The sequence below is a fragment of the Apium graveolens genome, chromosome 8 (genome assembly GCF_009905375.1).
Source record: "Apium graveolens cultivar Ventura chromosome 8, ASM990537v1, whole genome shotgun sequence".
NCBI lineage: Eukaryota > Viridiplantae > Streptophyta > Magnoliopsida > Apiales > Apiaceae > Apium > Apium graveolens.
In genome coordinates, this window is record NC_133654.1 from 244,749,904 (window position 1) to 244,821,992 (window position 72,089).

Consider the following 72,089-nt stretch of genomic DNA (forward strand, 5'->3'; position numbering starts at 1 on the left):
GGAAAGAAACTTTGTTGGAGACTTAAAAGGGAATTGAAGAGAAAAAAAACATTTGTTATTAAATTTCGCATAACACAAAATGTTATAGCCTCATATTTATAATATAAGGAGAACTAAGCTCCCGTGACAAATGACAACGGGGATGTATAAAACTAAATTTCACATAATGAATATTATAAGAGCAAGTTCAAGAAATGTCTTGTATGTCCTAAATATAAACTTAAGATAATTGACAGAAAAGATTACTCTAATAATATTCTAGATGTGCCTTAAAATGCTAGGATACATCTCAAATGTCCTATTTTTAAGACTATTCTAATGAAGTCATATTACCCTTTCAATAATAAAAAACTATTGTTACATCATTTTCCATCCTTCATCCCTCTTCCATCCTTCATCCCTCTTCCATCCATTATTATATTTCAAATATATTATTATTATTATAATAACATATGACATAGAAATAAGGATCATTATTAAAATTCATATATACAAATAATGTCTTAAGACATGTTTGTTTGGAAGGATTATAGTCCGGGGATTATAATCCTTTCACTATAATCCCCTCTTATTTTTGCAAGAATTATAATCCTTTAAAATAGTCCAATCTCATGTTTGTTTCTAAACATATCCTAAGAATTATAGTTCTTTAAATAGTCTTATCCCTTGTTTGTTAGGCAAAAGATTTATAGATAGGATTCATTATAATTAAAAAAGTAATTTTTAAATTACATTCTTTTAAATTATATATTCGTATCATAATAAATTGGGTTTTGTGTAAAAGAATAAATAAACATATTTTTGCAGATTTTTTTTATAAAAGTTGCATATATTTAAATAAACTAGAACTATTGCATGATCATTAAATATAAACTAAATAAACATAGTTCAATAATGTTGCAATAATAAAAGGTTCCTAAATGACTCCATTAAAATGACTTATACAATGATACTGTGATGTCCAGTGTTATAGCACTAAGTTAAGAAACCCAAAACTAAGCATTCTGGAGTCAGCCTCACACATGACCTGCTAACTTTAAATGCACGAATTCAGCTTGCATTTCTTCTGGGAGGCTTAAAAATAGATCAATATTAGCCAGCTTATCAACTATTTTTGATGTTGCTAACAACTTTTATCTGTTGTCCAAATTGCTAATCATGTTAATAATGTCATACACCTCTCGTCGTGACTTACCCAAGTCATGCTCATATCCAATTCTTTGACTCATGACTCCAAATTGTTCTACAGTTATTTTCAATAGACTCTCAACATTCTCTTACATTTTCTCCATTGATTCCAATAGAGCATCTTGTAACTTTGTTTTTTTCCTCTTTCCTTCATTTGCATGTGAATCACCGGTAGAGTATGAAAGTTCAGCAATTGCACATTGCTCTTTATCCAGATTTTCAATAATATCCTCAAGGGCCTCTGCATGTTCACCGGTAGCTCCGTCCTTACCAAAAAAATTATGCCAATCATCATACCACTCTGCAGGATTTTTACAAAGTTTATCCAATTCTGAATCTCGCTACAAGAAAATAACATTTAGTGTCACAATCACATTTACTTACCTTACAAACTGAATTCAATATTAATTGAATATCATCATGTTCTATACATACATAAAAGACTGTACTTACCTTGTATATTTGAGTCCACACATCTTTGTCATCAATACTCAACATTTTATTAGAGGCATTCCAAGCAATACCACTAATCACCAAAGCACTGTATATGGAACCCCATAATTTTTTCCACGTCTTTATTTTAGACTCTATACGTGGCTTTTCACGCAAATTAGTACCTGGAATGAGTTTGATCATATATTTTTCCAACTCGAGTAGATAACCAGTTTTGTATTGCCCATTATTAAACTTGTAGCCATCCGCAATTATTAGATAATAAGAATTTATCAAAGCCTTTTCTTCTACTAATGTCCAAGTCCTCTTATTCCTTCCTTCTCTGGGATGTTTTCCAGTTAATAATGAGGTTGCCATGAGAACTTTTGCAACAGATAACATGATTCATTACCTTTAGTTATACATTAACAAATAGAGATTAAACAAGTCTTAAAATGGTTTCCGGCATGTGTGCATGTCTCCTTGTGCAAGAAAGGGTATACAAGGTATCAAAACCGACTGTTTGCGCAGACTATTTGCGCAGCCCTGTGAGCAAGATCTCTAAAGACTCCCATGTAATTATCTCTTTACGTAAACTCTTCTTTTAACTCAAAAAAAATCTGTTGCATGTTACCCAATTATGATTCCTGCATCTTACTACTTCACGACTTGTTAATCATATTCGGGCTTGTTAGTCCCTTAACAATATGACAAGAATTACAGAAGGGGGGTTGAATGGAATTCTTGAAACTGTTTCTTAAAATAAAAATGTTCTAACTCGAATATATATAAGTGTGAATTGATTAGCACAATGCGGAATAGTTACTTAAATGAATTAAATCACAAGTAATTAAAAACAAGAGTCTTTAAAAACTTTCTGGTGGATTTGAATGATTCCACCAGAGATATATATTATATATCGAGAGAACCCTGTGTGCAAAATGCTCACAGCTGCTTACAACAATTGAACAACTAAGAGTACGGAGAAATGCTAAGAATTCTGCTTACAAATGTTTCTCTGTTGTGTTGTTTAGTTCGATAGTTCCTTAGTTGCTACTTCTTGGTTTATATATCACCAAGATTACAAAGTAATGAGACAGGATAATAAAATAAAAACTATCTAGTCTATTACAATGCTACTTCATTACTCTATTCCAGCATCTTTGAATATCTTCATAATAGCATGGAAATGGCAATGCTTCTTTGTTCTCAAAAACCCAGTTGAATAGGCTACCACATTCCATTTGCATCCACTCGACGCATGTGACGGTGTTGTCACTGTCAACAGATATTTGAATTCTTTATCCGTCGGGTTCATGATCATCCGTCGGGTTATTGATCATCCGTCGGGTTGTCCAGTTGATCATCCGTCGACTTCATTGTAGTTTATCCGTCGTGTAGCAATCTGGCACTTGACTTCATTTCATATATGCAGAATTACAAGACATCATCTATGTACAATTAATCAACCTATTCTGCATATCTAGTTAAAGTCGACATGACTTGAATACTACTTACAGAATCTATACAATGATGTATGCAGAAATGTGCTACAGACTTATTGTTACATAAGCTACTCACTCGATGGATAATAAGTCATCATCCGTCAGGACTATAATGGGTCATCCGTCGGGACTATAAATCTTATCCGTCGAGTACTACATAATTTCACTAAGTAAAATCTACCAAGGTGTTTTGTTCATGAAATCATCAAGTACACAACATATCCACAACAGGGATGTATAAACTTGTTAATCACTCAAATTGTTAGGATTGTCCATTAGTAAATATATTATGTATACAAGAGAGGGGGTATACAATGAATACTTGTGGCATTGACTAGTACTTTCATGTGCTCTAGTATGCATAACTAACATTAGTTTTGATCATCACTAATTAGAAAAAGAGCGAAAATCGAAATCAAAATCATATTACAAAACCCAAAGCCAATCAATATACTGATCCTAACACAACAAAAAAAATATACTTTTCTTTTCAGAAATTAATTAGAAATCAAAATCATATTACAAAACCCAAAAGCAAAACTAAAGAATCATAGTAATAGAAATAAAGCAAATCAAAACATTGGTATGATTTAAGTAGTATGTAAAGGATAAAGCTGAAAAAATCAAAGTAAATAAAACTATAGTGTTACTTAAGTAGAATTATAAATAAAACAAATAGCAGTACTTGCGGTACAGTTACAGAAGCTGCTAGCCTAAATGTGTAGTTTAATGTGATGTCCCCCTATGTATAGTAAGTATAGACCTAGGTTCTTCTTCTTCTTATTCTCCCTCTCAAAGATATTACTAATAGTTAATTATATAAAATATATGTCAGCCAATTAAAATTGCACCAGGAAATAGGCATGACTGAGTTCTCATCTCTGTATAAACTGTAATTGACCAGTCGACTAATTTGGCCACAGCTTGTCGGCAAGTCGAACGACTAGAACGCTTTTTGGATTCTGCACAACTATAATTTATTTAACTAACTTAATTAGTTAGCTAAGTTTTTGACAGATTCACGGACATATATTGCTAGAAAATAGTAACATACCATTTTTAAAATATTTGGGATCATCCTCAACTGTAACAAAGACACTACCTAATAGAAATAAGAACTATTTAAGGTGCAACTCCTGTTACAACTACTAAGACAATTAACTCGTCTATTAAAATATTAAAATTAATGGCATCTCTTACACTAATAAATTGTAACACGATTTTGCTTTAGTTTAAAAAGAAACAAGAAAACATTTGAAGCTACATACATATAATCTGATTATTTTTTTTCTTCTCTTCTAAAATTCAAGCAACTAGACCGTAATTCACCATGATTCGTGTCAAACATCACAATTTAAAACAGTTATCAACCATTTAACTAATATATGTGTATCGCAAGTGAATGGACTTGCACATAACTAAAAAAATTAATTATTCAAGTCACGGACATTTTCAATCAAATACAAAAATATTAAGAAAACAACAAAGAAGGATTAAAAATGTAACGTCTGAGAAATATTAGTAATTATTTTTATCCATAAATAATTATTATGTGATTTTATGTGAATTTTGGTGAATTATTTGATAATTGATATTAATATTTGGATATTTATTTCTGATAAAAATTTAGATATTTTAATCTTTAATTATCCAGAATAAAATATAGATTGCTTTGGTATTTTCTGGTAATTTTTAGAATGTTATGTGATTTTATAAGGATTTATAGAATCAATAATGATTATTTTACGTGATTATAGAATTTCTTTTTAGAATCAGAAATCATCCCACATCAACCGTTTTTGCGTTTTTACAACCCAAAACTCTTCCGAAAACTCCTACCTAACCTAATCTGATAATTCTAAACACTTTCTGTGGTTTGACTTTTTCAATCCGGGGTACGGTTTGACCTATGCGAGTCCCGGCGTGAAATTTTCGATACGCTAATCATTTTATGGACCAATAAAATTTCGTATTCTCAGAAGGCGAGATATTATTACCTTGTTTTCGTAGGAAGCTCTGTTTTGATAATTATCCAAATCTGGTATTAAAATTGTATCGTCTTTTTAGTTACTTAGCGGCTAAGTAACCTATTTTCGGACCCGATATGTAAATATAATTATTGAATTATTAAACAAATAAAATATGTGATGGTTCTGTCAGTTATGTGTCGCTATATTATTAATTATTTGTGATTTGTTGTATGCGGAGATTAGTTTTGTAATTAATTATCAAGCTGTATGAACTTAATTCATTTTTAAATTGATTTTATTGAATATTTATTCTTATAAATGCTAAAATTGTTTCTAAAATTATTTTTGTTGTTCTATACTTTTATTTATTATTTTTAGGGGTTTATAAAATTTAGAAATCAATATTTTATTAATTATTTAATTTTAAATGATTTTATGTCTTCATTAAATTGTAAAATCATTATTTAATTCCAAAATATTACAAAAATCATGAAAAATTTATTTTATTAACTTTTGAATATTTCGATAATTTTAAGATTATTTTACAATTATTTTGATTGATATTTATTTATGATATTATACTGTTAATAAACTGGAAACGATATAAAACGACTTTGTTAGACAAGTGTTATGAGAATAAGAATCAGTTATTTAGTAATAAAAATACACGCTGCCTCACCACCGCGTTGTTTTCAATCTCTCTGCAATCTCTCAATCTCTCCTTTCTCGATCTTCTCTACCTCTCTCACCTCTCTCCTCCCTCCCTCTATTTATTCTTCTCTTTCCCTTTTCTCTCCGTTTTTTTTCTGCCACCGCGTAATTCCGGCGAGCCGCCCTGTATTCTCCGGCCTGTTCCTGCTTATAATCGGTGTGTGTGTGTGTGTGTGTTTGTGTGTGTGTGTTTGTGTGTGTTGGCGTGTGTGTGTATGGTGTATATCTCTGTGCGTGTGTGCGTTTTGTCCTGGGTTGTTTCTGTGCTTCGATTTATTCTGGTTGCCACCGGATTTTCCGGTGAGGTGACCTATGGTACCGCAGCGCGTAGGCGCGTAATAGTTGTGTTGATTGTTTAATTCGGGTTGTTTCACTCGAACTGAACTTTTAGTTTTTTTTGGAAAATTTTAGTAGTTTAAATTATTTATTTCTCTGCAGGATTTATTGATTAATGTTTAGTGATATAAATAAATTCATTTTATGCGGGAAATTTTAGTTATCGGCGGAATTTATTTGGAAACCCGAATATTATCGGGTACCAATAAATTTTGCCGCCGAGGCTCACGGTGGACAATGATGATTTTTATCTGAGTCCTACGTTTATAAATGAAATAAAATTAGTTGTAAAATAAATTTCGGAACGAAAATGAATAATAATAATTAATAAAGTAAATTCGTATTGGTGGACAGGATTGATGAAGTGGATTGTGAATTGTATTGTATTGCGTTTGTTGTTGTGATTGACGTCGAATTACTCGACGGGTAGGCCGATAAACAAAGGAGACGCTGCCTGATTTTCGGGAAATTGATTCCGAAAATACGGGAGTGTAACCCGAAATTATCGGAGACGTCGAATAACTATATATAATTATATTATATGAACTTAAGTACAATTGAGAAAAAATAATTTATAAATAATCGATTGCCCTGTTTTTCAAAACGAAGAGTATATGTATTTTCCGAAAATAAATACCGAACCAAGTTTCAAAGATGTGGACCATAATTGCTATGTGTATTTCAGTAATACATATAAATATGAATCGGGTTATGAAATCGTATGGGTAGAAATGATAGCGATTTGATGTTAATTTTAAGCGATTATCTGAATTAGGGTATTTCAACCATGTAGGTCCTAGAAGAAAAACCCGAGTATCAACATCGGACTAAGAATGATCTAGTGATTAGACGTCGAGATCAACGAAGTTTCAATCGAAGGGCTTGAGTGTTGGGATCGTATCCAAAATGGGATATTAGTTTGACGATAAAGTCAAACGTTCAAGTTGAACCAAAGTCAACCAGTAATAGCGATTAAAGCTTATTGAGGCAAGTATTCCTGATTTTTCTTTTAAAATACTGCAAATATTTCTTCGTTCCTATTCTAAATTCAGAATAGTTAAATGTTTTACATTTCGCTGCAATTACTCTTATTATGCATGTTCTTTTCATTATTGTTCCTATAATTCGATTGCTCTCTTGAGCAAATACAAATTCTTTCGGGTTATTTGCGAACCCTGAATTGGGATGTTTAAATTCAAAATGATTTGACATCAAAATACTCTATGGGCTGGATAATGATGATGTGTGGGATTAAGTTTTACTTAATCCTAAGGACCGGGTCATGACTGGTGCCTTGAGATGGGCCGTAGAGCCTGGGGACCCGACTAGATCTATACAGGTAGGCATAGATCTGCACTGTATCCTGACTGATCAGCAGGATATAGGTGTGAACTAGTGTCCAGTCTAATTTGTTGTTGATCGCCATTAACTGCATTCTTTGTAGAAAGTTTTATGATTCCCAAAACCGGACAAAACCCTGATTCTGGAGAAGAATTTGGGAATCGCTTGTCACTTTTGGATTTCTAATTAAAGGCTGGTAACAGCCGATGTTATTCGCTCAACTCCCTCAAATAAATAGAATTGTTTAAAATTGTTTAAAGCTTTTGTCCGAAAATTTTCCTTGAATATTGGTGTTTGAAACTCAAAATTATATACTTGCTGGGCATTTTTGGCTCACTCTTGCTTTGTAACTCTTATTTCTTCCGGTAGATAATGATAAAAGTAAATAGCTTTTGGTAGATAGCAGAAGTTAGAGAGATCTCCGCCGCGAGAGGACGAAGATGGTAGAAAAATGAGACAAGAGCATTAACATAAAGGCATTTACACTGGTATGGTAGTTGTTGTGAATTGTAGAAGGTTGGATTCTTGTTTCATACCATAACCTGTAAACGATCCGGATTCAAGGGGTTAATTGAATATTCTTTTATTTTATGTAAAGATTATTTCGTGCCTCCAAATCTTGACCCCGGATTTGGGTTGTTACAAGTTGGCATAAGAGCTACAGGTTATTGGTCACTGAAATAAGAATAGGTGAGGGTAAGATAGGAGTGGTAGGCCGTAAAAGATAGGAAAGACCCTAGGCATACTCATGTTAAGTGAAGTTGAGTGCGAATTAGGGTTAGCAGATCCGATACGGAGTTGGTAAGCCAGGATTGTTGAGGTAAGTGTAAGGCGAATATTGCAATGCTATAGGTATATTAATCCTACAGTAATGAGGAATCGATAGATCGACGGAGACTGGGTATGTTACCCTACTTTTCATACGGTTTTGAGGAAAATGCGATTGATTCTCGTGAGAACTTATGAAAGAGAGGTTAGGTGAGCTTTGGTACGATTTAACTTAGAATTAGGTAGTAGGACGAGCTCCACGCTGGGAGTAATGAGTTGATGAAAGCTGATGAAGAACCAATGTTGCACGTTTCAGAGGCACCACCGTTGCGAGAAGATTCTTATCACTTATCGGGAGTCGCGCAAGGAATGATATTTACCTTATTAGATATAGATAAGACTATCATGAAGGTACGACTCTATATGCAAACAAAACATTGAATTGCGTTAGTGATCGTGAGTATAACGTCCAGGATGACAACGAGAATATCAAAGACGGTGGCAGACGTCAACATTGGATTAGAATTATGAACAAGATGGTATACAACGGTACCTCAAGGTTTCATCAACTAATAAATACGAACAGAATTCAAGGAGAAGTAGAGAATATACCGAAGTGGAAAGACCCTTATATGGGCATTCTTTTAATTAGATATTTCATTAGCGAATCAAGAGAATAGCAAATAACTTATGTAGTAATGACAACCAAATATTTAATTTTCAAAATTTTAAAATGAGATTTCGGAAAAGATTTTCTTAATCAACTTTCAGAAGATTTTTGCATGAAATGAGCTTTACAATTTGGTTATCGAATTACTACTTAAGTTCTTTTTATTATAAATAGGAGACGACCTAAAAGGATAATGGATTTAGACTCAGTATTGTTAGTTCGAAGGACCGAGTAGACACACCAGCAGGGAGAAAGTTTAAAGTTTTCCGTGAAAAATGAAAGTAAACTTTGTTTAATAAAATCAATAATTGAATTAACATGTTAAAATATTATTTACCCAATTCATGAAATTATTACAATTTAATGAGATTCGTGAATCGAACGGGCAGGAATGATTGAAGAAAATGATAGAATTTTCCAAATGATTGGAGAAGAATTGTATTTCTATCGATGAAATTGAGGTGTTGCGTGATCGATGGTTATTCTATGGGGTATAAATGAAATCGGAAGCAACGATTAAAGATTTCGCAAGGACGCGATTATGATTAGATCATTAAAGCAGTTTATGTGGAGGCATTTCCAGAAGACATTCTGAAGTTATAATGTGATCCAGACTGTGAATCTCGTATTCGAATGATCCTGAAGGCATACGTAGGTAAAACATGGAAAGTGATCAACACTGGCATTCTTTCTTCTAATACCATAACATATTTTCTTCTTGGTTCTTGAATATGTATGAGCTTCTTTTGTTGATAAATCATATGAGGCGAAAACGAAAGAAAACTTATTGTATTCCTTCTAAATTGTTTCTCTTCTCAAATTATTGATTCCTGATTGAGACAAACAGTGTGTGATGTGACGCTTTGTCAAAATGATGAAGAGTCTGGTGGGACGCCACCTAATCATGTGTTGCATGCCATAGAGTATGAAAGAATGGCCATCTTGAGGACGAATATAGTTGTCTCATTCTTCACTCATTTTTCTTCCTTCAATTTCCTGATTTACAAATTTTCCCTATCATTTGTGGTTGTTATTCCTCATTCAGTTTTCAATCAAAATCACATTCACAAACTCTCTTCTTGCGTAGCGTCTGTTCTTCGACGATTACAAAAGAAATGGAATAATCCCGTGTGACAGGTAGAATTACGTGTCGAAGGAGGATATGATTGCAAGCCGATAAATGGTGGACATTTGCGAGCAAGGAAGAATGGATACACCGACAACGTGGTCATGATAGAGATATCAAATCAGACAGTTGTTCGTGTTGCGAGGATCTCATCAGTATGGTAGGTTACGCGATGCACTTTAAATCAGAGGATTTCGATGTGAAATGAATGGTTAGTGAACCCTAATAAATAAATTAATTATAAAATAAGAAAGTAAAGCTGTGTACATCAGACAAAGCAAACGAGTGTCGGGATGACAATCGAAAATCAAAGGAATTCTGAACAATGACTCAGACCGGAAATTAATACGTGAAGCATCCCTCGTCGCGGGTAGATATTTGTCGTGAAGATTCAAGATAGAAGGAATCTTAATTGCAATCAAATTTCGAATGTGTTCTTCAAGGAACTGTAAGGTTCTCCAATTTGAGTAAATAAGTTATGATGAATTGGATACCCATAACTAGACCAGTGACGAAAGTTTGATGCGGAACCATAAGTGGAGATGAAGCAATGGTGACTCGACTGTGAAACCTTTTAAGAAATAATGATATAACGATTAAGTTTCCACCAGATTACGACGATAATAATGAAGACCATGCGCGGTTATTAAAAGATAAACCGATTAATGATGGTCAGAAATAAATTAAAAGAATCGCGAAATTAAATTTTAAGTTCATCAATAAAAATTTGTAATATTCTGAAAGAACTGAGAAATGTATGGTTATATTAATCATTGTTGGTGTAAGACCTAATTCCAATTAAAAAGATATATGATATGCCAGTCAGATTCTGATCAAAATGATAAAATGTGAATTGTGGAAAATTGATGATTTTGGTTGATGGAAGTGGGTGGATATGATTGTGGATGATCCGGTTGATTGATGGTGTCGGCTTGAGTCTGACTGGTAGTCAATGGTGTAGGGGAAGTGCTGCCCAAATTTTCAGAAATTTCCCTACATTTATGGATAAAGAAGTATATTGTCATTCTCGTCAGTACTCCAAATGATTGCGATCTAGGTTCTTGAGAAAGTTATTATGGCCAAACCGATTTTATATAATTGGTCTTCGATTCCAGTTAGCTAGCCAACACTTGGTTTAAGTGATCAGTTAAAGGAGTTAATTGATCAACTTTACCAACTAATGGTTAGTTAAATGGAGATCGATTCTAATTAGATTAAGTCAAACTCTGGCATGAATTTCAGTTCCGAAATCAAAGCAATTAGGAATTTGGAAGAAGTGATGGCATTAGAAATAATCGAAAGTTTAGTAGAATTAGCGCGATGTTACTGCAGACTGCTAGTCCCTAACAATACAATAAGAATTACAGAAGGGGGGGTTGAATGTAATTCTGGCTACTTTTTGAGATTAATGAAAAATGGTTCTAACTTAATAATATATAAGTGTTTGATTTGCAAAGTGCGGAATGAATAGTTAGATAAATCAAAACACAAGTAATAAAAACACAACTCTTTAAAAGCTTTCTGGTGGATTTGAATGTATCCACCAGATATATATATATATATATATTTATATATATATATATATCAAGAGAACCCTATGAAGCTTGAATAGCTCACAGCTGCTTACAAATATGAACAACTAAACTTACAGATAAATGGTACAGGATACAGCTTACAATTATTTCCTGAGAATGTATTTGCTTAGTCTTTTTTCTATTCTACTTGCTACTCTTGGTTTATATATCACCAAGATTACATAGTAATAAGACAAGATAAAAAAACAAAACCTATCAAGTCTAATATCATGTTGCTTCACTACTCTATTCCAACATCTTTGAATATCTTTATAATAGCATGGAAATGGTAATGCTTCTTTGTTCTCAAAAACCCAGCTGAATAGGCTGCCACATTCCTTTTGCAAACACTCGACGCATGTGACTGTGTTGTCACTGTCAACAGATGTTTGAATTGATCATCCGTCGGGTACATGATGATAATCCGCCGGGTTGCCTTGTTGATCATCCGTCAGGTAGCTTTGTTGATCATCTGTCGGGTAGCTATTGACACTTAACTTTATTTTATTTATGCAGAATTACAAGACATCATATATTTACAATTAATCAACATATTCTGCATATCTAATTAAAGTCAACATGACTTATATGCTACTACAAAATATATACAAAGGTGTTTGCAGAAATGTGCTACATGACTTATTGTTACACAAGCTACTCACTCGATGGATAATAAATCATCATCCGTCGGGACTATATTGAGTCATCCATCGGGACTATAATCCTTATCCGTCGAGTGCAACATTTTTCACTTAACAAATCTACTAAGGTGTTTTGTTAATGTAATCATCAAGTTCACAATATATTCCCAACAATCTCCCCCAATTTATATCTACTAGAATTGTAGCCATAAATTTAGAGAAACTCGATGATAACAAAACACTCTAAAAATACAGATTTAAAAAGTAGTAGATAAAACTAAAAACTGCTGCATGATTTACTGAAAAATTTACAAGACAAAGTGTACAAAGATTTGCTCACAATCATTTTCAAGGTGCTCCTCTAGTCTGAGCAGATTGATCTATTTCCTTGATTGTCTGGATTTCTTCCCAAGCATCCTGTTATTTTCTTCTATCTTATTTTGGAGCTGTCTATGGAAGTCAAGTTCATCAGATTCTGAAAGATCTAGCATTCCTTGCATTTCCAGAAGAGTCTCATTGCTAGAGATGCTCAACTGGTCCTCTAATCTAAAGAATCTTCTAACTCCCTTATCATCCATGAATTCCATCAGCCAGTAGGGCCTTAGATGCACTCTACTCCCTATGTAAGGAATAGTTAAAGTCTTTGGGAGTGCATCATTGGCTCTAATACTCCTCAGTTCTTCAATCTTCTTTAGAAATAATCTTCTAGCTGTCACATTGAATCCAAAGTTCTTTTTGAAAGAAGAATAAACTTTTATCAATACAGATTGGCTCTCTTGAAGAATCCTGTGAAGTGGCCATGATATCTCTTTTCCTCCCTTGTACTTGAATACTAACCTTTCAGGTAGATTCCTGTAAGCATCAATCCCTCTAACTTCTTCCAGTTCATCTAGATAAAGGTTTAGTTCAGAGAATTCCTTGATGTCACAGATGTACATGATATCTCCCTTGTTGACCTTGGTTTGAGCTTTGGTTAGGGACTTGGATCTGAGAGTTGAGGGCTTCACTTTCTTGACTGCTCTGGTCTTTGTCTTCTTTGGCTTCATGAACTGAGGTAGATTGAGTTCAGGAATTGGTAGACTATCCCAGTCCATTGGCTCATCCTTTGAAATGATAGGTTTACCATGGAAATTTTTGGATGGATCTATCTTTAATTCTTCATGTGCCACAGAGGACATGGATGTTTGAGTTGTTGTAGAAGTAGACTTCTCGGGAAACTGATCTTCCAATCCTTCTTCATCAAAGTTCACTTTTCTCTTGGAGTGAAGTTTGTATCTAAACCTTCTTTTCTGCTGTGATTCTTCTTGCATTTTCAGATCCTTGGATTCAGTGGTTTTAGATGGTTGTTCAGGAATTTGTTGTATGGGTTTCACAGCTTGCAACTTGGCCAAGATAGCAGCTTGCTCCTTCTTTTGTTTGAGCTTTTTAGCATCTAGAGCAGCTTGCTTCTTTTCTTGCTTCAATCTTGCCTTTTCTTACTTTTTTGCTTCAGCAAATTGAGGGTATCCAACCACCACACAAATTTCCTTACCATTTCTGAAAACTTTGGCAATTCTCCTTTTCAATGCTGAATCAGCTGGATCCTTGTAGAATGCAATAGATCTTGACAACAGTTTCTTCTCATCAGGCTTTGGTGTCTCATACACTATGTCCAAAGGATTCTTTAGTGAAGATTTTGGGTAGTTCACCTTTGGCTTCATGATTAGATCTACCTTTGGAGATTTGATGCAGGATGTCTGACCTATTTCCAGATAGTTCATGCTCATATCATTCACAGAAATTTTCCTGACTTGAGAGTGATGAATGGCTGATTTTTCTGGCTTTTTTGCTAGACCAAACTTCTTTTGAATATCCTCATCAATTTTCTCCCAATTTATTGGACTAAACTGCTTCTTCCCAGCTGCCCTCAAAGTGGCTGCTTCTTCATTTATCATATCAATGTTATCTTTGGCTGGTGGCTTTGTGAAATCAATTGCTGGCACAATTGCTTTACTTACTCGAATGTTAAGCACTTTTTACTCCCCCTCACTCCTAGAACTCTCTTTCTCCCCCTTTTTATTATCATCAAGCTAAGTAGAGGAGGAGGTCTGTGCAGCCACCAGTTTCTGAAGCAAGTCTGTTTGTTGTGCTTGGTGTAGATGGATTGTTGTAAGAGAAGCTTCCATAGCAATCATTCTTTTGTCCAAGGAATCCACCTTGGTTGCAAGATCAGAGTTTTTCCTGAGCTGTCTTTTGATGTCTATCATTGTTGTCTCTGAAAGTCTAGCTTCCAACTTGTCAGACATGTCTTTCTTGAGTTGATCAACTTCACTTTTGATGAGGGAGACATTTTGACTTTGTTGGTAGCCTGATATTTGTTGTAGTTAAAGAGATGCAAGATGTGCTTGCAGAAGCTTCTTGGTGCTAGCATTTGTGGATGATTGAAGTGCAGACTGTGTTTGGCTGATAAGTTGGATGAGTGTTATCTTGAAATAGTATTCATCACACTGCTTTGAAAATGCCCAAGATGGCATGCCTGATCTTGAACTAGGGCATACTTCTCCCCCTATGTCCAATGGCTCTTCTTCACTATCTCCACCCTCACTTTCAAAGAATTCTTCTGAACCACCAGTCTCATAATCAACATCACCATCTGTTGAAGGCAAAGATGTGATGGCATTCTTAGCTCTTTGCATGGACTGTATGGTGTGCATCAAGTTTAGCATCCTTTCTGCATTGTCATTGCCCTGTCCAGCTAGAAGTTGATATGCTGGAACAGGATGAGTAAATGTCTCAGCATCTAAGGAGGTGGAATCTATAACAGCTTGAGTTTGCTGAGATAGTCCCTCCCTGTCTACATTCTGGACATTCATTGACTCACTTACAATGACATCCACCCTTATGTCTCCTGTACCTGCATTTTTCTCATTATCTCTCTTTTATTGCATTAAGGTCTCACCTTGGCTCCCCACCCTCACCTTCACCATCTAAGGTGGGAATCCTCACACTCACTTTTGCCAGTCCGGAAGAAATGGACTGCATTGGATCACTTTTTTCCTCTACTTTTTCCTGGGAGCAACCCAGACTCTCACTCATATCACTACCTTCCCTCAATCCTAATAGTGATTGCACAATTACTAAGTTATCTGCACTTGTGACTATAGTTGAACTTTGGAGTTGTGCAGAGACACCCTACGGATGAGAAATATCCATCTGGGTAGTAATTTGACTATCTGACGGATGACTGTTGTTAGGCACATCCGTCGGGATACAATCACTACTCGACGGATGAACAATATCCATCGAGTGAGTAGAAATTAATGAGTTTGGAGTGGAGACTATTGTGGACTCTGTGCAGATTGATGAAAATTTTGGCACAGATGTCTCAACAGTCTCAGAAAGAAATGGCAAGTGAGCCAACAAATCATCTAGAAGATGATGCTCACTTGCATGGATTTTTGGCTTCTTCAACAGAGTTAAAGATGGAGAATATGGTTGTGATGTTTGAATCATGTCAACATCCAAAGATTGTGTGGGAGAATTTGGTGTTTGAGGTGTTTCAATTTGTACAGATTTTGGCAGTGACTCCATATTTGTTGGAGCCACATCAATTTGACTTTGAGATGGTGCAGTGACTGGGTCTTTAGCTCCAGTTTGCACTGTGTGTGTACCGTGTGCATCCCCAAGGGTTTTAGATTTCTTTTTTCTTGTGTAGGTTTATGGTGAACTTGTGTCCCTACCCCTTTTATTCTGTGCTCCTGGTTGAGAGCTTGTTTCAATAGTTACATCCTTTTGGAAGGATAAAACTAGAATTGAGCTTTTATCCTTATTAACAACCACAGTTTGTTGGGAAACTGTGGTGTGGCTTGGTTTGGGTACATTATGCTCACCATCCTTATCCTTAGGGCTTCTTTGAATTTCACCCTGTCCCTCACCTGTCTTTCCCACCTTTACACTCCCCTCTTTGTGTTTAGTGGATTTTACAACTGGCATCTTTTGAGAGACACCAGAGGGGGATTTCTTTGTCTTTGGTTTTGAAACTTTGGTTTTGGTAGCTTGGGTAGACATATGTTTGGTCATTGACACAGATTTCACTGCTACACTAGAAGGCAAAGAAATGGTTGAGGTTGGAAGAGTAGATACAGTTGAAATTACCTCACTTACCTGAGGTGCCTCCATTACTGGAAAGTAGAAGAGTGGCACCTCTTTGTGGTGATCTGCTCTATTAAGATCTGCAATAATTCTTCTTTCTTGAACCCAACAATCTAACTTGTTGGTTGGGTTCTCAAGCACCATATCCTCAGAGAGGTGGTTAGCAAGCATCATTAAAAATCTAACATAATAAACATTCTTACCCCTCTTATTAAGCTCCCCTAACTTAAACCCCAACTCAAACAAGACTAGATCACTAAAATTGAAATATTTATCAGTTACTAGCATATAAAGCATGTTGAGCATGGAGATATTAACAGAATCAAAATTGCTAATTTTACCAGAAAATACTTTAGTAACTACATCACATAGATAACTCCATTCTTTCCTAAGACCCAATCTCCTAGTTTCACTTAACTTAGAGATGGTGAGTGCATAACCCATGGAGTTTAACATGTTAACAATATCAGTGTCTGTGTGTGGAGTAGTGACAGTATTATCAGGAATCTTAAAACATGCTTTAATAATGTTACTATTAACACAGAATTCCTTACCTTTAATAGTGAAAGTGATGGTCTTGTCAGTTGAGTTGTACACCGCAGTCGTCCATATTTCCTCCACAACCTCACAGTAGATAGTGGGAGACTCCAGCATGGCATATTTGAGCTTACAGCCTTGCACAAAATCCATCATTTTGTGGTAGTCGCCAGACTGCTGAATCCACTTGTTCACTAGAGCCGTGAAATTGTTCTTCTCATAGATGAAGCCAGTTTGAGACATGATTTTGACGACCGGTGCCATTGTTAGATAGTAAAAATTGCAGAGAGAGAGGGTAATTGATTTTGAGAAAGAAAGAAGTTTAAGCAGATGAATTGAGAATAATAAAAGAAAAGAAATGAAAATGAATTTTGCTTTTATACTATCTCAAAAATAACTGTCAAAAATAATAAAATAAAATAAAGTGACCAATAAAAATTGCCCAAAATAGCCGTTTAAAAAATAAACTGTAAAAATTCCATCACTTATCTGTCGTGTTATGCTTACAAACTGTAAGTATACTCGATGGATAATGTTCAGAAAATCAACGGCTAGGAATGAGACAATTCGACGGATGAGATTAAATCAGTTATCCGTCGAGTTATAAAAATTCCAGAAAAATAATTGATTTTATTAACAAATTTTATTCCGACGGATGATCAAACTCGATGGATAATGATCATCCGTCGGGATGTAAATTTTGACTTAGCCAAAATTTCATCCAACACTGAAAAATCAATTAAATTTCTGGCCGCATTACAACTTGCAAAATATCTGAAAAGATTCAAGAGTAATTAAGCATACCTAACTCACTTACCAACCTTGAAAAAGTGGATTCATCCAGTGGCTTGGTAAATATATCTGCAAGCTGTTTTTCACTTGGAACATAGTGTAGTTCCACAGTTACATTCATTACATGTTCCCTTATGAAGTGGTACTTGATGTCTATGTGCTTTGTTCTTGAATGTTGTACTAGATTCTTAGTGATGGCAATTGCACTTGTGTTATCACAGAAAATGGGAATTCTTTCCACTTGCAGACCATAGTCTAGCAATTGGTTTTTCATCCATAAAATATGTGCACAGCAACTGCCAGCAGCAATATATTCAGCTTCTGCTGTAGAAGTAGAAACTGAATTTTGCTTTTTACTAACCAGGACACAAGCTTGTTTCCTAGAAATTGACAGGTTCCTGTTGTACTTTTTCTATCAATTCTACAACCTGCATAATCTGCATCTGAATAACCAGTTAGATCAAAACCAGAATCTCTAGGGTACCAAATGCCAAGTTTTGGTGTACCTTTGAGATATCTGAAAATTCTCTTAATAGCAATTAAATGAGATTTTCTAGGATCAGCATGAAATCTAGCACAAAGACATGTAGCAAATATTATATCTGGCCTACTAGCTGTTAAGTATAGAAGTGAGCCAACCATGCCTCTATAACTTGAAATGTCCACAGACTTTTCAGTAGTGTTTAATTCAAGTTTAGTTGTAGTGGCCATGGGAGTTTTTACAGATGTGCAATCCATTAGTTCAAACTTCTTTAAAAGATCATAAATGTATTTAGTTTGACTAATGAATATTCCATCACTAACTTGCTAAACTTACAAACCAAGAAAGTAAGTTAGTTCTCCCATCATGCTCATTTCATACTTACTTTGCATCAATTTGGCAAACTTTTTGCAAAGTTTTTCATCTGTAGAGCCAAAAATAATGTCATCTACATAAATTTGAACAAGTATGCTAGAGCCATTAATATTTTTAAAGAATAAAGTTTTGTCTACAGTACCTCTAGTGAAGTGATTCTCTAAAAGAAACTTTAACAAAGTGTCATACCAGGCTCTAGGTGCTTGCTTCAATCCAGAGAGTGCTTTCAAAAGATAGTATACATGATCAGGTAGATTTAGATCATCAAAACCAGGAGGCTGACTGACATAGACTTCATCCTCCAAATCTCCTTTTAGAAAAGCACTCTTGACATCCATTTGATAGACCTTGAAATTGGCATGGGCTGCATAGGCTAAGATTATTCTGATGGATTCAAGTCTTGCAACAGGAGCAAAAGTTTTTTCAAAATCTATTACTTCTTGTTGACAATAGCCCTTAGCAACCAATCTAGCTTTGTTCTTGACTACTATGCCATTTTCATCCATCTTATTTATGAATACCCATTTTGTGTCTATTGGATTCTTTCCTTTAGGCTTGGGTACCAGCTTCCAAGCATTGTTCCTTTCAAATTGGTTTAGCTCCTCCTCCATAGCTAAAATCCAATCAGGATCCAACAAAGCTTCTTCTACCTTCCTTGGTTCTTCCTTAGATAGGAAACTGCTATATAGACATTCTTCTTGAGTTACTCTCCTTGTTTGAACTCTAGAAGATACATCACCGATGATGAGCTCAAAGGGGTGATCCTTTATCCATTTTCTTTGTTGAGGTAGATTAGCTCTAGATGAATATGCCTCATTATTGTCTTGATGTGTGATTGAGTTTTTATTATTAGAAACTCCCCCTGAGTTTGTGAATCTATGATTTGAGAAAGGGGAAATTTCTGTAAGTAATCTATTCTGACTTTCAGCTTCTTTTGATGACCCGACGGATAGTGAATTTTGAATTCCGATGGATGAAGCTGATTGTCTCCCGATGGATGATGCAGATTGTCTATCGATGGATGAAGCATTTTGTAACTCGATGGATGTTGAGTTATTAGCTTCATTGATTGTAGATATTTATGCACTATCCTTAGTTGTAGTTTCTTGATCACTTTCATCATCACTGTCATCACTAACCATCTCCACATTGTCAAATTTGAGGCTCTCATGGTAATCTCCATCTTGTAGTCCTTCAATCTTTTTATCATCAAACGCAACATGTATTGATTCCATAACAATGTCGGTTCTCAGATTGTAGACTCTGTATGCTTTACCAACATCATATCCAACAAAAATTCCTTCATCTGCTTTAGCATCAAACTTCCCATTTTGATCAGTCTGATTTATCAAGATATAACATTTGCAGCCAAAGACATGAAGAAAATTTAGAGTTGGCTTCTTGTTCTTGAACAATTGGTAGGGAGTCATGTATTTTGCTTGATTAACCAAAGAAATATTCTGAGTGTAGCATGCAGTATTTACAGCTTCAGCCCAGAAGTATATTGGTAACTTTGATTCTTCAAGCATTGTCCTTGCAGCTTCAATAAGTGATCCCATTCTCTTCACAAAATGCTCTCATGACAGAATTTTTGAACGTAGTTCCATTGTCACTCCTGATTCTTCTAACTTTGAAATCGGGATGATTGTTGACTTGCCTTATGAGATTGATGATGATTTCACTAGCCTCATCTTTAGACTTTAGGAAATATGTCCAAGAGAACTTTGAGAAATCATCTACAATTACTAGGCAAAATCTTTTCCTTGAGATGGACAACACATTGACTGGTCCAAACAAATCCATGTGTAGCAGTTGTAAAGGTTCTTCAATTATTGAATCAAGCTTCTTTCTGAATGATGCTTTGATTTGCTTTCCCTTTTGGCAAGAATCACACAGTCCATCCTTAGAAAACTCTACATGAGGAATACATCTAACCAGTTTTTTCTTTACAAGCTCATTCATGGTCTTGAAGTTCAGATGAGATAGTTTCTTATGACATAGCCAACTTTCATCTTGACTTGCTTTACTGAGAAGACAAGTAACAGATTCTGCATTTGATGAGTTGAAGTCAGCTAGGTACACATTTCCTTTTCTCACTCCAGTGAGAACCACTTTGTTGTTCCTCTTGTTTGTCACAATACAGGCTTCTCTATTGAAGGTTACTGAATTGCCTTTATCACAAAGCTGGATGATACTCAACAAATTGTGCTTGAGACCATCCACTAAGGCAACCTCCTCAATGATGACATTTTCTTTTGAAATCAAGCCATATCCCACAGTATAACCCTTGCTGTCATCTCCAAAAGTAATACTTGGGTCAGCTCTTTCCTTGAACTCTGTAAGCAGTGTAGAATCTCCAGTCATGTGTCTTGAACAACCATTATCCAAGTACCACAGATTCTTTCTGTTTCCCTGATTACTTGAAGAACTTATCTCTGTTTCATCAGACTTGGCCATTAGGGCTAGATTGACATAGCTGACATCTTCATCCTCATCCAGACTATCTGTTGCCCAGTCATTTTCTTGTGTAATAAAAGCCCTTTCCTTTTATTTGAGCAACTCAAAATACTTCTGTTTATAATCCACAGGCTCAAACTTCTTTTTTCTGGAATCTGACTTTCTACACTCACTGGCAAAGTGCCCTGCCAAGCCACATTTGAAACACTTAAATTTTGATTTATCCACCATGTTTCTATTTGGCTTAGTTGCTCCAAAGTTCTTCTTGAACTTGAGCTTGGAAAATTTTCTGGAAAGAAATGCTAGATGTTCATCAATATCATCCATATCATCTTGGCTCAAAGAATCTTCATTTTCTGCTACCAGCCCCTTGCCCTTGTTTTCACAGACCTTTGAAGTAGACTCAACAACTTCTATCTTCATCTCCTTTTCTTTCTCTAACTCAGCAACCAGTGCAATGGACACTCCTTTCTTTCTCCCTTTATCCATTCTTTCATCTTGCTCTATTTCAAGCTCATAAGTCTTTAGAATGCCATACAGTCTCTCTAGTATAAACTCCTTGTATTCTTGTGAATTTCTCAAGGAGACTGTCATTGATTTCCATTCTTTTGGAAGGGATCTCAGAAATTTGAGGTTAGAGTCTTTGGTTTGGTAGACTCTTCCATGTAGCTTCAGAGCATTTAGTAGCTTTTGAAATCTACTAAAGATAGCAGTGAGAGTTTCACCTTTTTCATAGTGGAAATGCTCATATGTTGAATTAGTAACTGCATCTTGTTTTCTCTAACTTGTTCAGTGCCATCACAAATTATTTGAATGGTGTCCCAAACCTCCTTGGCTGTCTAGCAATTGATGATGTTGTCAAACATGTCACTATCAACTCCATTGAATAAGATATTCATGGCCTTCTTGTCCTTCCTGACTTGTTCAATATTAGGATCTGACCATTCATGCCTTGGCTTGGGAACTGATGGCTCATTTCCAGTTACAGCTCTCATTGGTACATGAGGACCTCTCTCTATGCAATCCACATGGGCCTCATCTTGAGAAAGTAAATGAAGATGCATCTTTACCTCTCAGTGATGGTAATTATCTTTGTCCAGAAAAGGAATCTTGACTCCAACATCCTTCTTGTTCATCTTGTTGTTTGTTGTGATCTTTAAACTCTTTGTGCTTCAAGAGCTTGCTCTAATACCAATTGTTAGTCCCTAACAATACAACAAGAATTACAGAAGGGGGGGTTGAATGTAATTCTGGCTACTTTTTGAGATTAATGAAAAATGGTTCTAACTTAATAATATATAAGTGTTTGATTTGCAAAGTGTGGAATGAATAGTTAGATAAATCAAAACACAAGTAATAAAAACACAAGTCTTTAAAAACTTTCTAGTGGATTTGAATGTATCTACTATATATATATATCAAGAGAACTCTGTGAAGCTTGAATAGCTCACAGCTGCTTACAAATATGAACAACTAAACTTACAGAGAAATGCTACATGATACAGCTTACAATTGTTTCTCTGAGAATGTATTTGCTTAGTCTTTTTTTGTTCTACTTGCTACTCTTGGTTTATATATCACCAAGATTACATAGTAATAAGACAAGATAATAAAACAAAACCTATCAAGTCTAATACCATGCTGCTTCACTATTCTATTCCAGCATCTTTGAATATTTTCATAATAGCATGGAAATGGTAATGCTTCTTTGTTCTCAAAAACCCAGCTGAATAGGCTGCCACATTCCTTTTGCAAACACTCGACGCATGTGATTGTGTTGTCACTGTCAACAGATGTTTGAATTGATCATCCGTCGGGTACATGATTATCATTCGTCGGGTTGCCTTGTTGATCATCCGTCAGGTAGCTTTGTTGATCATCTGTCGGGTAGCTATTTGACACTTAACTTCATTTCATTTATGCAGAATTACAAGACATCTTATATTTACAATTAATCAACCTATTCTGCATATCTAATTAAAGTCAACATGACTTATATGTGTTGGGCATAATTCTAACTACACAGCAACAATGGGCAGTTATATATATATATACATAATAACAAGAACAAGGCAAATAACCAAATAACCAACTAACGAAACAAAACACGAAGGCAATAACAAACTATAAAGACTGTAATTGACAAAGAAAGTAAAGAAAACTTATCTCTTATCGCTTTCCAAATTCTGATAAGAAGAAGAACACTACAGCTGAGTCACCAAACCCTGCAAGAGGACTTGACTATTCTTGAAGAGATTATTGCCCCCCACTTAAGCTGTGATGGAATGCAGCAATATCGCTTCAAGGATAAAACATCAACAGATCAATCTGGCCACAGAACCAACAATGATCAACGGTGACACGCACCTCAGTTTGACCAAAAAACCTTAGCAACTCATATATGTTTGCGAGGTAGGCATCGAGACTCGTGTTATTTTTTTATCTCAAGTGTACCTCTCAATATATAGGCATCTCAAGTTACTCTTCTTCTATTTTACTCGATGTGGTACACCAAGTAACAAAACAGAAAAAGTAAACAAAATGGGTTTTCCTTATTATTTATATTATATCCTGATTAATTAATATTAATATTATAAAATATATTCAGAGTATGATTAAAATAATCCTTACTCGATATATTTTATATTAATAATTAAATAATCAATATAAATAATTAAACTTGTAATAGAAAAGAAAAATATAAGAGTTTCCACTAGCACTAGCCGCACAAACATTTCACTTATGCTAGTAGTTGTAAACAACACTAACACAAGATGCTATATAAACTCAATATCTTTCTTTTACAATATCAATGTGGGACAAAATCCCCATAACCCATTTCAAACAAGCAACTTTGTCGTAATATATTCATGGATTCCACTAAGAAATGTCTTAGATCCAAATATGAAAGTTTAAGTCCTCATGTCAAGGAACAACCTCCAAGTGTTAGCTTCCAGAAATCATATCAAGAACATATATAAAATATGCCTCAAACTTTCCATTTTCTAACAATATGCTACTACAGAATCTATACAAAGGTGTTTGCAGAAATGTGCTACATGACTTATTTTTACATAAGCTACTCACTCGATGGATGTCAAATCATCATCCGTCGGGACTATATTGAGTCATCCGTCGAGACTATAACTGATCATCCGTCGAGTGATACATTTTTCACTAAGTTGAATCTACTAAGGTGTTTTGTTAATGTAATCATCAAGTTCACAACATATTCCCAACACAGACATGTGCGAGGTTTTATCTAGATGGATAGGCCTTTGCGATAAATAAAAAGAGTGTTTTCAAGAACTGAAAGTGTAAAACAAAACGAAGAAAAAAATTGATCATCTGTAATAGGTTTCCAGGAAGGACTTGGATGTATACCCATATCGAGTGACGGTTTAATGTAAGCTACTATAAATTAGTAGAGAGAACATTTGCAAGAACTGAAGATCCAAGATAGAGCAAAGAAATGTTACCATCTGTAATAATACTCCATGAAGGACGTGAATGTACATTAATGTCGAACTACGATTTAATGGAAGATGCTGTGAAATATTGGGAAACTCGCAAATTCAAGCATCTAATGTAAGACGGGGACTGATGAAGTCTGTATGTGAACTCAGGGAAAAGAGATGTTGGTCAATGAGGAGAAGTCAAATACGCGATCAGTGATGAGTTAAGCAAGGCTAAGAAAATAGCTACCGATGAAATTCGATAATTCGGTTAGTAAGAATTTAAATATTATAAATAAAAGCCTTCATTCCAGTGTGAACTCCAGAAATGACCTATCTAATAATAAAACGATTAATATTACTAAGAAAAAGAAATTCGTTATGTTTAAAAGAGATAATGAATAATGAGAATGGAGAAATAATGAAGAAAAGAAGTGGAATCAAAAGGATAATAAAGAAATTTTATAAAATAATCCAGGATATATGCAAGTTGGGAACGTCAGTTGTGCCAGAACTGTTAGGAGAATGAGGTGAAACGCCGATAATTGGAGATAGGAATTCATTCCAAAAATGCGTGTAAACAAGAAAGATTAAACAAAGGTATTAATGGCGAACTGTTAGAGAAGAACGTTACAATGAATCTCATGTTGGAATTCTTTAAAATTAAGGTGAAGTCCCGGAGGTTCGAACGAATGATTTACCAAGGTTACCTCGGGGAATGAGGTAAGAATTTCTCGTCGGTTACTGCACAGGGTCAAGCTGGTGTCAAAAGCCCTGTATCGTATAACTCAATAGGGATGAAATAATGAGTGAAGGAAAACTTCAGAAATGTGGAATGAAAGAATAATGAAATAAAGAGTGTTTTGCATTGTGCACAAAAGTGATCATGGGAAAAAGAAGAATGGAGGTATGAAGTTACGCATCGATTATCAGAAATTGTAAGTCTGAAGATCAAATGAACACAATGTACCATGAGTATTTGGATAGTGTAATTGTATTTATTGATAACATTCTCGCTAATTCAAGGACTAAGGAAGACCAAGTTGAACGCCTGAAGATATGCACGTGAAGGGTTGAAAAGTAACAATCGCATTCTCAGCTTCAAAGGTGGGAATTCTGGTTGTAATTGATTATGAACTCCAGTTATGTGGTTAACTACCAAACAGGAAAGGTCCATCTAAGGACAAATATCTTGAGTAGAAAAGAAAGAGTGAATATCATTAGGATTATCGGGGAATGAGTAAAGGAATTTGAAAAGTTAGAAATTGAAGAACAGGTTTTGGTCCGGCTTCTGGATTATACTGATACTTTGTTGTTAGATATCAAAGGTGGTATTAATATAGATGATTGATGTTGATTTCAGTATGGAATATTGTGAGCATCAAAGTTCATATTGATATCTAATTTGATATGACAACAAAATGAGTATTATTACCAGGAATTCGGGTTTTGAACAAAGTTATCATTCATCCCATTCCAAATTAATATATTTCTTTCAGATAGTAAAAGATTCTAACGGTGAATACCCTTGGTAGTAATTGAAAAGAAATTGGAATATACTGTTAAGTGGTAAGTTAAATGCAATTGTTGAAATTTTCCCTTTAAGTTTAAGCTTTTGAATAGATGTAGGACATTTTGAAGCATAAAATGCCATGAACTCAGTATATCGGACGCAGATGAATGAAAAGTACAAGGGATCGATTAAAGATTCTCGGATATGATTAGAAAATGATCATAGGCCAGACTAACCGAACAGAAGGAGGCATGAAAAGTAATGTAGAACAGTTAGTGAAAATAGAAAGTTCAACAACACGAACTTTTAGAATTGAAAGAAAAGAAGATTAGTGTAAAAGTAAGTTAGTCCTTTGAGACAATGAGATAGATAGAACGATTGTGAATGAGTTGGCCTTGTTGTCACCGGTATAAAATGAAGGTTTGAGTCAAGTTGCATGGACAACTGGTAGAATTGACAGCGATAGGAAACCATTGAGTAATGGTTAAACTGAAGAGTTCTGAGAAATTTTTACCTTGTTTTCATATAAAGTGTTTTATAGGAAGCTCTGTTTTGATAATTATCCAAATCTGATATTAAAATCGTATCGTCTTTTTAGTTACTTAGCGGCTAAGTAACCTATTTTCGGACCCGATATGTAAATATAATTATTGAATTATTAAACAAATAAAATATGTGATGGTTCTGTCAGCTATGTGTCGCTGTAGTATTAATTATTTGTGATTTGTTGGATGCGGAGATTAATTTTGTAATTAATTATTGAGCTGTATGAACTTAATTTATTTTTAAAGTGATTTTATTTAATATTTATTCTTATAAATGCTAAAATTGTTTCTAAAATTATTTTTGTTGTTCTATAATTTTATTTATTATTTTTAGGGATTTATAAAATTTAGAAATCAATATTTTATTAATTATTAAATTTTAAATAATTTTCTGACTTCATTAAATTGTAAAATCATTATTTATTTCCAAAATATTACAAAAATCATGAAAATTTTATTTTATTAACTTTTGAATATTTCGAGAATTTTAAGATTATTTTATAATTATTTTGATTGATATTTATTTACGATATTATACTGTTAATAAACTGGAAACGATATAAAACGACTTTGTTGGACACGTGTTATGAGAATAAGAATCAGTTATTTAGTAAAAAAAACACGCCGCCTCACCACCTCTTTGTTTTCAATCTCTCTACAATCTCTCAATCTCTCCTTTCTCGATCTTCTCTACCTCTCTCCCCCTTCCCTCTCTTTATTCTTCTCTTTCCCTTTTCTCTCCGTTTTTTTTCTTCTTCTGCTCCTCCTGTGTTTCTGCCACCGTGTAATTCCGGCGAGCCGCCCTATATTCTCCGTCTTGTTCTTGCTTACAATCGGTGTGTGTGTGTGTGTTTGTGTGTTGGTGTGTGTGTGTTTGTGTGTGTTGGCTTGTGTGTGTATGGTGTATATCTCTGTGCGTGTGTGCGTTTTGTCCTGGGTTGTTTATGTGCTTCGATTTATTCTGGTTGCCACCGGATTTTCCGGTGAGGTGACCTCTGGTACCGCAGCGCGTAGGCGCGTCATCGTTGTGTTGATTGTTTAATTCGCGTTGTTTCACTCGAATTGAACTTTTAGTTTTTTTGGAAAATTTTTAGTAATTTAAATTATTTATTTCTCTGCAGGATTTATTGATTAATGTTTAGTGATATAAATAAATTCATTTTCTGCGGGAAATTTTAGTAATCGGCGGAATTTATTTGGAAACCTGAATATTATCGGGCACCAATAAATTTTGTCGTCGTCGGCGATGAGCCTCGGCGAGCCGACGGTGGACAATGATGATTTTTATCTGAGTCCTACGTTTATAAATGAAATAAAATTAGTTGTAAAATAAATTTCGGAACGAAAATGAATAATAATAATTAATAAAGTAAATTCGTATTGGTGGACGGGATTGATGAAATGGATTGTGAATTGTATTGTATTGTGTTTGTTGTTGTGATTGACGTCGAATTGCTCGACGGGTATGCCAATAAACAAAGGAGACGCTGCCCGATTTTCGGGAAATTGATTCCGAAAATACGGGATTGTAACCTGAAATTATCGGAGATGTCGAATAACCATATATAATTATATTATATGAAGTTAAGTACGATTGAGACACAATAATTTATAAATAATCGATTGCCCTGTTTTTCAAAACGAAGAGTATACGTATTTTCTGAAAATAAATACCGAACCAAGTTTCAAAGATGTGGACCATAATTGCTATGTGTATTTTAGTAATACATATAAATACGAATCGGGTTATGAAATCGTATGGGTAGAAATGATAGCGATTTGATGTTAAGTTTAAGCGATTATCTGAATTAGGGTATTTCAACCCTGTAGGTCCTAGACGAAAAACCCGAGTATCAACATCGGACTAGGAATGATCTAGTGATTAGACGTCGAGATCAACGAAGTTCCAATCAAAGGGCCTGAGTGTTGGGATCGTATCCAAAATGGGATATTAGTTTGACGATAAAGCCGAACGTTCAAGTCGAACCAAAGTCAGTAATAGCGATTAAAGCCTATTGAGGCAAGTATTCCTGATTTTTCTTTTAAAATAATGCACATATTTCTTCGTTCCTATTCTAAGTTCAGAATAGTTAAATGTTTTACATTTCGCTGCAATTACTCTTATTATGCATGTTCTTTTCATTATTGTTCCTATAATTTGATTGCTCTCTTGAGCAAATACCCATTCTTTCGGGTTATTTGTGAACCCTGAATTGGGATGTTTTAAATTCAAAATGATTTGACATCAAAATACTCCATGGGCTGGATAATGACGATGTGTGGGATTAAGTTTTATATAATCCTAAGGACCGGAACATGACCGGTGCCTTGAGATGGACCGTAGTGCCTGGGGACCCGACTGGATCTATACAGGTAGGCATAGATCTGCACTGTATCTTGACTGATCAACAGGATATAGGTGTGAACTAATGTCCAGTCTAATTTGTTGTTGATTGCCATTAACGGCATTCTTTCTCGAAAGTTTTATGATTCCAAAAACCGGACAAAACCCTGATTCCAGAGAAGAATTTGGGAATCGCTTGTCACTTTTGGATTTCTAATTAAAGGCTGGTAACAGCCGATGTATTCGCTCAACTCCCTCAAATAAATAGAATTGTTTAAAATTGTTTAAAGCTTTTGTCCGGAAATTTTCCTTTAATATTAATATTTGAAACTCAAAATTATATACTTGCTGGGCTTTTTTGGCTCACTCTTTCTTTGTAACTCTTATTTATTCCATAAGCAGATAATGATAAAAGTAAATAGTTTTTGGTAGATAGCAGAAGTTAGAGAGATCTCCGCTGCGAGAGGACGAAGATGGTAGAAAAATGAGACAAGAGCATTAGCATAAAGGCATTTACACTGGTATGGTAGTTGTTGTGAATTGTAGAAGGTTAGATTCTTGTTTCATACCATAACCTGTAAACGATCCGGATTTAAGGGGTTAATTAAATATTCTTTTATTTTATGTAAAGATTGTTTCGTGACACCAAATCTTGACCCCGAATTTGGGTTGTTAAAAAAAACCAACAAACTTTAATATAAAATGATCAACTGATCAAACTAAAATGCTAGTGCCAGGATATTAATATAATCATATCACAATACAAGGTTCAGAAAGCTCAAATTTAATGTTATTACAATCAATTACTACTTTCAGCTTTGCCAAGGAGCGAGACCTTTCTTTGCCCTCCATTCAATATACATTTTTACGCCCATTTGATGTCTCTTTTCTGTCCATTGACTAGATGGCTCACATGTGTCAATAATGTTAGAATCCCAGTTGATTGCTGATTGCTGATTGATTGATTGGCTTGAACATCATAAACGGCATCATAAGGATCACCACCCATTTCCTTTATAATCAGATTGTGCAAAAGGACACATGCAGTGATAATGCGACACTGAATTTGTAAGGATAGAAGGAAAGGCTCCTAAAAATGGACCAGCGTAATTTCAGAACTCCAAAAGCTCTTTCAATTATATTACACGCAATAGAATATTTCATGTTGAAGTATTCTTCTGGACAAGTTGGACACCTCCCCTTTTTCCATATTGCTAATTGGTACCTATGTATCCTATGCAGAGCCAAAAATCCATCACTATTTGTATATTCAGCGTCACAAAGATAATAATATCCTATATATATTTAAGTTTATTTAATGATGTGAAAAATTCAAATTTATAATGACTAAAATAACTGAGTTTTATTTTTACCGACAGGAACTCGTAAACCATTCTTACGAGTTATTACATCTCAAAGTACTCTGCCATCGGCAGCCATCGACATGAGAGCCTTCCCAACTAGGTAATTCATAGGTAAACATCATATTCGGTGTATATACTCCTAAAACATTGGTAGAAATTTCACCCTTGCTATTCCTATACTTCGTATGTTCGTGCGGAGGAACTCTAAATAATTAACACACTATATTTTATACTCCATTTACAAGGAAATACACTGTTGATCTTGCTTTAAGCGCTACTATTTGAAGAAGGAGAACTAAGATGCTATAACAAATGATAACTTGAATCTATAAAATGAGTACTTAGAAATTTTGATAAAATATCAAATTCCAACAACAAAATCGAGTATAATTGATTTCTGAAGTCTACCTCCTGCATTGTCAGTGGCGGAGGGAGATTAGGTCCAGGCCCTCCGTGGAATTGGGCCAAATTTTTTTTGAGTATGCAAGCCAAGCCCATCACTTATAAGCCCATTCTCACAACACAAGCAAACTTTTACTTTTACTTTCACTTAAGTTTGCAACAGACTCACGCGTAGAAAATTAAAAAAAAACAAAACCTAGCTTTGAGAAAAGAGACTGATGGGCAGTGAGTGAGTAACGGAGTGAGATAAACACATGTACGCAACGAGAAACCATTGATACAGGCACACACCTCTTCTCCTTCAATCCTTCAGGTTTCAACCTTCTTCCAGTTCCAGAGATCCATTCAAACTTTTAGGTAATTTTAAATTAGCATATATTTTGTGAATTTGTAATTAGATTTTAGAAAGTTATTTATTTTTGATTTAAATTATTGTGATTTGGGAATTGTGATGTTTAATTAAAAAATTATTTACTTTTGATTCATATTAGCAAATAATAGCAAATTGCAGTCAGTTGGTTAATTGGGTGTTATTAATATTTGTGACAGCCATGAAGAGATATTATCAGTCTATGTTACAAAATGAAATTCCTTCAGTTCAATCCAAAAATGTGAGTGAACCTAGTGTTCATAATCGCCAACAAAATTGTGAGGAATTGAATGTTGATGAGTTGCCGATTGATCCCAAAAAGAGAAAAAATATTTCTAACTTACATGTTAATGATAGAGAAAAGGTCAGAAGGTTTTATTTGTAGAAGGGACATTGCCAACCGAATATATTTTCCCTTGGAGAATGTTTGGGACTGAAAAGCGAAGACTTGTTTTAAATTGATACAAAGAACATCCTAGTTGGCTAGAGTACAGTGCCTTTGAGGATTCAGTGTATTGTCTATGTTGTTATCTTTTCAAACCCGAGCGTGGAGGCCATAGTGGTGGTGATGTATTTGTTATACAGGGGTTTATTAATTGGAAAGAGGCGTTGAAAAAATTCAGAGGACATGGTGGGAATGATCCAAATAGTATTCACAAAAAGTGCGTTAAAGCTTGTCAAGATTTGATGCATCAAAATCAGCATATAGAACTTGCACTATCAAATCAGAGTGCTCAAAGTTGACTTGATTACCGCACTCGTTTAGTTGCAATAGTTGACGTTGTTCGGTTATGTTTAAGTCAAGCATTGGCATTTCGGGGACATGATGAGTCCGAGAAGTCTAACAGGAAGGGTAATTTCTTCACATTTGTACAATTCCTTGCTGATCATAATGAAGAAATCAAAATGGTAGTTTTAGATAAAGCTCCTGATAATAACAAGCTAACTTCTCCTGATATTCAGAAGGATATGGTAAAAGCAATGGTTGTTGAGACTACTAATATTATTCTTAGTGAACTTGGAGATGACTTATTTTCTATTCTAGTGGATGAATCACGTGATATTTCTATTAAGGAACAAATGGTGATTCTCTTGTATTTATTAATAAGAATGGATGCATGGTGAAATGTTTTCTTGGAGTTGTTCATGTTGGTGATACTACTTCTTTGTCTATTAAATTCGGTGTTGAGGAGCTACTGTAGAAGTATCAACTGAGTATAGCTAGGATACGTGGACAAGGATACGATGGTTTGAAGAGTTTGATTTTGAAAGACAATCCTTGTGCATTTTATGTACATTGCTTTGCTCACCAGTTACAGCTAGCACTTGTTGGTACAGTGAAAAAACATCAGAAAATATCAATATTTTTTACGCAACTCAATACCATTACAAGTGTTGTTGTTGGAGCATGTAAACGCCAACACTTGTTGCGTGATAAACAAACTAGTGAAGTGGTTGAAGGTATTTGTAGTGGTCAGATTTCTACTAGAAAAGGACTGAATCAAGAATCAACTTTGAAGCGTGCTGGGGATACACGATGGGGTTCGTATTATACTACATTATTGAGCTTGATAAGATTATTCAACCCAGCTATAAATGTATTTGAGCATATTGTTGAGCACACAGATGATCATGATCTTCGAGGTAATGTTGAACTAATGTTGTCAACCATGAATAAATTTGACTTCATTTTTCTCTTACATCTTATGAAAAATATTATAGGAATTAGTGATGGATTGTCACGTGCTTTACAAAAAAAAAGATCAAGACATTGTTAATGCAATAAATCTATTTAATGTCACGAAAAACATGTTAAAATCTATGAGAAAAGATGGATGTGAATCTTTTTTACAAGAGGTTACTTTGTTTTGTGAGAGTCATAATGTTGTTGTTGTTGATATGAGCTCAAGTTTTATTGATCGTAGACGAGTTTTACGCAAGTCCGGGGTGTTAACAAATCTACACCACTACCGCAATGACATGTTCACAGATATTTTGGAAATACAAGTTCAAGAGTTAAATGACCGATTTGATGAAATTGGTAGTGAATTACTTCTCGGTATGTCATGTCTTGATCCTCAAAACTCATTTTATGCATTTGACAAGGAGAGATTGGTAAATTTTGTAAAATTGTATCCATCTGAATTCTCACCGGTTCATATTATGGAACTTGAATGGGCACTTCCTACCTACTTTCAAGATGTCACACATGATGAAAGATTTGTGGATCTTGATGGAATTTCGGAACTTGGTAGAAAAATGGTTGAGACGAGAAAATATTTGATTCATCCTTTGGTTTATTTATCAAATTGGTTATGTTTTTGCCGGTTGCAACAGCTGGAGTAGAAAGAGCATTTTCTGCTATGAATATTGTCATGACTAGGCTTCTTAATAGGATTGGGGATGAATGGTTAAATGATCTCTTGGTAGCATATATTGAGCGAGACATTTTCTTATGCGTGAAAACTGAAGATGTACTTCAAAGATTCCAGAATATGAAATCTCGCAGGGGAGCACTGAAAACAGGTAATTGTAATAAATTATGTTCTTTATGATATTTTTTCGCACTTTTCTACTTATAGTTGGGAAAAAACAATTATAGTTTATTTTGGCCCTCCCTCATTTTTTTCCCGGCTCCGCCACTGTGCATTGTATACAGTTTCATGCACTCTAGAAGTATGGAATAAATGATTAAATGGAATTGAAATTTAAATATGAGTTACAATAGATCATATTCTCTTGGTAGTCAAAATTATTTTAAGCATTGTGACAACTGTCTAACGAGTACAACTTAAATTTTATAAATTTTCTTTGTGGCGGCAGAAAATCTACATAAAAGTACGGTTACAAAAATTGGTCAATTTTCAAAAATCGTTAATAAATTATTAAAAAAATAATCGAAAACAATTGTCTAATTTAAACAATTTTTGATTAAATAGCCCAATAAATTATCAAAATTATAGGACTGCAGATCCGCAAATCAAATTGACAACAAAGAAGAATTATAGATAGTCTCCACCGTTAAGGTAAAATGACAAGTTGATGTGGAATTGAAAGGGAAAATCTCCCTTAATTTCATTATAAAGTTGAAGGTTTTAACAAATAAAGTGAAATCAAGGTGGAGCACTTGTTTAATTAATGAGCACAAAGTATATCGAATCCAAGGGATTTTAAATTACGTAGTTGTTTTACTTCAAACATTGGTTCATAAAGCAAATATTAATGGCAAAGGATACCTCTTGCCATGATGTGACATTACTCATTTAAAAATTAACACATATATTTTACCCGAAAATGAAAATAGTGAAAATTAAAAATATAAAAGATGATATGTCAAGAAGATATTATACAACAAATAACTTGTGCATTGTTAGATCAAAATCAATTCTCAAAATTTGTGGATATTATCCACTAAGTAAATTCTCACAAACCTTGAATATTGTGACCATCTGTTTCATTATTAATGTTGTAAAAGTCAATTATTATTTATTGTATAAGATCTTCCTAACAAACTATTACGAGGACCAGACCCTTTAAAAAAAACTACTAAAAACATATGGGATTGAAGGAAACAATTGTGGTGGAGAATTATAAAGTTAACCGACAGCTTCTTCGCTCATTTCAAAGACAAATCGCTTTTTTTTTTAATTTCTTTTATTTCCTAGCATTGTTTATTCATGTAATTCGTTTGTGTAACCTCTTTTTCCATTCTAAGTCCATTTCCAACTGTATAATCCAAAAATCCAAATTTGAATTACCAACTGATATAAATATTTATTCAAATTTCTGATAAATTCTAACAGTATGATCCAAATATTCGATCCAAATTACTTTTTACATATAATAATATATAAATATCATATTAAGCAATTTTATCTTAAATTTATTATTTAATCATTATTAACAATTTATATAACATTTCATAAATTAATTTAAAAAAATAATACACATAAAAATATTAAAATTATGCACTTAATTCATGAAAAACACATTTATTGCAATATTTAACATACAAAATATCATTGATACACAGTAATTTTCCGAATTATTATATTTTTCCCACAAATCCTCAATTAATGCATCTCTTAGTACAATGTACTTCTATTTAAATTTTAATGAAATTATGTTTTCTCATTATTTTAAGTTTTATTTTAAAAATAAATTTTGTCAACTATTAATTATATTATGTTATTAGTTATATAATTAAAAAAGCAAAACTCAATTTAAAATCTCATAAATTACAAATAACAAAATTATTATTTTATATTAAATCAAATATTGGATCAGTGAATTGATCACTACTTGTTCACTGAACGTTGAAATGGAATTTGGGATAATTTGTACCAAATTTGGATCTGCCCAAAGTACTTCACAAGTTACATAAATTTGTGATTCATTTATAATATTCCAACACAAAACTGAATACACATGGTATTTAATAATCCACCCTAATTAACTAAAAACAACTGAATACACATGGTATCCAACAATCCACACCTATCAATTAAAAAAGACTAACAAAATTTATTACATGACCTCGAGCACTTAAATTCTAAATAATATTTTTTCTCTGTATTCTTTTATATGTCGTTTGATTTTTTTTACACAATTCTAAGTGCTTTAAAATAATTTTTTTAAATTTTTTTCTAAATTAAAATTTTAGTTATATATTTTTATTCACAAAAACAAAAAATTAAAAATTATTATTTTAACTATTCGGTCAAAGCACCTAAAAATTGGGTGCATATAATAAAAAATATAGGGAGTACTCCATGAAGGTTACGTACATATTAGGCCTTAAATCTTAATCATTCTATTCTGGTTATCAAAAAGTCTAACAAAAACGGTGATATAATTGGATCACGTCTTAATTAAATAATTGCCGTCATGTGAACCCCAATGCTTTCGTGGAGGAATCATTGAGTTGATTATTTACAACAAGTTATTATGAATGAATTCATTAGCGAAAGGGAAGTGTGTACCAATCATCATCTTATGACTAATTAATAATTATATAGTTCGTGTGGCAACATTACATGTATGTGTCTAATTAATAATGTTAATATAAATTGATTATAACATTAGTTGTTAAGATGTGTACATTTACAATAATTTGTTAGTAGGATGGTGAGTTGCCTCATGTATAGTCGTTATCCAAGTATCAAATTGATTAACCTGCTTCCTACTTAAATACTAACTCTTAAAGTGTCATGCATCTAGAATTTGATTAGTGTTTATCTAGTAGGGGTACGTCTTACAAACCCTTAATTAGTTAATTAATCTTAATGCTATCTTAGTCTCTATTCCCTAGTTGTTTAAAATAATTTTGAAAAAAACATTTCTCTAAAACTTTGATTGGTTCCTTAATATTCATTTTCTTTTATTACAGGGAAATCGCAGCCGCAACCATTCGGATACGTACCGGGTAAATCTTACCCACTCACTAAATAGTCTGCAAACCCATATTTATTAAACAACTATTTCGAAAATAGAGTACTATGTAATTAAAATTGGCTCTTAAAACGGTTTTTAAATACCTATATGTAATATTAACAGTTGATAATTTTTTTAATAATAAAGCGTAATTTCGTGTTTATATATATGTGTGTATGTATATATGAACACAAATTAAAACACATAAATATCGTGTTTTAATCTATTTTTTGTCACGTTGTTCGAATTATTATTTTTGGAAAAATTCTCTATTATTTTGACATGCAAGAATGTTTTCAGATATGATTATTCAAAGGGCCAACATGTCGATGTTATAACTAAAACTAATTGAATTACTTTAAACATAGCTTAATCGTCTTGTGGCAATGTATAATGTACTTAATATTAATTATTTATCTTGTGGCTTATAATCTTTGCAATTAATCTAACTCAAAGATTAATCTAACTCAAGAATGATATATGATCCTGTGCGACAGTTGTCACTAGTTTCTTATACTGGAGCTCAAATTTTAATGAGGAACTTAATAAAAATATTAACGGGTTTTCTAATGTGTGCTCAAGTGCACACAATAAGCAGTAACTTCGATGAGTTTTGTACATTTTGATTGGTCCTCTAATCATAAATATTGATTGATGGACCCCCTGCATTTACAACAACTCCACCAATAAAAATGCACCAAACTCATGGGAGTTAGTGATTACTGTGTGGTCTTAGACACACATTAGAAAGATCGAAATATTAATACCCATAAAGTGTTTTTGCTAATCAGATGACACGTGAACATTAGGTCCTCGTAATTAGAATGCACAAAAAACCCATCTGGCCGAATTTTATCCGGGCTTAAAAAAACCCTATTTTTTGAAAACGAATCAGGTCGGACTTTTTGAAAAATCGGGTCGGCCGAACCAGGCTTCCTGAGAAATATATGACCCGTTTTAGGCCTGCTGGCCGTGCCGAATCGGGGTTTATCCGGGCTTTTTATTAATATATTAAAAAAAATTTAATATTTTATAACTCGAATTATGAGTAGTTTAAATACCGGAGAAAATAATATCTTCATATATCAAATAAAGTATTTTAGACACCGAAATGAATAAATACTTTTAAATATAATATATAAATAATCATATATAGCTTAATTGATTCTAATATAATAATAAAATATTTTAAAAATCATAAAATTATTGTATATTTTCATATTTTATATAAAAAATCGGTTTTTCAATCGGATTTTTCAAAAAGCCTGGGTTTTTATCCGGGCCGAACCGGGTTTTTATCCGATCTTTTTTAGATCCGGGTTTTTCGGGTTTCGGACTGGGCCGGATTTTCAAGAAAAAAAGGCTTATTTAAGGCCTGCGAGCCGGGCCAAACCGGGCTGAGTTTTTTTCCGGACCGGGCTTTTCGGATTTTTTTCGAATCGGATCAGATTTCGGGTTTCTGATTTTTTGAACATCTCTACTCATACTTGTAACATATTTGACATTGCAGGGTCTTGTTGATATTCAGTGAATAAAAATGTCAATTCAAATCTTGTTAAAAAAACTGACATCTGAGTGTGTTTAATTTAAAAAAAATATCAAATATAATGAATTTAAATTTTAGAAAGAATATAATGAAAATAATCATGTGCAGACTTACTGTTAAAAGTTATTTTTTATTTAAATAACTAGGCTTGTCTTATTTATAATCAAGTATATGTTCTCAAAAATTTCGGCTCGACAACTCTAACATCACAAATTATATTCTATATGTAATTGGAGTAAAAGAGTTTTGATGGCTTGATTCGTGGAGGTTTAAGGTGTAATTTGATAATTAGGCAAAATAGTAATTTGAGAGTTAAGTTTACAAAAAATGAACAAACCTATATATATAATTAGAGGAAAGGAGTTTTGGGTAGTCGAGACTCCAGACTTAAGTTATTATTTGATAATTAGGTCAAAATAATTATTTGAGAGCTAAGCTTTAAAATAAAACAGATTAACTAATAATTAGAAACATACATTAAATATTCAAAATAGTCAATTTCTGGTATACAAAACATAAAATAAATTTAAAAATAATAAGTCAAAATCAAAATAACAAACAAAGAGCTGATGTCAAACTCAAAAGCTAATATTTTATGAAGAAGAATTATTATTAAATTATGAAAAACAATTTTCAAAGAAAAAGTAAGATATTAAAATTTACAAATAATTTGAATACAATTAACACATAAAAAAATCTAAAATAAGTGCACAGACAAACAAATACCAATTTTTATTAATATATATCAAAATAGTAAAGACAAGTTAACAAACATTCACACACGTGACAAAATGAATTCTTTCCGTAGAAATTCTTTTAAGCATTTCTAATATCTTCATAAGAAGCAATTATGGCTATGCTCATCCTTCCCGATTTAATTTTCTCCTCAATTATCACATTTTATATTCCCCCATCGTTATTCATTTAACTTCTTTTTATTATTCAATTCAAGCTCACATCTTTCCACTTTAATATTCACATCCATTACAGTTTATATACGTCTGTACTATAGATTTTATCTACGAATGTGACTCATACATGACAGTCATAAATTTCATCTTATTTTTTCATGTGTTTTATTAGACTAACTTTTTGTCTTTATCTTTCATATTTATTTCTCATCATACAACGTGTGAATTTTACGAGGATTGGAATAGTTTTATTATAAATAAAGGTAACCCACATGTACTATGAATTTTATTATTCTTACTATCATACCAACTAATTGTTGCATTTATAATGTAATTTATTCATGTCTAATATCGATAATTATTATACTTCTACCAAAAAATAAAGAAGAGAAATTCCTTCGTATCCGTCTTCCCTTAAATCCGCCATATTATGTTTCGACACTTGTTATTAGTTTTTTTACTAATTAATTATACAAGCATTTACTATTGGTTTGGACCGGTAGACTCTCGTAAGATAAAAAGAGCTCAATCACTTCAACAATTATTTGCTACATTTTATTGATTATTAAAATAAATTATACATTTTATATAAATATAATTTTTACACAGAAAACTACAAAAGGGTGAATTTTTGAAAACAGGATATGGACTGGTAATAAATTTGTATGTATGTATAAGTAAAGTTTTTTTGCTGGAATAAATAATTGAATTTGAACCCTCTTAAATTTGGAAAAGAAATGAGAACTTTTCCGGTCACAAGGCCCACAACCATTCAAATGAGACCTAACATTCACATGAGAACAAGAATAGCACCGTTTTAAATTATGGGCTCCATAATTTAGTGTTACGCGAACTTTATTATTGATCCAATGTTATGGATTAAGTAACTAATAGACAACGGCCCAATTTCTTTCCGGCCCATGTAGATTTTTACTGCTTCAGCGCTGCTATATTTTTAGCAGCCGTTTTTTGTTTCTTAAAAAATATATTTTATGACTTAAAATTAAAACTTTAAAAGTGTTTGTAATTGATATGAATATCATAATTCATAAATTATTTAGTTTTTTCATAAATTTTCGTATACGTTACTTAAAATTGAGAATGTATTTGGTAAAATATAATTTATAAGTTATATTTTTGAAAAAAACAAAATTAAAATGTAAATTATAAATTACATGAATTAATATTTTTAATACTTGAATATGAAATAAAAAAAGAGAAAATTTAGAAATAAGGATAATGGCCTTAGAATAAAATTATATAATATTTTATCTCGACGATAATAAATTATACTATTGATCCGAGTTAAAATTATTAATTAATATTTTTAATACATGAACATAAAATATAACATATATATTTTAATTTAGAAAAAAATAAAAACAATTATTTTAGCTATACATTCAAAGTATATCGATTTGTGCACAGAAAAACATATGAGTAAACGCCCTGTATTATGTTCCAGAGGGAGTAATGGACAAATCTAATCGCGCCTGAAATAGCACCGTCAAATCAATAATTGAGATATGGATCTACTTATATCTGTATCCGAATCCGCGATTCTCGGATTCGAATACGGATAATATCCGCTTTATTTCGTATACGAATAATATCCGTTTTTCCTTGGAAACGAATGCGAATATTTCAGACGGATTTCAGATTTTTTAATTGTTTTTTATGCCCCTACCAAATTGACGATAATTTTAGAATATTTTTTACGATTAAACATAATTGATATATTTATATATGTATAAATATATTTATTTAGTGCATTTATACACACTATAAACTAAAATAATAAAGTTTTAAATTAAATATAATTATATGTTTATATAATTTAATTATCATATATTTAGTTTCTTATTCGAATATCCCGGATACGGATACGGATGCGTATAAGATTCACTTTATTTCGAATATGAATAATATCCGTTTTTTCTCAAATACAAATACAAAATTTTCAGATGAATATTGGATTTTTCGAAAATTTCTTGAATTACATAACTACATCTAAATTAGAAGAATGGTATCGTTAACTTTGTCTTCATGCCAATTAGATCATTTCCATACTTTGTTAAGTGGTCTAGATTATGTTGGAATAGGTTTTAACCCATTTAAGTTGAAATCTAAAGAGGCATTGGGCCTGTTTGGGGTTTTTTTTTAATATAATTTATAATTTAAAGTTGAAAAATGTTATATAAGTGATATAAATTTCGTAATTTATAAGTTTTTTACGTGTTTGGATAATTTTACATATAAATTACGTATAAGTTGATAATGTGTTTAGTAAATAATAACTTATAAGTTATAACTTTTTTTAAAACAAAATTAAAATATAAATTACAAATGTCATTAATAATTTTTGAAGACATTATTTTATATATACCAATTTTATTGTTATATAAAGGGTTTTAGGGGCGTACACAGGATTCTAAACCTACTGAGGCTGTTTGGGTAAAAAAAATCGCGAAGTTTATATAAAGGCAAGTGAACTAACTAGCATAAACATGTAAATTCAAAATCACGAATTTTAATCATGCTAATAACTTCAAAAATAAGTAATAACGTACAGTGAAAAATAAAATAAGATTTACTCACATCATTTGAGTTGTACTCGACGATTCTTTTGAGCGTAAAATTCATCTATCACTTCATCTGGATCAATATCTTCAGCATACTCCCTCTCAATGTTGATAAGCATGGAGTCTCTCAAATATTCTTCCTCCATTTTATTTCGAAGATCGGTCTTTACTAATTTCATAACTGAAAAAACTCTTTCTGTAATTGCTGTAGAAATCGGGAGTGTTAACACAAGACAAATCAATCTATAAATCAAACTGTATTGTTCTTCCTTCCCTGTATCAACTAGTCGCAGACATAACTCATAAATAGTAGACAAATCCTAAAACTTAGCATGCTTAACCACATCAATTTTGTAATGATCAAGTTGGAGTTTAAGATGAAGCATCTCTTGTTGTCCAAAATCAGCGGGATAAAAACTAGTAGGAAGTGTACAAATGTGCTCAATATCAAACAACCTGAAATTATTCTTCGGTTCCAAAGATGAGCTTAATCTCAAAAGATGAACTGCAATATCATTGAACCTATAATGTAACTCCTCCAACTGAAAATCAATTGCAGAATTAAATACACCATCACGGTAATGATGCTCAACTGATATATCATCTCTTTATCTCACATAACGGATACCATCCATATAACGAGCATTCATATCTGGCACATCAATTTTATACTTTGCACACACCGACATGACATAATCCAAAAAAATATCAAAACCCTCATCTCTCAAAGATTGTAGCAATTCTATTGTTGTTGCAACTGAATCCATGGCATTCAAGATATCAATAGATTTACTTTGTAAGGATCGACAAAGCAAATCTGTAATGCCCTTTATCTTATACATCAAATGTAGTACAAATAAAAAGTCAAATGATTTCAGTGCTTTTAAAGAACCTTTAGCTTCTTCATGCATAAAGTTAGAGGAAGTAGTGCAATTATTAATATTTTTCAACACAACAATGATTGAACCAGACTTATCCATCAAGCTACAAACACAGTTAAAGTGAGAACTCCACCTTGTAGTTCCAGATCGTTGTAAATTTCCAATATGATTAAGTCCTCTACCTGTCTCACGTTCGCCACTAGCCACTGAAATTTCAACCTCTATGCCATGTGCAGCCTGTAACTCACGTAGTCGTTTAGAAGAACCAGTAACAATATTCACAATATTAGACAACATATAAAAGAATTCCCGGTAGAATCTTGTTTCTCAGCAGCACCAACCAATGCTAATTGTAAACGATGAGCAAAACAATGTACATAATAAGCATATGGACAATCTTTCAAAAATAGAACTTGTAAACCATTAAATGCACCTCGCATATTACTAGCACAATCATATCCCTGACCTCTCATGTTATGAATGCTCAAGTTATTTCGTGTGAGGACATAAGATATTTCTTTCTTGAGAGTTGATGATATTGTATCAGCTACATTAACAATATCAAAAAAAACACTCACATATAAAACCATGAACATCAACAAACCGAAGCACAATAGTCATTTGCTCTTTATGTGATGCATCTATTGCTTCATCAACTAAAATGCAATACTTAGAATCTCCTAACTCGTCACGAATTTTATTTCTTACTTTAGTAGCCAGGATATGCAAAATATGTGTCTGTACTTTTGGAGATGTATACATGGCATTTTCTGGCGCTTTTTCCAAAACAATATTTGAAATATCAAGACTTGGTCTACCAAAAACTTTAATCATCTCAAAAAGATTACCTCTGTTACGAGAAGTTGATGATTCGTCATGACCACGTAATGCACATGCTTGCAAACTCAAGTATCGAACAACCTCTATGGTAGCTCTCAAACGCAGTCTATTCTTCTTTATCTCTTCCAAAGATTGGCGATTTATGACATTGTCAAAATGTCTTGTAACATTGGTCAGCCCCTCAAGAGATTTTACTGCTTTTTTATGTGGTGAATTATCCCCTCCAATATGAACAAAGAAAGGATATCTCTCGTCATCATTAACTTTTTTCCAATTCTTAAATCCATCAATAGTAAATGCATATTGTGAAGATGAGTCCTTTTCAAATAGAAAACACGAAAAATAAAATGTTGCATATTTCGAAATTGAATACTCCAGCCAACGCCATGAATTAAACCAAGATACTTGAAATCGACAACGTTGATTTCCAAACTCTGTAGATGGATATTGATTTTTTTTTAATTTTGGTTGACATGCTCCTAGCCTAATGTATTCACGCTTAATATGATCACGAATATTAGGTGGATACATCCAAATTGGGCGACGGAGACCTGAATCGCGTTCAAGTGATGCAAGATCAATTGGACTAGTTGTAACTGTAGGAGGAGCACTATGAGTAATTGTAGCTGCCGAAGGAGCACCAGGAGGATCATGAATAGAAATAGGTGCAACACTATGAGTCGTTGTAGCACCATGATTAGCTGAAGGAGTAATGTTAGCACTAGGAGTAGCATTAGAAGTAGCATTGACATTGGGAGTAGTTGCATGACTAACATCAGAAGAAGAAAAATAAGATAATAATGTCTTCCTTTTACGACCTTGACTCCTGCAACCAAAATATAAATTTTAAATAAGATAAAATCAACGTTCTTAATTTTAAGGAACACTTAGAGATCACAAATATTTGTTTACTTTGTTATCAAATACATTAGTATAGATTTTAAAGAACATGTGAAAATTTAAAATATATTTCCGACCTAACACTCACTTCAAATAGTAACATTGCATCAACATTATTTAATATATACATTGATATTAAAGATACACATATTTAATCTAGTTGTATATCGATACTCACAATTAATTATTTATATTAAATTTATACTTTATACAATTATGATATAAACAATAACCAAAATTGAAAAAGATGAATAAATTAACTAATTTAATTGAACAAATAAAAAATTAAATAACTTACATTATTAAGTAATAGAAGCTGGATGAGATGAATGATTTGATCTAAGAATCCAGCGTGAACAGGGCGACTTAACACAATAGGGTTCCCTACTTTTTTTCCTTATGCTTGGTTACACACAAAACTTAAGGGAATTGGGCTTCCATTTTTTTAATCCCTTGACCCATTATATTATCAAAGTTGCTATCTAATATGGGTTGGAGGTTTTTATTAAAAGGGTCTTTCTAAAATTTCACCTGGGTTGGACTTGTAGTAGGCTTTAATCATAATATATATCAATTGGGTTGTAAAAATTTGACCTGGGCTGGAGCACACCCCATCCCATACTCAGGTCCGCCACTGAAGGGTTTGATAGTCCGAAATACGCATTCACATAATTTAGGCAAGCACAATTTTTTTTAATGTGAATGTACGAGTGTATTGTTGTGATTACATAATTTTTTTTAAAAAAATACAAATCTTCCATTAAAATAATACGAAGGAATGCCCAAAATACACAAATTTTCACCTTCAACTGCCAAAAATGCCCAGATGCGCGCGAATCGTCCAAAATATCAACGGAATACGCATTAAAATGTTGCGTATTCAACCTTTAAAATTTTAACAAAGACATGCGTATTCACTTTTGCTTTTACAAAGAATACTCATGGTCAACATGAGTATGCATAAAAAACAAAATGTGAATATGCATGTTGAATATGCGTATCATTTGTTAAATTTTTAAAAACTGAATCCGCATACACCACATACGTATTTAGTGGATATTAGATAAGCATAATTTTGCAAGATCATGAGCTAAAAAAACACGTTATAATATCAGTTACTAATAAGAAATATACATGTGTGCATGGGAATTATAGGATACAACTTAAATATGTTAACCTAATTCAACATTAAATGAGAAAATAGCATATTCATTAATACTTAAATCACTTCTTAGAATGGAAAAATGGAGAAAATACATCCCCTCCAACATCATGCTTATGCCCATAGAAGAAAAAAATAAGATTATTTTATTAATTACCAAAATGTAAATAGTAGAAAGTTGTTTTTATATTATTTAAGATTTAAGGGGAATGTAGTGGATCTCAAAGAGCCACATTATATTTCCCTTAGATAACTGATAACCTAATACATGATGACCAAAAATACACAAATAGATAATTAGACAAATTTGTTTTTCTCAATTCAGTAGTATAAAATTTATTATTTCAAAAATTTATTTGATATCATAACCCGGTATTTGTTAACATTTTTTGTTAAAAACTTTAGGGAATTATATTCTGGAAGTAGTAATATTAGGAATGCACTTCATCACTCCCAGTGTTGGAAAAAACGCAAATCGGACCTAAGGGGTGATGTCACCTTTTAGCGCTTAAGCGCTAAAGCGGACGCTTAAGCGGTTCTAAAAGCGGGTCATTAATCGGATTATAAATAAATAAATATATGTATATTTATTAAAAATACTGGATATTTTTTTGAATAAAGATATAACATCCACATATTATAATAAACCAATAAAATGATCTTTCACAAAGTCATAATTAACTAAAAAAATACAAATAACATTTTAAAATATCAAATTATACCTCTTTAAAAAATAATATTTTTCTTTTTCTAATTATTTTTAATCCCCATTTAATTTGGTCAAAAACCGCTTAAAAGGTCAAAATCCGCTTAATTCCGCTTAATGTCGCTTAAACCCGCTTAAACTTTACTAAACACTTAACTATCCGATTTTGCACTAATTCAAGCGCTTTTACCCCCGATTCTGCTTAAGCGTCCGCTTAATGCGCTTTTCACAACACTATCACTCCCAGACTGTCTTTGATCTCAAAATAATAAAGTCATGAAGAAATTGTCAATATTCTTTCCATCCTCAAAACAAAAGGTCTTTCAAGCAGAAAAAACAACAAACAAACACACACAAACAAAAAAGAAATAGATCAACAAACACAAAATAAACACAAACACAAAAGTCAAAATAGAAGAGAAGAGTTACACAATAATAATCACTCATTTACTCCGCAAATGTATTTTTATGGTAATTTTACTACATTTTCCAACCTAAACTGACACACCTCAGACCCCACATAGATACAGTCTTACAGTTATTATTACCGACATTAATAAATGTACAATCCATTACTTAAACTAACATGGTCTCATAGATACAGTCTCATTTTCACCCTTTTCTTTTTTCTTACATTCCACACCTCTCTCTTCAGACATTTATTCCTCCTTAAGTCTTCCTACTTCTATATTTTCTACTCATTTATTACTGCTCAGGCTCTCCTCTTTAGTACTACATTTTCTTATTATATGTACACACAATGTATCTATATCATTGAAGATCACCTCCTTTATTTTTTCTAGCAAGATTTGATGGTGGGTTTGACCCTTTATTATTTTTAAGGTAAAGATGAGTGTTTTTTACTTATGTTTGCTAGATTTTATTAATCATGATTTATTTTTACAATGTACTTGCTTTTATTAGTGTTGTGATTCAAGATTTTTATGTGCTTTGAGATCAACAAAACTTAAGTTCTGTTTCACGTAGATCCAGCAAAGTCAGTTTAATGTACTTTCAAGAATGCTAGTACTACTTTGTTTCTTTATTGTTGTTTTTTGAGTGTAAAGTTATGATTCTAGTACTGTTTTGTTACTTGGATTTTTGCCCATTTTGTTTTTTTGCCATTAAGATTTGTTCTTGATATGTAAATGAATGTGAAGATTACAAAACTTTCTTCTATTGTTTGGTAGTTAAACATACATTGGAATATCAGTCTTCTCAATTGTAAAATCCCCATGTTGAGAGGTTTGGACTTGTTTCTTCAGCATTGAGGCTTTTGTTGCGTAATTAGATAAATGTCAAAAGGCACATACTGTTTAAATGCTATCACTTTTTTTTTTTTTTTTTTTATGTTTGGAGTTGTAAAATTTGAAATCTAGCTAGTACTTGTCAATGAATGTGTTCTTGAGTTTGACATTTTGTATGCATTGCAGTAGATGTCTAGTGAATGCTGAATTCTTTGGATATCATACAGGTTTCCGCTACTAATTAATTGCATGAATTTCTTGATTAAAGATATCAGGGATAGACACTATTTGGATTTTGGTGAATTTTGAGAAAGCTAATTTGAATGGTATAGGAGTCTTTGGAAACTGTTTGTGATACACTTGTTGAAGAAACCAACAAGATGATGGTAAACAAGTCAATTCTTTTTACCTATCTGTACCTGCTAATCTACATTGTGCTCTCATCTGGAGTTATATTGTACAACAAGGTAATGCACTTTATTTTTATAACTTGTTTTTGGCTCAATATATTACTATTTGATCACTTCTGCTCTGGATTCGAAATTTTGTAAACCTTTAAAGAGAAATCTGTGTTTTAAACGATACAATAAGCATGCCAGGAAACGAGGAAAGAGTCTGATTAGTAGTAGTTAATAGTTATAGGTAGAATCTGGACTTCTTTTATGGAAAATACTCGATGTGATTGTGAATGAAGCATGTTATACCTCTTTCAAGCTTAATTCAAGGAAACATATTGTAGATACTAAAAGCCTCTCCTTTTTTACTCTTCTTTGGTGGGTGTTGACCTTTTTCTTTACTACTATTATTATTATTCTGTGACCATATTTTTCTGTATATGCAATGCTCTACGGAAAAACAGAAAGAAAATTAATTAATAGTTAAACTTTTAACATGGATAATAGCTTATTTCGCTACCCTGATATCAATTGGTGGGTAGTGACCTTTTTCTGTTGCAAGCCTGATTGTCATTAATAACTCTGATATAAAAGCTAATGTGATCGACATGGTAACTGGAATCGTAGTGTACCTTTTTTGCTTTTTTATTATGAAGATCAATAAGCGACCTTTACTATCTGATGAAATCTTCTTGCAGCTAATTTTCTTCCCTAAGTACCTTAATTATATTATCTGATATAAAATTGTCTTTCCTAACTATGGTATAAAAGCTACATGATCACCGCCCAAAACCGGAAATTAAGTGTACCTTCTTCGCATTTGTATCATGGAGAAATGGAGATCAATCACCAACCTTTTATTACTGACAAATTTTTGTTGCAGTGGGTTCTCTCTCCCAAGTACTTCAATTTTCCATTTCCAATAACACTTACCATGATTCATATGGGATTTTCTGGAGCTGTAGCATTCTTTCTCATTCGTGTTTTTAAGGTATTACTTTTTTGTGGTATCAAAAGATTCAGTTCCTGAAATCTGCATGTTTCTTTTGCCTTGAATATCAAGAGGATATTGTTCTCAGATTTGTGTTGTTTCCTTGTGATCTGTAATTTAGTGCGAGTCTAAGTTATCCTCTTGACATTTTGACAGGTTGTGTCACCTGTAAAAATGACATTTGAAATGTAAGACATACTTTTATTGTTCGAAAAAACCTATAGTAGTATTTTTTTCAACTCTCTTTTAATGTTAGCAGGTAAGATATTTATTCTTTTTGCATGGTTTTTGATTGATGACTCAGATACGCGACATGTGTGGTTCCAATAAGTGCCTTCTTTGCATCAAGTCTTTGGTAAGCACTCAAGCAGTTGTATAGATCCTATCATCAATTCATCATAATATTAACATTACGAATTTTAGCAAGAGAGAATTGTAAAACAACAAAAGAAGTTGAAGGTGACCGGATGTTACAGCAGTCTGAAAATAATCTGTCCTGGATCCTTTATATTACCAAATGGCAGGAAATTGCGAGATTTAATAATAAAAAACTTTCTTATTCGGTCTCACAATCAATAACATTTACTTGCACTTGTTCTCTTGCGACAGGTTTGGTAACACTGCTTTTTTGCATATATCCGTGGCCTTCATTCAGATGCTCAAAGCCTTGAGTATGACACACTTAATTTCATGTAAATTTACTTAAACAAACAAGTGTGATGGATAGTTTTTAATTTTAAATTCTGGGTTTTACAGTGCCAGTAGCGACACTTTTTGTGGCTGTTTTGTGTGGCACTGATAAGTTAAGATGGGACGTATTCTTAAACATGATGCTGGTCAGTGCTGGAGTTGTCATCTCCTCATACGGGGAAATCCATTTTAATGTGATTGGTACGACTTACCAGGTTACAGGGATCTTTGCAGAAGCTCTGAGGCTAGTTCTAACACAAGTCCTTCTGCAAAAGAAGGGTTTAACTCTAAATCCCATTACAAGTTTATACTACATAGCTCCATGCAGGCAAGTTTTGTTCTTTTTAAAAAATCTCTATGTATTATTAAGTGATTATTGTTATAAACAGTGGAAATGTTATGCTAAATACTGATCCTTCAAAGCTGCTCATATGATCAATTTTTATTATGACACTACCATGTTCTCATAATACTGTTTGTAGTATGCCTGAAAGGACTGTTACACAATCATTGACTTGCATATTAATGATTTGCAGTTTTGCGTTTTTGTTTATACCATGGTACTTCTTGGAGCAGCCAGGGATGGAAGTTCCACAGATTCAGTTTAACTATTGGATCTTTTTATCCAATGCAATGTGTGCTTTGGCGTTAAATTTTTCAATATTCCTAGTGATCGGTAGAACTGGAGCAGTGACCTTCCGAGTTGCTGGTGTTCTGAAGGACTGGATACTAATCGGCCTTTCAACCATAATATTTCCAGAGTCCACTATAAGTGGACTGAACATCACTGGATATGCAATAGGTACTTTGTCTATTAATTGAAAACGCCAAAAATAATTTCGTTAACATTGTAGAACGCCTTGAGCTTAAACTCTTATCTCTTGCTTTTTGCAGCACTATGTGGCGTAGTCATGTACAACTATATTAAAATTAAGGAATCTCATACATCTCAACTTTCTCTCGAAGATATTCAGGAAAGAAATACAAAGGTTAGTCGATGAATTAGATGATATCTTAGGGCTGCTTATTATTGTTCATTTCTCTTTGTTTGGAAATTTAAGTATCTGCTTGATGTATGTTGAGACCAATTGCTTAGTAACATCTGTGTTTTTTGTTCCAGGAGTGGAAGTTGGAGAAAAAGTTGTATGATATATATACAGCAGATAACAGCAATATGGATACCGGAAGAACTAGCAGAGGACTTAACTCTGTTTCCGATCAAAATGTCGATCTAGAGTCACCTCTAATTTCGTCATCAAGATTGTCTCATATTGGACGCACGCAGCTAAGCAGCCGAGATGCCTCACTATAATGGCAAATAGATTGACTAACATCAGACTATATTTTGCTTGCTAATATGAGGCACTGGAGTGTAATGTTATACAGGTTGCAGAATGCTAGAGGCTAGAGCGTCATTGTCTCTCCATGAGCCATGCACAAAAACTTGTTGGACAAATCATGCCTATTTAATTACTTGTGTAGTTCAAAGGCTGCAACAGCAGCTTCATCAGATATGTAACCTTCCCAACATAGATACATAGCGATGTCTTGACATTTTTCCCTCCAGCCACAAGTACACATGACTATTACAGTATTACTTGGCCACAGATTTGCTGCATTCTTTTCCTGATGTTTGAACTATACAACTATGACTCAACATATATACAAAATTATTGATAGGCTAGAACTACCCCTTGTGATCTATTAACATATGAAAATAATCAAATATTGCGAAAATGGGAGGAAGGAATTCAAGGCAAATCTGGAACTGATCCAAAAATTTAACGAGATAAGGCAAATGGACAACTGAGAACCAAGCAAATACTTTTCAAGTGTAAGCCACGATTTATGATTGCACTTCATTTTGAACAAAATATTGCAGGGGATGTATGAATGACATTCAGCAATAGTGTTGTTTTTCTAGCAATACATTCTTTGGAATAATTTACAAAGTGAATCTTGGCTTCCAGTTCAGTGCAAAAAAAAGTATAGAAACATACCTAAAAAATGGTTTATATAAAAAAATTCACACAGGATATTCACATCTCATCTCGGGTAACGTTGAAAATAATCCCAGACGGTGCCACATCAGTTGCTCCCATCTCTACTCTTCTTGCAATGTCAGAAAACCATGTGCCGGTAGAAGAGCATCCTCTGTGTCACAAATGATTTATACTAGATAGTTTCCGCTCTTCAAATACAAAAGTCTCCGCGCTGTAGGAGCTGGGGGAGCCAATCCTGGGATGTCCCTGATGTCTTTGTTGTTGGGATTTACAATCTGTGTTAGAAGAGAAGGCAAATTTCATTGTGCATTTGAACAACTTGTAATGATATGCAAAAGCACAAGTAGCAGGATATGTAAGCAAGCTTAAGAACACTTGAAACCCTTGCCATACTATGCTTGACATAAACAATAATGGACCTACGCATGTGTTAATAAATAGATGTAATATTTTTAAGAAATTTACCTTTACGACAATTACAGCAACCACACCACAGACGATTAGAAATAGAAAAAGCATAATGCACTTGTCAGTGGCCACCTGAAAAAAGTTTAAATGTTGGTCGGTAGCAAATAATATGCATCAGGATGATGTGATCTGCTATGGGAAAAGAAATTGCTACCTGCCTACCGATCTCCTTTACAAGCTGTGATGCCTTTTTGATAGAGAACTGGATTGTATCCAGTTCATTAACTATACGCCCCATTTGGTCGGTCTGCCAAAAATTGAGAACAGGGATTACACAGAGTCCATAATAAAATTAGGAAATGACATAGCTATGTAGATTGCAGAGTATTAGTATGCCTACTCACCTGTCCCTTCAAGGTAGAAGCAGTCTGAGTTCCTACTTCAACTGTTTGATGAACCACCTGTGAGACTTAAAAGCTTAGATAATGACTCGACTCCAAGTAACAATTCAGGACATCATAAGCTAACAAATTTACCTGTTTCGAACGTTCTATGGCCTGATCAGTCTCATCCATTGTCTTATTCCCAGCATTAATAAGCTCCTGGTTTGACATGGCTACATAACAGCTGATGCATGTTAGCTACTGTAACCAAACATGCAACAAATTAACTATAAGGTTCAGAATATTCGACACATAACAAGGAATAAACAGGCATGGCTTACAATGCAAGGCAACTAGTAGGGGTGTGCATGGTTCGGGTCAGCTGGGCTATTGACATTTTTTAAGACCCAACTAAACTATTATATGTTCAGATGATCAATGCGTTGATAAAAAAAAATGTATGCTGCCCAATGCTAAGCGACTTATTTTGCCTTTAAGAATGCTGCACTAAAAAACCAAATGAACAAATTTTAAGAACTGGAATCACGATAACTATTGACTGCATTGAGGATTTTTTTTAACAACATAACCGATCATAACTGCATTGAGAATTTTTTTTAATTTCATTTTTTGGGCATATTGCTTTCAATTTACCATATAGATGTAGACATAATATTGTTACTTCAAAAAGCAATCTTACTTGACGCCATTTGAACATTGTCTTCAGCTGTAGGTTCACTAGGACCTACTCCAGAATCAAAAAGTTCAACTCTCTTATTGCCAAGACTGCTCACATACCTGCACAGTTATCAAATGTAAACTTGATGAAAGTGTATCTAAAAGATGAAATGAATAGGACTAATATGAAAATGAGAATGCAACTATTGACTGAACGATGCCCTACGACTGAAAATTGTCTCTAATTACCATTTCACAAATAAAATACTGTACTATGCATCAATGATAGAGCCGGCAATTTCGTACATGACACGATAACATGACACGAAAATTACGGATTTGGGTCGACATTTTTGGTACACGAACACGAAAGTACACGGATGAATTAAGTGTCGGTTTTGGGTATACCTTGGGCGACATGAACGAAAATACACGAAATAAATAAATATCTAAATAAATTTATCTAAATTATATGAATACATATATCTTACAATATTATTTTAAAATATAATTTTTACAAAATAAAGATACAAAATAGATTTAAATTTAAATTTCAAAAGACTTGACCGCACTTGAGTTTTTATGACTTATTGACTCAAGATTGGACTAGTAAAAACTTAATATTTAATTATAAGGTATATTTATCTTTATCTTTATTATTAATTTTAAACTACACAAAACAGAACACGAAACGTACACGAACACGAAACGAATCCTTAAGGGTTCGGGTTTAGGTTAGATATTAATGACACGAAACACGAAAGTACACGACACGAAAGTACACAAAACAAACGAATTGCCAGCTCTAATCAATGACATGCCGATCAGTAGATCACAATCAAATAAATGTACAGTCATCATTGGGGTCAAGAGGTTCTTCTGTCACATGCTATAACTTCATTGTATTTATCATGTCTTAATAGAAGCATGAAACTTCGCTTACATATTGCATTGCATGTTTTCCCTTGCTTAAAAAAATCTATTTGGAATTTTCCAGTCGCTGGGATGATCTAAATGATCTAAATTACAGTGTTCTTTTTATGATTTTTTTATAATTATAATTTAAATTTCAACAATAATACAAGACAATACCCGCGGAAGGACTGAAACACTGAGCCTATATTTTTCTAAATTTAAATTGCAGATTCACAGGTACTATGCAGATAAGATGGATAGTATTTGACGCACAATAACAAGCCCAGCAACAGACACTATCCCAATAACAAGCGAATCAGGATATATTAGATAATAAGATTTATTTAAACAAGAAAAGGCGGTACATATTAAAAACCATGCTGGTATATAAATTACTCATATTCATTCAATGATAATTGATAATATGATATTGTAATAACTCTAAACTTGCTTTCTTGAAGAACCAAACATACCCAGTGTGACTTGCTCATAGAGCAGGTCTGGGTTTCTTGAGAAACAATAGAATCAGTAAATGGACTTACGTTTTCCTCAAGGCAACATAAGAATTCAGCTCCTTGATCTACAATGGTAGTGGACCAAAAAGAAAAAGAAGATACAAGTCAGTTGAAAAGCTTGTATTGCTAATATTTATTGGAGGTTTTAATAACACATATTTCTAAATTCCAAAGCAGAATTTGTTCATTACTATTCAAATTCTGAATCCTCAATTTTTCCAGGCTAAAATACTTTAATTGTTGAACATATGCATAAATTCTTTCTTCGGATACGTATAAATCAAATTTGGTCTTAGCACAACTGAACTATTTACATGGAAAAAAATGACATGATTAACTTTCCAAGAAAAGTTATTGGTAATTAATAATTTTCATATAAAATTGCCAAAAGAATATAACTAAATCATAGTATCATAATTAATAGCAATTTGATATTATACAATAAGCAACTTGCAGTTTAATGGGTTTTTAAAGAGCTTACCATCGATTGCTTCTCATCATTAAGCTGTTTGTTAACCTCGGGAGGGTTTCGACTCTCCTCATCCTTTATTTCACGATCAAACTCTTTAATTAACCTGAATACAAATTACAGCTCCGTTATTAACAATTGTTCAAAAGCAGTACAAGTATAAGTCTCGACAGCTCCTAGGCAAATGACATGCACACATAATGTATAATCAAACACAAACTTCGTTCAGACTGCAAGTACATACTAGAGGTGGCAACAAACTATGCATGCCAAGCATATCCCATTTATTAATATGCGCACAAAATACTGACCCGACCATGCCTGTAGTAATTTTTGGGTGATTCATTTTTTCAGAGATGGTATAAATTTGCTTATACCTATTTTTAATATTTATATTAATTTATTCAATACATGTATATGTAATTATGTACATACCTTTGTATAGGCATATATTTCACGTCTATATTTGTTTATACATATGGCTACGTATAGTCCACACATATATCACGTATTCACCTGCCTACATATGCTATTATGTATACCAATATACATTTAAAGTAAACAAAAATATGCACTTAACTTATATACATGATTGTATATCAATAATATATTCACTATAGTGATATTTAATTTTACAACAAAATATTAACATAAAAAAGAATATAATTAAACCTAAAACCGCACATCTTAGACTTATTTTTACCCATATATAATAAAGATCACATTGTTTGGGTAATTTATTTACACAATGCCCAGATGACTATCTAACCCAAACCCAACTAAATCCATATAATGCCCCTGAACAGCCAATAACAATGGAAAGGTGTCACTTTTACACTGAGCTTAAATTTTAGGCAAATTAAATATATAGCAGCATATAGAACAAAGTGATATTGCTGGATGATGGTCTCATGGTCCTACGAACTTACCCTGAGAATACTGAACAACATAACATGTAAACAACTGGGAAACAGAATACAGACCTTTTACATTCTCTCATCTTTCCGGTAAGTTCTTCCAGCTGCTTGCTTTGCCTATTGGAGTCTTTAATCTTATCCAGCTTCTGGAAGCCATTACTACACAAGCAATATAACAAAATAAGATGACACAAGTCAACATTAGTTGCAATGAGAAAGATCCATCAGATAATTGTTATTTATGAAAAAATATGTTATATGTACAGGAAAGCCTGGAGGAATGAGTAAATAACTAACATAAAGATTAAAGCATCAAGTATCACTTGAAATTTACGGCTAGACTAAATAGTTGATTTAACGTAAAAGGTATTCACTTCATATAGCTGCCTTTTTTTATGCTGTCTCATCTACCTAAATTCCTATAAATTTTAGTTGTCTTACAATTAGTAATATTTGCATCACCAAGATAGATATACTTTGTGCTTACAAACTAAAACGAGTGTTTGACATGTGATGCACCCATGCACGCACACTTCCATGACAATGTTACACCTAGGAGTGAATTACCAACCTCACGTGAGTATCACGTCATATAACAACTGTCAACTGATCAAAAACGACATCAGTAGTAATCACAAGAACCGGATTGAGTAAAAATACAAGGCAACCAAAAGGGGATACTATACATCAGGGATTAACTTAAAATACTACACCTCAGACACCTCAAATTCACATGCACCCATGCTTACACCAAAATTATAAAAAGAACTTCACTACTTGCCCCATTTAACAAATATCCAACTAAACGAATACAATAGACCTACACTTGAGACAATCTATCAAAGACTAGTATCCAGCTGGGTGAAATAGAAGTTAACATTAGAGCCAAGAGCCGAGAGCCTACTGATAGCATAAGGTCGATGCTTTATTTGTAGCTTGACTTAAACATAATCAATATAACCTTATGACATAGGCTGAGCACTTAAAAATCATAAATTATTAAACACTTAATTAATCAATAAATTGCACTTAACAAGCAAACATATTTTACATACAAGTCTAAAACTGCTTGTGTATTAACTAGAAGAGTAATACTACCAGATCCACCTTTCACAATATATAACACAATGTGTGTGTGTGAGAGAGAGAGAGGGAGAGGGAGAGGGAGAGGGAGAGGGAGAGGGGGAGAGAGAGAGAGAGAGAGAGAGAGAGAGAGAGAGAGATAATACTACAAAAACTTTGTGATCTCAGAGGGAGGGAGGGAGAGAGAGAGAGGGGGGGGGGACAAAAAAAGAGGCATACGCAAGGGCACGAAAATTGTCACGAATTTCACCATGGATCTGCTCTAATTGAGGACTCATAGGCAAATCTGAACTCGACATTGCTTCAATTAAGCTGCTTATATCTTCAATTAAACAGCTACACTTGTCTGTAAACCCCTAAATTCCACTCACAACCATCCAAAATCAACGTAATTGAGATCAATTAATGTTCAATTGCAGATAAAACCGTAGCTTTGATTAACAAAAAGAGAAACCAAAGAGAAGAAGTGCGTGTAAAGGTGTAAGTATATAAAGCGTGGAAATAGAGATAGTGTAGGGGGGAGCATGCTTTTACAGGTTGCACATCGTTTGTTTTGTATGATTAATTAACTCGAGAGCCGTTAGAATCTTTTAATAAATGATTATAAAATGTTAATTCTATTGACTAAATAATTTAAATCATAAAAGGGTAATAGTTGTGTTTTAAATTATTATTATTTTGTGCGGATGTAATAATATATTATAGAGCATGTATAACCGTGTGCTTTATCTCATGTTACATACATACAGCTAGAGCTGGCCAAACGGGCAGACCGTGCGTGCCGGACCGGTTTTTTGGCGGGCCGGGTTACCTATCTTTCGACTCGTGAACGACACGTTTAACTTATCGGGCCGTGCCGAATACGGGCCGAATCACTATAATTGAACTCGCGTACAGCTCGCGGTTTATACGAGTTACACGAATCAAGCTTGCAGGACCGTAGAAGTGTAGAAATAGGATTGTAAGTGGGTGGCTGACAGGCTGTGAGCGTTGCAGAGTAGACGATACAGGCGCGTGCTTAAAAGGTTTGTGCCGAACGAATTGAACGTGCCGAACGGGCTAAACTAGTTAGTACTCCGAAAGCAATCACGTGACCCCACCATTCCAAGCCAAGCACATCACTCACGTGCATGCAGATATTTGTAATGTAAATACACACACATTTCTACATTTTCTACATTGAATTTATGTCTTAACCATGCAAATGCACCAATTTTATTTTCAAAAAAGAAAAATATTACGCCAATTTTGTATTTAAAAAATATATTAAATTTATGCAAGTATTATCAAATTTATGTATACTGTTTCAATATTTCATTTTAAGAGGATTCTATGCTTAAATAAGAAGATATAAAATATGAATAACGATATTAAGATTAGTAGATTACTACGCTAAATAAAGATAAGTTGAATATTAGAAGAAAATATCTAAGGGTACGCGGGTTCACTATTAATTTCAATTCTATAAACTATAAACCATTAAGTTATAAAAACAGTTGAAAGGGTGAACGGGCTGAACGGGTTGGCGGGTCGATGCGGTTTGCCGAGCCGAGCTAGTGCTGTGCCGAATTTACGAGCCGGTCCGTGCCGGTTAGCGAATCATGAATATTGGACTCGTATTCGCCCCGTTATTTTTTACGGTCCGTGCCGAGTTTGATTCGGCTCGATATGAGCCGACTTAATACGAGTTAAATGACGAGTCGGGGTGAGCCGGGGCGATCCTAACCGCTCGTTTGGCCAGCTCTACATACAGCTACGATCTATCTATACTATTATACTATTATAAGTAGAATACTAGTCTTGTAAGTAAAATGCCCTCTATTTGGTTATTATTTGGTTGTTTGGTACGTGTTAGGACGAAAACACGCGCTAATATTACACGCAAGTATACGCGTTTGTAACTAATATAGAATTAATTCTAGTTCGTTCCCACATAGACTCTTTTAGGTTAATTTCAATTTATGCACTTATATAACAATGTTATGGTTATTATTCAATACTAAGATGATAACAAATTGAGATTGTTTATAACTACGAGATTATACTAACTAATATTAGCTAAGAGAATTAAGGTTGCTTAACTTATATAACACAAACATGAGATTCTAACTTCATTGAATACTTCATTCAATAGACTTTTTGTTCTTAACCTTAGCATGCAATGGTGATGACACTAATCAAATAACACAGAACTAGTAAACGCCAACTTTCGTTGTACGAATACCCTACTACCAGACATCCACAAAAGAGATAGAAGCTGAATATACACCAATTATATTGAGACCCTATATGTCTATAGAATTTGACAACATAACGGTTTAATGCACAAGTTATCTATCATGATTATATAGGGCAAGTAAGATGGTTAAAATTACCTACGAATCATGCATATCAAATACATGAACCTATGCTAGCATGGCAAGTTCTAAACCCCTATATTCACTTTCGCTTCAATAGAGATTAACACACTATCTTATAAGTTCACGACGCTCATAAGACGAATAAGCACAACCAATTCTAGGATATCATACAATCACCACACACTAAGGTATCGAACCAAATTAACTAAAGAAAACCATAAGTAAATCCCTCAGAACCCCACGATAACTATTAGCCCATAACCGAACTCATCATTACTGTAGGTTCCGATAAAAATATGGTATAATAAACTAAGTCTTTATAAAATGAATAAAAACTAAAGTACGTTAAACAAGAGTATTAGGTTCAACAAACAAGAGAACTAGCATCCAAAATTACAACTTAACACAAAGAATCACAAGAATAAACTAGATCCTCTTCGCCTTGGTTGTATTTGTGCTCCTAGGTCTTCTCGTCGTCTTCTCCTTAGTCTCTGTTACGTGTTTGTTCTGAAAAAAGACCTTAAGTTATCATTATATAGCAGCCCATGCAAATTAGAACTCCAGAAAATCAGTTCTCTACTTGAAACAAGATTCCTGAAAAATGGCTAGGCGCGGCCGCGCGCTGTTCCTCTGTAGTTCTGGCGCAGGTGCGCGCTATCACAGCGCGCATGCGCGCTGACATTTTGGAATTTTTCTTCTACTTGTTTTCTTGACTGGTTTGAGATGGCGTTTCATAAGCAAACTTCCTAGACACCCTCTGGACCCCAATTTAGCACCAAAACAATGCTAAACCTCCTGATTCCTTTAACTATGCCTGAAATGCAAAAACACTATAAAAACGCATCAAATACACAATTAACTTGAGTTCAAAACACCAACTCAAGCCTTTATAGGACGTTTTAAGTGGATATAATGCCACTTAACACACCCCCAAACTTAAACCGATACTTGTCCTCAAGCATAAACAGACTCAAAGAACGAAAAATAAAAATGCATGAATGCAATACATGAATGCAACGATCCCCTCAGAATAACTAAACCAACCAATAAACAACATCTCAACAAATGCAGCTATTCGCACAAAGATCAATCAAATTCTTCAAATCAACTTACAATCCAGAAACGTGCATGTGTGCAAATGCTTAACAGATATACTATCACAACTAGATCAATAATCATGACTCACTACTCATCAAGGCAATCACAAGGTTATAAATAGAATAAACGCTAAACTCAAAATGACTGACAACACTTCAATTTTTATATCAGAGTTATACACGGATTCATGCTTTTATTGATAACACATAAACAACACAAACATGCTTATTTGACCGTGGAATGAGTGAGTTTCACAAAAGACTTATACAATAATACCCATGTAGCAAACGTTAGGTTAGTGGATCCTAGACTATAAAAGCCTTAGGTCACTAGACACAAAATCCTCTAAGAACTTAATAACTCGAGTATTAAAGAGCCCACTCGTGATCAATTACGCATCAACATATAATCTTTTCTTCTTTTTTTTCTTTTTTTTCATTTTTTTTCTTTTCAACAATTTCTGAACGAGTGTGTTTCGCTCTATTCCGCTCAACCCTAGACTACGCATATAAATATGAGCCGACTACTAGCCATTTGACACCTAGCCACAACAACTAGCAATGAAATCCAATATTTTTTCCCCAATTTTTAAATATCCATGTGATTACGCCAATAAGAGAATATCATACATTCTAGACATAAAGATGTGATTAAACCTCGACAAACAAATAAATCATGACCATGGTCTAGCACTCAAGCAACCTATAAGACTTAGTGAAATTTTTATTACTTTTAGAATGCAAATTAACTCGATAGGACTCAACATCCCTCTATACTACATCACTACACTAACATCAATATCACAAATCAATCGGTAAAGTAAACTTAAGGGATCATGTTAAAATGCACATGCAACATACTAAAATGCAAAAAAACAAACAAAGTACATGGCAAATATGCAACTATATGAACTAAACTATCATGAATATGCAACTATATGGACATACACATAACATATATTCCTTAACTACCACCCCCTAACTTAAAATATTCACTGTCTTCAGTGAAGGTAATGGTAAGAAATCAGGCATACCTACTCGTAATCAGGATCATCACCCTCAACGGGTAGAGTGTCAGGAGTGTCAGGAGACGGGTACACAGAGTCCTCACCGAATACTGGCCACTGGATGTCAACTCATGTGGCTCTGTATGCAGTCCCCAACACCTGGGTAAGGTCTTGTGCAAACCTGCTATGAATGTCATGCATCGCATCCATCCTCCTCATCAAGCGCCTTTACCGCGCTGAACTCAAACCAGCACTGCCCTCAACATCCTGCTGTTGCTGCTGCTGCTGTGAAGAACTAGGCTCACCCCTCTGAGCTCTCCAAGTTGCTCTACTAGCCTGAGCAGAACCACCAGCATATGTCTGATCAACTGGCCGTCCACCCGGCAAGTAAACATATATGTAGCCGAGCCCCTTCTCATCCGGCTTTCCACCGTACCACTCCTGCATCACTGCTATAGTTGAACTGTCAATCGGGGCACTGAGCATCTACAACTGCTCGTGTGCGAGCCAATGAACTCCAACCGCCACACATAGCTTCATCACAATGGACGCATAGGGAATAGAGCCCGTAGTGTTGCCTCGCAGAAACCTCAAAATATCCTGATAAATCACAGACCCCAAGTCCACATAATCACCTTGCAGAATACCCCACAATAACCGTGCACGCTCCATAGTAACATCATGCACGTTAGAAGATGGCATGATGTTTGCACAAATAAAAGAATTTCATGCACGTGCAAACCTGTTCATGCACGATGTACGGAAAGTGGCATACTCGTTCGTGCCCGTCTTGAACTTACAATGAGTCTCTGGAACACACAACGTAGCAACAATCAAGTCCAAGTTAAAATCATCCCCCGTCTTAGCATTCCAATCCTCCTACTTTGGCCTCCTCTCGGGCTGATTGATCACCCTCCGAATAGCCTCAGCACTGTAATCCACCGTCAACCTCCTCACCACAGTAAAACCATTCTTATCCGCTTTCGAATTCACGTAAAACTCACGCATAACACTCATGGGCACAGCAGCGGGTGTCTCGCAAAAAGTGACCCAACCAATCTCCAACACTCGAAGAATCGGTGGTGCTGCTGCTAACTTAAGTTCTTTGTCTCTTGGGAGCCATTGAATTCGAATAAGTTTGAGAAAAGAGAAGTGTATAAGAGAGATTTAGGTTTGAGAACTGAGAAGTGATGGAGAAGATTGTGTATAAGTGTGTGTATATATATGGAATTAGGAATTAGTTTTGGAAAAGAAGTGGGATTTGATTAAGGGAATAATGGGAGTAATGAGGTGATTGAAACTGATTTCGAGAGGGAAATATGGAAGATGGGAGAGGGAAATTCGGCTGTGATGTGATTGTGTTTGAGTTTTTCGTTTTCTATTTTTTTCAGCTTCAGGGGCCAGCGCGGGCACACGCAGTCTCTTTACTTTCAGTGCGGCCGCCCCGCTTCTCAGCACGGGCGCGCTATGCTACTATAGTTGACACTGATTTTTTTATTTTTATTTTTTGGAGTTTTCTTCTTATTTTCTTCTTCCTCTATCTACTAATGTACAACAAACTTGGGTTGCCTCCCAAGAAGCGCTTGGTTTACGTTGCTAGCTTGACGTAGAATCCCGAGATCAAGTGGAAAACAAAATGGCACTAACCATCTCGCGATTTAACGTATCCCCATAGTAATACTTCAACCTTTGTCCATTCACCTTGAATGTTTGGCCTAGATCATTCTCAAAAATCTCCACCGCTCCATGTAGAAACACAATTTTGATAACAAACGGCCCTGACCACCTCGACTTCAACTTTCCAGGAAAAAGACGGAGACGAGAGTTGAACAAAAGAACTTGTTGCCCCGACACAAATGATTTGAGCACAAGACCCCTATCGTGCCACCTCTTGACTTTCTCCTTATACATTTTGTTGTTCTCATACGCTTGAAGTCGAAAATCTTCGAGTTCATTCAACTGAAACATCCTCTTCTTACCAGCTGCATCCATATCAAGGTTCAATTTCTTCAAAGCCCAATACGCTTTGTGCTCAAGCTCCACAGGCAAATGACATCCCTTACCATAAACCAACTGAAACGGAGACATGCCTAGCGGAGTCTTGTATGCTGTTCGATACGCCCACACAGCTTCATCCAGCTTCAAAGACCAATCATTCCTTGATGTACATACAACCTTCTCTAAAATACGCTTGATCTCTCTGTTAGACACCTCAGCTTGACCATTAGTCTGAAGATGGTAGGTTGTAGTAATGCGATGATTCACATTATATCGCTGCATCATAGTAGTGAACTTGCGATTGCAGAATACCTTGACAGAATACCTTGACAGAATTAATGAAGGTCCACATAAGTCTACCAAGCTCTCTGTTGTAGTTGCAGATCAGCCAGCACAGACTGTACCAAAGGAGAAAAATGAATATATAGCTGAAGATATCTCATCTATTGCCAAGGATGCAAAGATAAGACATTTGCTGCATAGTGCCATTGATAATGTCATGTCAAACAGGGTAATTAACTACAAGACTGCAAAGGAGATATGGGATGCCTTGGAGACAAGATGCCAGGGAACTGATTCAATTAAGAAGAACATGAGGACTATACTCACTCAAGAGTATGAGCACTTTGAATCAAAACCTGATGAGTCATTAACTGGTTTATATGAAAGATTTGTCAAACTCTTGAATGATCTGTCACTAGTGGATAAGGAATATGATCTTGAAGATACTAATCTTAAATTCCTTTTAGCTCTTTCTGAAAGTTGGGATTTGAAGGCAACTACTATAAGAGACAACTATGCTCTTGATGAAACTACTCTTGATGAAATTTATGGAATGCTCAAAATTCATGAACTTGAGATGGATCAAAGAAGCAAGTGGAATGGGAGAAAGTCAAGAACAGTTGCTCTTAAGGCTGAGGAGGAATCCCCCAAAGTGGTTGTCTCAAAAAAAGGCAAAGGAAAGGCTCTCATCACAAAGTCTGATACCGAGTCATCAAGTTTTGATAGTGATGAGGATTCAGTAACTGAAAGTCTATCTGAGATGGATGCTGATGAAGAGATGATGAAATTGTGTGCTCTTATGGTGAAGGGTATCACAAAGATAGCCTACAGGAAATTCAGAAGGGGAAAGAAGTTTTCCAGGAAAAGTGGAAGTTCTGATAAGAAGGGATTCAGAAAATCTGAAGGCAAAGCTGGAAAGTCTGACAGAGGAGATTACTCAAATGTTAAATGCTACAATTGTGGTGAGAAAGGCCACATATCTCCTGATTTCAAGAAAGGAAAAGGTGACAAAGGCAAGGCACTTGTCACAAAGAAGAAAAGCTGGATAGACACTTCAGATTCTGAGAATGAGGTGAACTATGCCTTGATGGCAAATGCTAATAGCAGTTCTGAAGCTGCTGAGTTAAAGGTACCTCAAACAACTTATGCTTTTCATACTGATGATATTACTGAGTTGAGATCTTATCTTAAAACCATATTCATTAGCTATAGAGATCAGACTTTAACATGTGATAGGTTAACTTCTGAAAATCTGGCTTTTAAGAAAAGGAATGACTATTTAGAAAAGGAGTTAGTTATGTTCCATCAAACTCAGAAAGAAAGAGATGATGCTTTCTATGTTAGAGATGAAGTTTTAAATTCAATCAATCTCTAAAAACTGAGTTAGAAAAGGAAAGAGAGATTATCAGGACTTGGACTAACTCTGGCAGAACAACTCAGAATTTATTAAGTAGTGGAAACTGAAAAGAGGGCTTAGGTTATGGAGATAATAAAAGTGAAATAGGAACTGAACAAATTAAGCCAATTATTGTTAAACAGACTAATAAGCCAAAGGTAAATCCTGTTAAGTTTGTAGCTAAAATTGTAAAGTCTGATTCCGAAAAGATGAAAGATAGTGAGACAGAAGTTAAGGCAGAGTCAACTTCTGACAAATTGAAACTGGATAAGCCAATTGAAATTAACATAGGTTTAATGACTAAGAAGCAACTTAAGTATAAGCTGAAAGAGATTAAGAATGTAAACAAGGAAAAGCCACCTAGGAAAAATAGGAATGGAAAGGAAGGTGTGAATAAAAGTAATAATTTTATGCCTGTTCCTAATGCTCCTAGAAAGAAATGCTATAACTGTGGAAATTCTAACCATCTGGCTTCTTTTTGCAGGAAGAATAAGAATATAAACTCCTTACCTTCTAAGTCAGGAGTTAAGGGTCATTCTGTTAGGTTTAAGCCACAAAATCCTTATTTTCATTGTGGTAGTTTATGGCATTATATTTATACTTGTAAGGAATATCATAGTTTGTACTATGATTATTATCAAATAAAACCTTCTTTGAAGAAAGTTAGCATTATTCCTTTTGGTGTAAGTTCTGATGCAAAGTCTGATACTGTAAATTCTGATAAGAAAAATGTCAACATAAATTCTGATGTTAAATCCGCTGCAAATGTTAACATACTTAATAAGGCCAAAGGATCCAAGCAAGTCTGGGTCCTTAAAACTAATCATTAGTGGTATTTGTGATGGCAGGGCAACAGGAAAAACATCCTATTTCTGGACAGTGGATGTTCAGGATATATGACTGGAAATAAAGCCCTGCTATTAGAATTTGTGGAGAAAGCTGGCCCAGGTGTTTCTTATGGAGATGACAACATGGGAAAAACTCTGGGATATGGCAATATCAATCTTGGGAATGTCATCATTGAAAAAGTAGCTCTAGTCTCAGGACTTAAACACAATCTGCTGAGTGTTAGTCAAATCTGTGACAGAGGTTATCATGTGGATTTCTTTGAAGAACACTGTGAAGTTGTAAGCAAATCTACAGGCAAAGTTGTTCTAAAGGGATACATGCATGGTAACATTTATGAAGCCAAGCTTTCAACAAGTTCTGATGGTTCTGCAATCTGTCTGTTAAGCAGAGCATCAATTGAAGAAAGCTGGGATTGGTGCAAGAAACTCTCTCATTTAAATTTCAACAATATAAATGAACTAGTCAAGAAAGATCTTATGAGAGGACTACCAAAATCAGTATTTGCTCCTGATGGCCTTTGTGATTCCTGTCAAAAGGCAAAACAAAGAAAATCTTCATTCAAGAGCAAGACCGAGTCTTCAATTCTTGAGCTTTATCACCTACTACATGTTGATCTATTTGGTCTAGTGAATGTCATGTCTATTGCAAAGAAGAAATATGCTATGGTCATAGTAGACGAGTTTACCAGATACACATGGGTGTATTTCTTGCACACAAAAAATGAAACTGCATCTATCTTGATTGATCATGTCAAACAACTGGATAAGTTGGTCAAAGGCTCTGTGAAAATCATAAGGAGTGATAATGGCACTGAGTTCAAGAATTTGATCATGGAAGAGTTCTGCAAAGACCATGGAATAAAGCAGGAATTTTCTGCTCCTGGAACTCCATAGCAAAATGGAGCTGTTGAAAGAAAGAATAGAACTCTTATTGAAGCTGCACGAACTATGCTTGATGAAGCAAAGTTACCAACCTACTTTTGGGCTGAAGCTGTGCAGACTGCTTGTTTTACTCAGAATGCAACACTTATCAACAAGCATAGAAAGAACCATATGAGATGGTGAAGAAAAAGAAGCCAAATCTGTAGTACTTTCATGTATTTGGATGCAAGTGTTTCGTTCTTAAGACTCATCCTGAACAGCTATCCAAATTTGATCTAAAAGCTGATGAAGGAATTTTTGTTGGATATCCACTTTCCACAAAAGCCTTCAGAGTCTATAATTTAAGAACAAGGGTTGTCATGGAATATATCAATGTCTCTTTTGATGATAAGAAGATTACTGGACTTGAAGATTTCAATGATCATGATCAGTTGAGATTTGAGAATGAAGCTTTAAATTCTGATTCTGTAAATTCTGATAGTCTAAATCCTGATACTGCAAACTCTAATGGGTTAAACTCTGATGTTATTGAAACTGTGGTGACTACGCCAAAGGAAAATGCACCTGTGCAGAGGGAGCATATTGAAGATCCAACCACATCTCAAGAAGCATCAGAACCTAGAACAGGCTCTTCAAGTTCTGATGGGCCAAGTTCTGATAATTCTGGAAATCCAAATTCTGAAGAATCCAACTCAGAGAGCATAATTTCAGGGGAGCATCAGAAAATGTTGATGGAGACAGCATGGATCACGGGGGAGCATCCAGTTCTAGAGATAACCTTCCATCTACAAGAAAGTGGACTAAAGCACATACACCTGACTTCATTATTGGAGATCCTGTAGCAGGTATTAGAACTAGAACAACAACATCAAATGAATGTCTCTGTCATTCTTTTCTTTCTCAGGCTGAACCAAAGAAAGTGGAAGAAGCTCTTCAAGTTACTGATTGGGTGCAAGCAATGCAGGAAGAGTTAAATGAATTTGAAAGAAATAAAGTCTGGACCCTAGTGCCAAGACCAAAAAACAGATCAGTTGTTGGTACAAAGTGGGTGTTCAGAAACAAAACTGATAGTGACGGCATAATTACAAGGAATAAAGCAAGGCTGGTTGTAAAAGGATACTCTCAACAGGAGGGAATTGATTATGATGAAACATTTGCACCAGTTGCTAGATTGGAAGCCATAAGGATATTTTTGGCTTATGCTGCTCACAAAAAGTTTACAGTCTTTCAGATGGATGTAAAAAGTGCTTTTCTTAATGGAGAATTGGAAGAAGAAGTATATGTTGAACAACCTCCAGGTTTTGTAGATTCTGAAGGAATTTACGGATGAGCGGAAGCATAATATAACAATTATTCCATAAAAACCATGTATCGCACATATAGAAAAATGTATAAATCAAAGAGCGGAGGAATCGTAACCATACCCTAAAAATCGAAGCTTTATAAAATGGTTGCTAGCAGTTGCTTCTCAGTGTGTGAAGCACTCTACCGGTATCCACCAAGAATAATCCTCTTCGATGAAGCTTTTATAAAACCAAGCTTTTATAAAAATGGAGTTTTGGGAGAGAAAGAGAGAGGAAGAATATGGAGGCTAGCTTGTTCTTAGGTTTTTCACAAAAACAAGTGTACCTATAGAATGAGCCATCTCATTCTATTTATAAGGCTTTCCTAGGGTTTTATAATATATCTATATATATATTAGCCCCACATTTTATCTTTATAAAATGCTTTAATAATAATTAAAACTATTTTAATCATTATTTCTTTTTCTAAACTATTTAGAAAAATAATTCTCTCTCTCATTATTTCATCAAAGAAAATATTCTTTTATGGTGTGACCCTGTAGGTTCAATATTATGCCGGTAGTGGAAATAAATAATGATAAACTTTTATTAATTATTTACATGAATACTAAAATTCACTAAATATAATTAACTGATTAATTATATTTATTCTACATCGTGAGTGATGCTTCTCAACATATCGCGACTATCCGGATAATATGAATTCACTGCTTAGAATACCAAGAACCTGTCAGTGACTAGTTACTATACAATGAATTCCTTCTACTATTACATTATCCCGATTAAATACAAGGCATGGATCTCGTGTTAGGCCTATCAAATTTAATCATATGATTTCTTATTCATAATGCAAAGTTCATATTAATGCAAATTAGGAACTCCTTTCTAATTTCATACACTATGGCCAGAGATTCCAGAACTCGCATACTAAGAATAACATAGGATATTCTCTTCCTATACTGGAAGGGGTAGATCCTCTATTGACGTTAACTATCTCTATACACAAATCCCTATGCCCAAAATAGACCTAATGGATGTCCTTGAGACTAAGGACTAAACCAAAGCACAGTTCATTATATACAAGATAACTTTAACGATCTCAAGTCTAAGGACACTTGTACAACTATCACTCAGTGAATAACCATTGACACGTGAGTAATCTCCATTAGTTGTTCAACTTATCGAGTCATGTTCAGTGAACTTATTCCCTAATAAGCACCTACATACTAGCTATAGTGTCACCACACAAATGCCCATGAGAAAAGACATCCTCCTGAAGGGAGCAAGCATAGTATGTACCAATCTTTGCGGATCCACTAACATCCGATTAGTTATCCTATGATCAGGAACTGTTTAAGTCTAGAGTTATCATCTTCTAGATCTCACTATTATAATCTCATTATAATTCTAGAAGTTTTACTCTAAACTATGGAGCATCTTACTTAAAACACTTTAAATAGATAAAGCCCATAATAAAACCAAAACAAGTTTTTTATTAATTTCAATGAAATCAAATAGAAATACAAGAAAGTTCTTCCTAACTTATCATACATGATTGGATTTAGGACAAACACTTTCAATCTCCCACTTGAACTAAAGCCAATCACCCTGGTATCTAATACCCATCTTCTCTTTATGACGATCAAAGTGAATCTGAGATAATGACTTTGTGAGTGGGTCTGCTACGTTGTTATGTGTGTCAACTCTCTCAATCATGACATCTCCTCTTTCAATGATTTCCCTAATCAAATGAAAGCGTCGCAAAACATGTTTAGAATTTTTATGAGACCTAGATTCCTTGGCTTGTGCTATTGCTGCGTTGTTATCACAATACAACACAATAGGCTCCTCAATGCTAGGAACAACTCCCAACTCAGAAACAAATTTCCTCATCCAAACGGCTTCTTTTGCAGCCTCACTTGCAGCTATATATTCTGCTTCCGCTGTGGAGTCAGCCGTTGTAGACTGTTTGGAACTCTTCCAACTAATCGCACCACCATTCAGAGTAAACACGTACCCTGACATGGATTTGCTATCATCACTTTCTGATTGAAAACTAGAGTCAGTATAACCCTCTATTTTCAACTCAGATCCACCACCAAAAATAAGAAAAATATCCTTAGTCCTTCGCAAGTACTTAAGGATGTTCTTCACTGCTTTCCAGTGGTCTTCACATGGATCAGACTGATATCTGCTCGTCATACTAATTGAATAAGCAACATCAGGCCTAGTACATAACATCACGTACATAATAGATCCTATTGCTGAAGCATAAGGAATCTTACTCATACGCTCTCTTTCCTCAGGTGTCTTAGGAGACATCTTTTCGGAAAGGGATACTCCATGGCTCATCGGTATGAGACCTCTTTTGGAGTTTTCCATGCTAAACCTTTTAAGCACTTTCTGGATGTATGTACCCTGGGTAAGACCTATCATTCTTCTAGATCTATCTCTATAGATCTTCATACCAAGAATGTAGGATGCTTCTCCCAAGTCCTTCATAGTGAAGTTCTTCGATAGCCACACTTTAACAAGAAATGTTACCGTACTCCCACTAACCTTCTTGTAGACACATGGTTCATCTATGTTTTTGATAAAACCAAACTTTTTGATTATCTCATCAAAACGGATGTTCCATCTACGAGAAGCTTGCTTTAAACCATATATGGTTCGTAGCAGCTTACACACTAGGTGTTCATTTCCCTTGGAAAGAAAACCCTCTGGCTGTGTCATATACACTTCCTCTTCAAGTTTCCCATTAAGGAAGGCCGTTTTCACGTCCATTTGCCAGATCTCATAGTCGTAGTAAGCAGCAATCGCAAGCAAAATCCGAATTGATTTTAACAGGGCTACAGGCAAAAAGTTTCATCAAAGTCAATCCCTTGCCTTTTTCTGAATCCTTTTGCCACGAGCCTGGCCTTATAGCTCTCCACCTGGCCATCTGCTCCAATCTTTCTTTTGTATACCGATTTACACTCAATAGGCTTCACACCCTCAGGTGCTTCAACCAAAGTCCATACTTGGTTGGTATACATAGATTCCATTTCGAATTTCATGGCACTTTGTCATTTCTCTGAGTCAACACTACTCATGGCCTCATTATAGGTCATAGGGTCGTCATCATCAATGATTGACAACTCATTGTCATTCTCAATGACAAGGCCATAATACCTCTCAGGTTGGCGAGACACTCTCCCTGACCTACGAATGGGCTGTTCCATAGAAGGTTGTTCAGTCTGAACATGTGTTTCCACTTGAACCTTAGTAGTTTGTGCTTCCTAAACTTCATCAAGTTCAATTTTGCTCCCACTGTTTCCTTCAAGGATAAACTGCTTTTCCAAGAAGGTAGCATGTCTGGAGACAAACACCCTTGATCGGTGTAAAAGTAATACCCTAAAGTCTCTTTAGGATATCCCACAAAACTACATTTTACGGATCGAGATTCCAGCTTATCAGGGTCAACTTTCTTGACATAAGCTGGACATCCCCAAATCTTAATGTGTTTAAGACTCGGTTTCCTTTATTTCCATATCTCATATGGAGTTTGAGGAACAGATTTGGAAGGCACTTTATTCAGTAAATATGCTGAGGTTTCCAATGCATAACCCCACAGGAATACTGGAAGATCCGCATAGCTCATCATGGACCGAACCATATCTAACAAAGTTCGATTTCTCCTTTCAGATACCCCATTCAACTGTGGAGTATATGGAGGAGTCCACTGGGAGACTATACCATTTTCTTTGAGATAATCTAGAAACTCTCCATTCAAGTATTCACCACCTCGTTCTGATCGAAGAGTTTTAATACTATGTTTGGTTTGTTTCTCCACTTCATTCTTATATTCTTTGAACTTTTCAAAGGCTTCAGACTTGTGTTTCATCAAATACACATATCCGAATCTAGATCGATCATTTATGAAAGCAATGAAGTATGAAAATCCACCCATGGCTTGTATAGACATTGGCCCACATACATCTGTGTGTACCAATCCTTGCAAATCTGCAGCCCTCTCTTCATGTCCACTAAATGGAGATTTGGTCATTTTGCCCAATAGACAAGACTCGCATGTAGGATATGATTCAAAATTAAAGGGGTCAAGTAACCCTTCCTTAGGCAATGTACGCAGTCTATTTTCACTAATATGACCAAGTCTGCAGTGCCACAAAAAGGTGAAACTTTCATCATCCCTTTTTCTTTTATTAGTATGTTCAATTTGTAGTAAATTATGC

The 72,089-nt window shown here is 34.2% G+C and overlaps 4 protein-coding genes across 6 annotated transcripts; 2 read left to right on the plus strand and 2 right to left on the minus strand.

The window, feature by feature from the left end:
* The first annotated feature begins 31,209 nt into the window (after positions 1-31,209).
* Positions 31,210-36,479, plus strand: LOC141680533 (uncharacterized). Its single transcript, XM_074486734.1, has 6 exons — positions 31,210-31,400; positions 31,829-32,111; positions 32,231-32,672; positions 32,758-33,279; positions 33,366-33,554; positions 36,418-36,479. Exons 1-6 carry the CDS (start codon positions 31,210-31,212, stop codon positions 36,477-36,479), a joined length of 1,689 nt encoding a protein of 562 aa, XP_074342835.1.
* A 5,341-nt stretch (positions 36,480-41,820) lies between these two features.
* LOC141680535 (uncharacterized) lies at positions 41,821-46,562 on the minus strand. Its single transcript, XM_074486735.1, has 5 exons — positions 46,498-46,562; positions 42,960-44,047; positions 42,723-42,928; positions 42,118-42,618; positions 41,821-42,042 (listed from the first exon to the last, which is right to left on the minus strand). The coding sequence occupies exons 1-5, from the start codon at positions 46,560-46,562 to the stop codon at positions 41,821-41,823; spliced, it is 2,082 nt and encodes a 693-aa protein (XP_074342836.1).
* Positions 46,563-46,613: 51 nt separating this feature from the next.
* On the plus strand, positions 46,614-50,930 carry LOC141676809 (putative sugar phosphate/phosphate translocator At1g48230). 3 transcript variants are annotated; one of them, XM_074482522.1, is made up of 11 exons: positions 46,614-46,832; positions 47,423-47,463; positions 47,569-47,703; positions 48,515-48,622; positions 48,779-48,810; positions 48,927-48,977; positions 49,232-49,293; positions 49,379-49,640; positions 49,849-50,114; positions 50,207-50,301; positions 50,433-50,930. In XM_074482522.1, the coding sequence occupies exons 2-11, from the start codon at positions 47,437-47,439 to the stop codon at positions 50,622-50,624; spliced, it is 1,230 nt and encodes a 409-aa protein (XP_074338623.1). In that variant the 5' UTR covers positions 46,614-46,832; positions 47,423-47,436; the 3' UTR covers positions 50,625-50,930. The 3 variants fall into 3 exon arrangements, with proteins under 3 accessions (XP_074338623.1, XP_074338624.1, XP_074338625.1); XM_074482523.1 differs by lacking the exon at positions 47,423-47,463 and having other exon boundaries at positions 47,505-47,703; XM_074482524.1 differs by lacking the exon at positions 47,423-47,463.
* A 207-nt stretch (positions 50,931-51,137) lies between these two features.
* Positions 51,138-57,244, minus strand: LOC141678537 (putative plant SNARE 12). The gene is made up of 10 exons (XM_074484885.1): positions 56,903-57,244; positions 55,667-55,759; positions 54,696-54,789; positions 54,242-54,279; positions 52,807-52,904; positions 52,260-52,339; positions 52,128-52,184; positions 51,938-52,030; positions 51,781-51,855; positions 51,138-51,590 (listed from the first exon to the last, which is right to left on the minus strand). The coding sequence occupies exons 1-10, from the start codon at positions 56,980-56,982 to the stop codon at positions 51,483-51,485; spliced, it is 816 nt and encodes a 271-aa protein (XP_074340986.1). The 5' UTR covers positions 56,983-57,244; the 3' UTR covers positions 51,138-51,482.
* Between the last annotated feature and the right edge of the window lie 14,845 nt (positions 57,245-72,089).

Coding starts and splice junctions, on each gene's coding strand:
- LOC141680533 (XM_074486734.1), top strand. CDS start 31,210: ATGAAGAGATATTATCAGTCTATGTTACAAAATGAAATTCCTTCAGTT. Junction 32,112..32,230: donor TTTCTATTAAGGAACAAATG/GTGATTCTCTTG, acceptor GAGCTACTGTAG/AAGTATCAACTGAGTATAGC. Junction 32,673..32,757: donor AGATGATCATGATCTTCGAG/GTAATGTTGAAC, acceptor TATAGGAATTAG/TGATGGATTGTCACGTGCTT.
- LOC141680535 (XM_074486735.1), bottom strand. CDS start 46,562: ATGGATTGTACATTTATTAATGTCGGTAATAATAACTGTAAGACTGTA. Junction 44,048..46,497: donor GTATCTATGTGGGGTCTGAG/GTGTGTCAGTTT, acceptor TTTTGGTTGCAG/GAGTCAAGGTCGTAAAAGGA. Junction 42,043..42,117: donor ATATGGATGGTATCCGTTAT/GTGAGATAAAGA, acceptor ATTGATTTTCAG/TTGGAGGAGTTACATTATAG.
- LOC141676809 (XM_074482522.1), top strand. CDS start 47,437: ATGCTGAATTCTTTGGATATCATACAG. Junction 47,704..48,514: donor GAGTTATATTGTACAACAAG/GTAATGCACTTT, acceptor TTTTTGTTGCAG/TGGGTTCTCTCTCCCAAGTA. Junction 48,811..48,926: donor GTAAAAATGACATTTGAAAT/GTAAGACATACT, acceptor TTGATGACTCAG/ATACGCGACATGTGTGGTTC.
- LOC141678537 (XM_074484885.1), bottom strand. CDS start 56,982: ATGTCGAGTTCAGATTTGCCTATGAGTCCTCAATTAGAGCAGATCCAT. Junction 54,790..55,666: donor AAGATGAGAGAATGTAAAAG/GTCTGTATTCTG, acceptor ATTTGTATTCAG/GTTAATTAAAGAGTTTGATC. Junction 52,340..52,806: donor CAATGTTCAAATGGCGTCAA/GTAAGATTGCTT, acceptor GCTGTTATGTAG/CCATGTCAAACCAGGAGCTT.